The 72,089-nt window shown below is 38.7% G+C and overlaps 2 pseudogenes; one reads left to right on the top strand and one right to left on the bottom strand.

The window, feature by feature from the left end:
* Positions 1-11,734: 11,734 nt before the first annotated feature.
* On the bottom strand, positions 11,735-54,638 carry LOC118145835 (major vault protein pseudogene; annotated as a pseudogene).
* Positions 54,522-62,754, top strand: LOC100388028 (F-box only protein 6 pseudogene; annotated as a pseudogene).
* The last annotated feature ends 9,335 nt before the right edge of the window (positions 62,755-72,089 follow it).

Raw genomic sequence — 72,089 nt, 5'->3', positions numbered from 1 at the left:
ATTGTTCTATTATAAAGACACATGCACACATATGTTCATTGTGGCACTGATTACAATAGCAAAGACCTGGAACCAACCCAAATGTCCATCTATGATAGACTGGATAATGAAAATGTGGCACATATACACCATGGAATACTACACAGCCATAAAAAATGATAAGTTTGTGTCCTTCATAGGGACATGGATGAATCTGGAAACCATCATTCTCAGCAAGCTGACCAGAGAACAGAAAACCAATCACTGCATGTTATCATTCATAGGCAGGTGTTGAACAATTACAACATGTGGACACAGGGAGGGGAGCATCACACACTGTGGTCAGTTGAGGGGGGATAGGGGAGGTACAGCAGGGCATGGGGAGGGTGGGGAGGCATAATGAGGGGAGAAATACCAGATATAGGTGATGGGGGGATGAAGGCAGCAAACCACCTTGCCATGTATGTACCTATGCAACAGTCCTGCATGATCTGCACATGTACCCCAGAACCTAAAGTACAATAAAAGAAAAAAAACACAAAATATATATATGTGAGGACCCTTTATATTGTTCCACAACTTACTAATACTCATGTTATTTTCTTGTTCAATTTTTTTCTGTGTTACACTTTGGAAGTTTCTCTTGCTGTTTTTAATATTCTTTTCTTCTGCAGTGTATAATCTTGCATTAATCCTACTCAGTGTATTTTTTTAATTGAGGATATTGAATTTTTATCTCTAGAAGTTTCATTTGGGCCTTTTATATATCATTCTTTACTCTCATCATCATTATAAACTTTTCATCTGTGTTTGAAATATAAATTACATTTATAATCTTTTTAAGTTGTTATCTGCTAATTCTATCATGTCTGTTAATTCTAAGACATTTTCTGCTGGTTACAGTATGTATAATACATACTAATACCATAATACTATATACTATATCGTACAATATATACTATAATATATAATAGTATTATTTTTCATCTTCTTTGAATGTCATGAAATCTTTGAATGGTTAGCATTGTGAATTTTATATTGATTGGTACTGGATTTTGTTGTATTTATTTAAATATTGTTTGTCTCTGTTCTGGGAATTAGGCAAGCTACCTGAAGTCAGCTTGATCACTTTTAGGGTTTTTTCTAAGCTTCTTTAAAGTGAGTATAAAAAAGCTTTTAGTTCAGGGCAATTTGACACCACTATTAACAAAATACCCTATACTAAGGACTCCACATAATGAACTCTATATTGTAAGGTTTTTCTGCTTTTGAAACACTCAGCCAATAACTCAAAGGAACCCCTCTGCAGATCTCCAAGGCTCTTTTGCTATGCATCTATTTTATGGCCTCCAAATTCTAGCCACATTGTCTTCTGTAAATTCCCAACTCTGAACTTGCCACTCAGCAAAGCTGATGGCTTCTGTTGTGGTTCTGCTTTCTAACAGAACTGAAAACTCTCTTCAGGCAGCCAACTGGGGCAATTGTAGAGGTCACATAATTTGTTTTCTTTCTCTCTGTTATCACCGATTTGTGATGCTTTTTTCTAAACTAAGCAAATTGTTGTGTTATTTGTCATGGGTGTGTTTGTTTAAGATGTGATGGTAAATATGACCCTTTACTTTTTCATGCCAGAAGTAAAAGTCTCAGTGCATCTATTTTTAATACAGTGAAAATTACAACAGCAACTTCTGATACTAGCTAGCCAGAAAACAACACATCTGCACTCAGGTATTTAACAGACACTCAGGAGCATTAACTCAATATTTGGTTCATAGCGTTTTGCATATAATTTGATATGAATTTCTGAAGTAGCAGGTTCCTAAAAATAAAAAGAAAGAAAGAAAAGTAATTTGATACAAATACACAGGATGGATACATCTCAGGCCAAAATCGGCTACTAAAATGAGGAAAGACTGAAATTTTCTTTAATAGCTCTTTTGCTTTCTTTTGGTAATCTTATGATGCCAAAATAAATTACAAGTTGTAGCAATTTTGTTAAAATCAACATGTTATTCAAAGTGTCACCTCTAATTTTATTTACTATTTCCTTTTAATAAATTTATTAAGTATCACCTATGTGCAAGGCAGTATGTTAATTACTAGGAGAGCACAAGAAGATAAATTAAACATAATCTTGCCCAGAAGAAACTTAGGGTATAATATCATTCTAAAATAAAGCAGAATAAAGTAATTCCTATGGCAGAAATAGATGGAAATTATTATAAGCATACAGAGGAAGAAATGATTACTCTAACCTGAAGAAAAACAAAACAGGTAATATTTATTGCATATTTTCTGTGGTTAGAAATTTGAAGTGCCTCATGTGTATTATTATATTTAATCCTCAAATATAATCTATGAGGTGGATGCCTTTAACATCTCCTTTATACCATAAGGACACTAAGACTGGAGAAAGTAAATTTTCCAAGGTCACAGAGTCAATAAATGGTAAATTCAGAATTTAAACTCAGATAATCTGATCCTATAGTCCATAATTTTAAGCACTAATTATAATAGAGATATCCCACAAGTATTATAATTGAGCTGAGCCTTGAAGGATAAGTTTGGCTTGCGCAGGTGAAAAGGAAAATATTTCAGGCTTAGGAGACAGCTTGGGCAAAAAAATTGGTGTACTCAATGTGTTAGATTACACCACTAAAGTTCAAGGAACAGAAATATTTGGGGAGTGTTGCTGGAAAGATATATACCGTGATGATCCTCAAATACCACACAAAACAGAATGAATCATCTTGGCAGTTTGTAATTATGCATTTACTTAGGTATTAGTTTCTGTGATAAACCTAATGACTTTATAACATTTGAAAATTTCAAACCACAGCCTGATATTTAAACAGAAAAATAACATGTTATATGAAAAATGTAATATGTTGCTTGCTCAGGATGTGCTAGAGTGGAAAACTAAAAATCCTGACATTTTCTAGCTTCAGGCAACTTCAATAAATGTACGACAAAAGATATAGAAATAATAAAGCTCTCCTAATCCACTTAGAGATAATGTTTAAAAAGCAGAAAAAATTATGAACAAATAAAACTCCTGCTTAAGCCAGTTAAAAAATAAACCATAAATGATTTATTATACTGGGAATTAGGTGGCACTTTTTACTTTAAGTAAGCGTGTAGATTTTGCTCTGTGATTTGAATTTTTTCCCTTACCTTCCAGTTTTGAAAGCACACTGTCTCATGTTTGCATGCTGTTGTTCAACAAGTAGATACAATTTTGAAATTGAAGTAAGACAAAAAGAATTTTATTTCAGGGTGACTTCTGTTTTTCCCATGAACACCACTCTTAATGATGATAATAAGTATGTGCATTTGAACAGTACTTCATAAGTTAGATATAAAAAGTGCTTACTTCTTACTTAATTCTTAGAAAGAATGTATAAATCCCCATTTATTAGTCAAAAGAGGTTGACATGACTTACTCTGTTGTTCTAATCTGGAAAATAAAGGATGGAGCACAAATAAGGAAATTCTGGCTTCACATTCTGCTCTCTCTCTCTCTCTGTATTATGTTGTAATCTTTCTTCCCAGCATCCCCAACAAAAGCTAATGCAGGACTTTCTCAAATAAAACTTTTGAGATAACAAAATCTGGCCAAGGCAGAGGAAAGAGAGTTCTAATTTCTGCCAGTTGGTGTGCAACAAGGAGACAGTCAAGCATGCTGTCTGGAAGACAGTTCAGAGAACGCCATTTGGATGCATTACATAAACATCACAAAAAGCAACTGACATAATCATTGGGACTGTGAGGTACTAATGGATAAGTTCTTCTTAAACACGCTACATGAAGATGATGTGAAAAGTCGATGTAGTCCCAAGGCTATGATTGAATTCTGCCATCTAAGCAACATTATTATTTATTTATCGGAAAACATTATTTAGTATCTATTTTGGACAAATGCTGGAATGGATACTGGTTAAAATATTCCCTTTCTACAAGAAAATTATAAACCAGTAGAGAAGCTACAATATGTACACAAGGAATTGCCATGCCAGATGATAATGTTACCCACATGATAAGAATGTCACAAGATAATCACAAAGGGAGAACTAATCTCTTCTGACTGACATAATTAGGCAAGGAATAATGGAACTAGCAGCGCTTTGCTTTACCTTGAGATATGGAAACAATTCTATGAAAGAAATGGCAGGATTATGTATGGGGTATATGCTTGAACAAAGATAAAATGTGGTTCCAGGAGAGCATGGTGGTCCCCTTCAGCTGAAAAACCAGAAATCAAAGTTCAAGGCTGTGAAAATATCTGGCTCTCTAGGGATAAATACCAGAGATAAGAGAAATACAGAGGCAGGCTTTACATGTCTGTGAGTGCTTGGCCCAACATGGATGCTGTATATTTGCAAAGACTGACTCTGTAAAGCCTTAAAAAAAGTTCCTATGGGATTGAGCAAATAGTAGGTACACTGCAGGTCATACTGTGCTAGATGATAGCAGAATTCTTGCACAAGAGTATGAAGATACAAAAACCTGTTTTAGGGAGAAGGGCGATGTTCTCAATAAAAACTACTATGGATCCACCTTAATAGAACCTAAACCTCAATATAGTAAGATAGAGCTACCAGTATATTAATTAATTTCCAGAACATTATAGCAATCTTTGAAAGATATGAGAGCCCATAATTCACACTTTTTACAAGCATCATCTACATCTAGTAAACAATCAAAACTTATAAGACATAAAAAAATGTAAAAATATAACCCTCATAAGCAAGGAAAAAAACATTTAATAGATACAAATCTTGAATTGAAACAAAAGCTGGAATTGGCAGACAAAAATTTTAAAACAATTGTTATATTCATATTTAAGAGCATAAAAGAAAACATGAACATAACAAGGAAAGACAGAAAATCTCCACATAAAAATGTAAGTTATTCAAAATTGAAAGTATAGACATGAAAAGAACTGTATTTGAAATATAATTATTGATGTGCTAAACAGCTATTGGAGATAAGAGATTATGCTTAACTAAAAAGGGCATAGAAATTGTTCAATCAGAAAATACAATGAAAGGAAAACTATAAAGACAGCATTAGTAACTTGTGGGGCACTTAAACCCACCTAATATGTGTTTAATTGGAGCTCCAGAGGAAGAAAAGAAACAATAATGGTGAAACTTTTTTTGAAGAAATAATTGTTAAAATTTCCAACATTCGGTGAACAGACATTAACTTATGATCTAAGTTCATCAAACTCTAATTGGGTTAAATACAAAGAAAACCACACCTCATACATTGTGTCAGGGTTCCCCATGATCACCTTTAGGCTTGATGTTTTCTTGGAAAAACTCACAGAACTCAAAAATGCTGTTACAGCTTATGACAGAGAAAGATACATATTAAAATTACGGGCAAAGTCTAAGAGAAACCAAGCACGAACTTCCATGTGTCCTCTCCAAGTGGCATCACACAAACACCTACACTCTTCTTCCAGCAATGATATGTGACAACACATGCAAAGTGTTGCCAACCAGGGAAGCTCACTGAGCCTTGGTGTCTAGCATTTTTGAGGGGTCAGTCATGTGTGAACGTAGCACTCACATGACTGACTTCAGTTATACAGACTGTAGGCCCCAGACCAAAAACTGGCCTTCATCATCAATCATATTGTTAGCATAAATTATCAGATTAAACTGTATCTCATGACCTAAGGCCTCAGGCAGAGAAAACATTCCTATAAGGCAGAATATTCCAAGGGCTCAGAGCTCATCTCTCAGAAGACAGCCAAAGGTCAGTCCTGAAAACAGGCCTTTCTTGGGAATGTAGAGGATTTGATCAACTCACGCCTGATGAGTTAACCCTTTTCTACAGAGTCCAATCCCCTAACCTTTGGTCTATGCTCTCTTAAAGTCAAACAATCCAATTTTTCTGAGCATTTATATTTAGCATTACATTTATTTTTTAAAAGATACAGCAATAGTATTAGCATGAATAAATGTTGGAGGAGCCAGTAAAAGGAGAGATTGACATAAAACCACAAATAATTCATCCTGTAAGGCCATTTCATACATTTGCCAATTTTTGGACTCATTTGATTATCTGCTTCCCCTTAATCTACTGTTATTTGTGCCTTGTAATAAACCTGTGAATAAAAACTCATAGAAAGAAGCTAATAGCTGAATTCAATTCTTCCTCAGACCACTCAGTTTCCATTAGTATTACATCCTAAGGAGGCTTTGATTATATTTCTCAATATATTTGATCATCATTATAATCAGTATTACAATCAGTATATAACCAGTATATAATCATCATCACTTGACCAGTGTTATAATATTACTTATTTATATGAGGTAGTTTAATGTTACCAGCAATACCAATGTTACACCACATTACAGTATGTTTATGATACAATTCAGCTGCATCTCAGAACAAACCAGTAAGAATTATAGAGGTATTTGCTATGCCTTCCCAACAAAATTCACCCTTGCCTATATACAATATATCATATTACGGGCTTCATTACAATTGGCCATGATTCAATAACATCTGTGTTCCAAGTAAGTTGTGGCCAAAGCAGTGTATTCTGTCTTAGATCACAAGCTTGTATTAAACTGTTTATCATGTGGTATAATATAGCAAGGCCCCATTTTCCTCCATACGAAAGACAGGGGTGGCAATCCGAATATTCCCCATCTCTGCTAATTGTACTACAGGGTATGTCTCATTCTGATCTAGTCTTGCAATCAGGGAAGTCATAGTGCATCAGTGTAAATTATGCACACCCTGGAGAACTTTTATAAATTTGGTGGTCCATAAGATTCCATAACTGTGCCTTTTGAGCCTTAGTAGCTAGGATGGAGGGACATTGACCGATGGCCACTTCAGCCTCTATGTGTACTAAAATAGTCAAGAGGCCCTGTTAGGTCAGGTTACAAGCACTTTCCCAGTTATCCCTCATAATTTGTTGAGTGTGCCTGACCCACTTCACTAAAACCTCATCTTTTCAGGCTAACTCCTCTACCTTGTTTTCTTCCTGGAAGATAATTTTCTCTTATCTGTTGATTCTAGTTTATGAGCATTTCTCCTTTAAAAGGCAATTCCTCATTACAAGTGAATTCAGCTTGTTTACAGCGCCTAGACTATCATCTATCTGCCTAAAGTCTTTTTCTTTTTTATGGGCCAATGTTGCTTAATCCACTCTGCATATTGTTGCCACTGTGTTCTATTGGCTTGATTGAAGCTAGGGTACATGTTGTATACCAAAAATGTTTAATTCTTTATTCCATTATAAACTCTATTGTTAGATGGGTGGCAGTCACACTTAGATGTAATTTTGTCTAAATATGCAAGAAGTCTCCCATAACCTTCCTTGTCTCAGGACAGGGCTGCTTCCCAGGGGAATTGGGACTCAAAACATAAAGCCTACTACTTTGTTCTCATCATAAATCCATTGCCTTTTTCCATTCTGTTTAATGGTTTTCCTCCCACAAAAACAAGGATGATATGTCTTTGTACACAGCACATTGTGGCATACTGGGCATGTAGCTGCTATATTTTGTCCATTATAACCATGGCCCTTCCTAAGCATTTGATCATCAACATTTACAGTTGCATAGTGTTCAGTCTGCTGGAAGTCGTAAATCATATCATTTGATGATATGGCCGGGAGTAGCTTCGGATAATTTCTTCCTAAATCATGTCCTTTGTAATTGGAAAAATAAAAGTCAAGACATGGCAAGTTATTAGAATTCCACTCAGCCACCAATAACTGGCCCCTTTGATCATTATTGTATCATTTGACCAAAAGTCTCCCAGAGCAATGTCATTCAGGTTTGATGGCTTCCAGTCCATCTTGTCAAGGTCCAAAAGCAGGGCTAGTCCTGACAACTACAGGAATTCAGTATTTTAAGTGTCTGGTATAATTGTGTTAAGAGACATTCTTTTGCCCTGAGCCTTTCACAAGGTACCTATATAATTTTAAATTTCCCTCAAGTATAATCCATTTATGCATTCCTCTGCCCTCAGTCACTATTTCTCCTTCTCTCAATTTGTCATGACTTTAACCCAAACATTTCCACAGTTGGAAGGAAGATGAGGTTTAGCCACTGTGCTGGTCCAGTTTGCTGGAAGCAATATCAGTTTAGCAAGTGTCTCCTCTCCATCTATTCCCATTCATTTAGAGTAGAATTACATAGGTTCAGAATAGTGGGCTGTTTGACCACTAGGCAATAAAGCTGCATTCACTTCATCCCAATTTTGCCAGATGAAGAGACAATTCTTTCCATCAAATTCTTAGGAATTCTACCAAAAATGAAGATATATGATGTCTTGCTTAGGAGTTATGCCTGTGTGTGACGTTCACAGTTGAGGCCCTGGTCTTAAAACCACTGTACCAGGTAAGAAAAAAGAAAGATGAGGGGATGTGGGGGAGAACTGTCTTGTCATACCAGCACCATCTCCTACCCTCTATTCCTCACATTTCCTACATCTATGTAGTATGGACCCCTTCTTGGTTCTCCTCACGTTGAATGCGAGCACACACTTGCTAAGTTTTGTACGCCAGCCCTTCATGCTTTTATCTCCTCCCATATTATACCAAAAAGAAGTTTTAACAGCCTTCCGAATTCTCTATCAAATCACTACTCTGAGGATGACATCTAATATTATATTTCCATTTAATATCTCTTTTTCTGTAAGTGTACATTATAGGGTATAAAGAGTATCTCTTGAAGTAATACACCACAGCAATTCACATTGCTACAGTATGTTCTGTTCTGGTTACTTTATGGTGTTTGGAGTATTTGCGTCTACCACCCAGTCCAGAGTAAGTATCTGTTCCTTTTAGGGGCCACTTATATCCTCCTAAATTTACTGGTACTAGTCTGCTATGTGCAAGGACTTCCTCTGAAAAAATCTGCCCCATCGCCATCCATAGTCTCTGTCTGCTTGGCAGATAGGAGAGTTCACCATGTTGGCATTTTGTGCTTTAGGCAGGGCAAGAGGAATATGTCAGTGATCCGCCCTCTGCATTTCTGCAGCTCTCTCATGTTCATTCATTCTATAGACCCAGGTAGCCACCTCAAGCAATAATTGTACCAGAATGTCTACTTACAGATTCTAATCACCTTCCAATCATGGAAAGAAGCTCTTCTGATAGACATTGACATGTCCTACTTTAATTCAGCTCTTACATTCCCATGGTGATTTCCATCGAGTCATGCTCCCATGGCATCTATTTTATTGTCCAGTTTTCTCCATTTTTCAGTAAGTCAGGGACATTCTAGTAAAGGTTCCGATGATCCAATATGGAATAAATTGAAATATGGACAATTATAATGAAAAGCTATGAATGGTTTACCAACACTCTTTTTTTTTTTCTTTTTTTTAAAGATGGAGTCTCACACTGTCACCCAGGCTGGAGTGCAGGAGCACAATCTCAGCTCATTGCAACCTCTGCCTCTTGGGTTCAAGCAATTCTCCTGCCTCAGCCGCCCAAGTAGCTGGGATTACAGGCACCTGCCACCATGCCCAACTAATTTTTTGTATTTTTAGTAGAAATGAAGTTTCACTATGTTGGCCAGGCTGGTCTCAAACTCCTGACCTAATGATACACCTGCCTTGGCCTCCCAAAGTTCTGGAATTACAGACATGAGCCACCATGCCAAGCAATCAACACTCTTAAAGTAAAACTTTCAATACTAAATTGAACAGTAACCTGTAGATAAATCTTCAGGTGAACAAGGCAGCTTGATACCTGACTACTGGAAACCAGGCATATCTCTTCACATTGTGTTTAGCTGACTATATGGCAAAGCCAATGTCTGATAAATTGTACAAGCTGTAACTCACCAACATACTGCTTTCATGCAGCTAGAGTTTCAAATTAATGACAATTGAAATTCAAGCAAACAAAAGGCTGTTCTAACCTCAATCATCTGGAACACAACAAATCTATATTAACAATAAGGCATATATTATCATAAAACACATATTCTAAAGACCAAAGATTTTTGAATTTTGAGAGGACGCTTCATACTCTTTTTCTAAGGAGGAGGCTTACTCATTTTATATAAAATTGTAACCTGGCCCATGGCAGAGTAAATACAATAAATTAAAAGGAGGAATGGCACCATTAGTAGCTGAAGCTTACTGGGGAATTATAGAAGTTTAGAAATTGAGTAAAGAAGAAATCAGAGAAATTGTAAGAAATAAAAATTTAAGAATTTAAAAAACAAAAATATAGAACAATTTATTGAGTAGTAAAACACTTTGTACTTAAAGAAAATGACAAAATATGAAAAGGGTAAAATTTGTGGTTTAATATCTCTCTTCAATATCATCAATATCATTAGAAAATAAATAATTTATGGAAGCTAAGTTTTAGCATTTAAATGAATGTTTAAGTAATTTAGAGAGTGTACTTATGTGCATTCTACCACAGCCAGATGCTCTTGCCCTACTTTATATGTATGTCTACTAATTCACACACAATACCTGTATGCATTTACACACAAACATGCTCTGAAAAATTCGTGGACTACCAAGTCATGATAAGAAAATGTATTCTCAAGTTCTATCATATATTTTCTGGATCCTGAAAAATACTTTTTTATCTTTCAGAAACCTATGTCAAACATATCTTTGCATCATCTTACATTCTGGAAAAGACGGCAGATAGTCTCAGAATTAGAGAAAACAAGATATTGAAATTTTAAAGAATTGATAAATTTTAATACTAAGAAATATAGTGAGTATTTAGTCTACATGGCAGAGAAAAAATATAACAGGCAACTCCAAACATTAGAGAATTATTAATAATTAATAGCTTATCAATCTGTTGACAGCTCTTTGCCATAACACATGAGGGTACACACAGTAGTTTATTATTGAAAGATCACCAACTGCTTATAACTAGGCTGTCAAGAATCATCACAACAAGAATTCTTTAATCATCTCCCAGAAAAAAAAGTCAACTCCCTGGAATTATAACTATTGCATAAACAGCTTGTTTGCCTGAATATATCAGTTTCACACAAATTTCTACTGAATGACTGTTGTTTCCCAGTTCCAGAGCTGGCTGTTGAGGCTAGATTCGGAGATATTTCAAGTGCCAAATGCCCTGCTTCTGTTTGATATTTTTTTCTCCTTAGGAACATAAAAATAAATAATGATTATTAACAACTCAAAAAAAATTGGCCAGACTAAAGCTCATCAAGTTATCAGTGACATGACTAATGGAATAATCACATCGCAACTGTAAATAAAGGTTGGCAATGTTTTTAGTCCAGATTATTCTTTACTATGCATTTATTTGTTAAGGTACCCATCCAAGGTCTCTAATGGCATGACATCAGTGAGACAGAATGCTACTGTGGGAGGTCACATTTATTGCATCCAAGCAGTTCATTTTGCAAATGAGGAAATAGAGGCACACAAATTAGCCAAACTAGTGTGAGAAAGATACCCTCTTCTTCAGATCCAGGGTTCTTTCTGCCACATTAGTCTATCACTTTGAGAGCAGAATCAATGTGCGTTAAAAATCTGCTGTCTCAAAATCAAATGCCTTAAAGGAGCCTGATGAGTTGCACAAATAAGTGCAGTGGACCATACAAGCTCAGTGCTAAATAGACTCAGGGATCACTAGGGAGTAACGGTGACAGCATTTAAAAAGAGCACATCATGGCTAAGAGGCAGTCATGACTTAGCTTCATCCAGTTGTTGCCAGAAGGAAATAAGAGCCCACCAGATCTCCCACATTTTTAAGAGCTTGAAAAGATTTTAATTTTAAATGCCCAAAAATGTCCATTTTATTGGTCAGGGGTGCAGTACAGGCACCACGTGGTTGTCTGCAGGAGCTTTGGGGGTCTGAGCAGACTGAAGGGATATGCCCTCCCCGGGGCTGGGCCCACTGACCACCCTTTGCCCAGGGGCTGACCCTCAGGCCCCATCCCCAGCAGCCCAAAGCCGTGTTGAAGAGATTGATGGGAGTGGAACCATCAGTGATCAGGGTTGATTTCAGGCCCAGGGACTGGAGCAGTTTGACCTGCATCTCAGGCCCAGCCATAGCAAGGTCCCTGATGGTGCTGGGGCCCAGAGCCTCTGTCATCTGCTTGAACTTCTTCACCTCCACCTCAGACAGCTGCTGAGCCTTGCTCACCTCCAGCTCCAGCTGGGCCCAGGCATAAACCAGTTCCAGCTCTCGGACCTTCTGTACCCGCGGGAGCTCAGCCTCCGTCTCGATGGCCAAGGCCTCTGCTTTCAGATTGGCCTGCAGCACGGATCCTTCTCCCTCAATCTGGGCTGCCTCTGCACGGGACTCAGCCTCTGCCTTGGCGTTCCCGGTGCTCTCCACGGCCATGCTCAGAGCCTCCAGCTCCCAGAGTTCCTTGCGCGATTTCTCAGCTTCTGACTGGTCCAGGATCTTCTGCCGCTCAAGTCGGCTGCGGGCTTCCTGCTCCAGTCTCTGAGCCTCGTGCTTGGTTGCCGCTTCCTGGGAGTTGGTGGTGATCTCAATGGCCAGCTAGACACTACGTTGCAGGGCGTCCCGGGTTCTCTGGTCCACGGGCTCTACTGACTACACATCCATGCTCCTGACCACCAGCCCATTTTGGGAGAAGACAGCCCGATCCCGGGGCCTGGGCAGGGTTATGCCATCGGGGCCCTTGGCTTCCGAGGTCTCAAAGCCAAAGACGGCAGTGCGAATGATGCGGGCCGAGTTCTTATGGAAATCATCGAAAGTGAGAGGCCACAGCCTCCCCGTACCCAGGATGCGATGGCCTTGCAGGCGTCACCTACAAAGTCTGGCACAGAAAAGAGCTTGGCTGTCTCTTGGGGGTCCTTCCGGTCATTCACCTCGAAGTGCCAATTGTAGGCCAGCTGCAGTTGCAGCCTGGCATGATCCGCTGTTTCAATGGTGGTGACGTCTGTGAAGAAGTCAGGCCCAAGAAGCAGGCAGAGCGCACGGTGGGCATGGGGACACTTGGGCCACCCGGCCGAAAGGGACAGCACCATGAAATGCTCCTCAGGACCCAGCGACACCAGCTCAGGCCCAAAGACCACACGGGCTCACTTCGCTCGGTAGTCATACACCTGCACGGCAGCGTTGTGGGGCACGCGGTAGCTGACCACATGGGTCTTGTTCCGGGGCGTGGAGGGCTGGAGGCTCTTAGCTGTGCCCTTGTCACCCCTGTCTGCCAGAGGGGTCCTGCCCCTTGTTGAGCAGCTCCTCCACCCCGGGAGGCAGCTCCTTCTCCCACAGGACTTCATCCTCCATCAGCATGTAGGTGCTTCCGATCACGGCCCACACCTTTCCCGTCTCAACACCCTGCACATAGATGCCCTCGTTCTCATCTAGAGGGATGGCCTGGCGCTCCTCCACCACCTCCACCTTGGCAGATGGCACGTACTCCAGGAGTCCGCGGATGAGCCAGTGGTCCCCAGCCTGGCGTGAGACCTTCTCCACATCCTCCCCGTCCTCCAGGGGCTGCAGGGCCCTCAGCAGCAGCCCCTCCTGCTCTGACAGCATGTACACATCCTGGATGCCTTAGTAGTATCTCCAGATTTTCAAACATTGCCAATTTTGTTTAATGGAGAAAAATTCTAGGAAGGTAGTGGAATAGGAAACACCAGGAATCTGTTTGCTGTAAATATTTACTAACTCTGTATTTATTGAAAACTTGCAGCTTCCAGAGGAGGCCTGGATTGTCAATTGTGGGTTAAATTTGTTCAAATTCAGCTTTGAGCTCAACAGGAAATAGCTCCTAACCCTCAGCTTCTACACCACTGCAGGAAGCCTTGCATATATTCCCGAAGCAGCTCCGTGAGAACAAGGGTGAACAATAAGGGCAGGGCAGGATGACTCATACCTGTAATCCCAGCACTTTGGGAGGTCATGGTGGATGGATCATAAGGTAAGGGGATCAAGACCATCCTGGCTAACATGGTGAAACCCCATCACTACTAAAAAACACCAAACAAACAAAAAAAATCATCCCTCACCTCTTCCTACCCTCCCTCCTTTTCGAGTCTCTAAAATCTGTTATTTCACTCTCCATGTTTATGTGTACACGTTACTTAGTTCCCACATGTAAGTGAGAGCATGAGGTATTTGACTCTATTTCCAAATTAACTTAAGATAATGACCTCCAGCTGCATCCATATTGCTGCAAAAGACATAATTTCATTCATTTTTGTGACTGAGTAGTATTCTATTACATAGAGTTTTTACCAGATCTGTTGATGCACACTTAGGTTGATTCCATATATTTGCTATGATGAATACCACTATGATAAAAATATAAGTGCAGGTACTTTTTTATATAATGGTTCATTTTTCTTTGAGTAGACACCCAGTAGTGGGATGGCTGGATTGAATGGTAATCCTATTCATTATTTGAGAAGTCTCCATACTGTTTGCCATAGAGATTGTGCTAATTTACTTTCCCATTAACTGTCAAATACTCTATTTTTGATGCATGTTTGGTTGAAAAAAGCCTATGTATAAGTGGACCCATGTGGTTCAACCCTGCGTTCCTCAAGGATCAAATGTATTTAGGAATTAACTTAGCCATTGAGATAAAGGACTTATACATTTAAAACTACAAAACATTGCTGACAGAAATTAAAGGAGACATAAATAAATGGAAAAACATCCCATGATCATGGATTAGAAGACTTGATATTATTAAACTGACAATACTATTTTAAAAAGTGTACAATAAAATTTCTATCAAATGCTCAATTTTTTTTTTTTTTTAAGAAACTGAGTATCCTATAATTCACATGGATCTCAAGGGACCCCCAAGGAGCCAAAACAATTCTAAAAAGAACAACATAAGTGGAGGACTCACACTTCCTGATGTAAAACTTACTATGAAGTTACAATAATCAAAACCATGTGGTTTTGGCATAAAAATAGACATTTATGCCAAAGGAATGAAATACAGAGCCCAGAAATAAACCCTTTGTCTGTATGATCAAACGATTTTTAACAAGGATGCCAAGCCAATTGATGAGAAAAGGACAGGAAAGTCTTTTCCACAAATAGTGCTGAGAGAACTAGGTATAGATATGCCAAAAAAATAAAAAAAGAAGTTGGGTCTTTACCTAAAATCAAATATAAAAATTAGTTCAAAATGGATCAAACAGCTAAGTGTCTGACAAAAATTTAGATAGGAAAATAGGACCAATCTTCTCAACATTGAATTTAACAATGATTTCTTAGATAAAACACCAAAGACACAAGTAACAAAAACAAAAAATGGATAAATTGAACTTGATGAAAATTAAAACTTTTGTGTATCTATCAACAGAGTGACTACTATCAACAGAGTGAAAAGACATTCCACAGAATGAGAAAAAAAATTTTTAAATCATATATGCTATAAGGGATTAATACCTAGAATATATAAAGAAATTCTAAAACTCAACAACCAAAACCCAACTGAAAAATGGGTGAAGGACTTAAATGAACATTTTTTCAAAGAAGAAATATGAATGACCAAGAAGCACATGAAAAGATGTTTAACATTAGTAAGCATTAGAAAAATGCAAATTATAACCTCAATGAGATTTGCCTCATACTCATTAGGATGGCTACTCTCAAAAAAAAAAAAAAAAAAAAACAGAAAATAATAAATATTGGCAAGGATGCAAAGAAATTGGAACTCTTGGGCACTGTTGGTGAACATGTAAAATGGCATAGCTACTATAGAAAACAATATGGCAGTTTCTTAAATGTTAAAAACAGATTTGACATGTGATACAGCAACTCCACTTTGGATATCCACAAGTAGATATCCAAAATTATTGAAAGGAGAGCCTCAAGGAGATATTTCTATGCCCATGTTTGTAGCAGTATTATTTACAGCAGTTAAAACATCAAAGCAGCCTATAAGTGTCTGTCCACAAATGAGTGAATAAGTAAAATATGGTACACACATTCAGTAGAATATTATTCGAGCCTTTCAAAGGGAGAAAACTCTGTCATGTTATAACATGGATGAACTTTGAGGACATTAAGTTACTATGTGAAACAAACCAGCCACAATAGGAAAAAATACCATATGATTTCACTTATAGGAGGTAACTAGACTAGTCAAAAATCATAGAGACTGAAAGCAGAATAGTAGTTGCTGGAGGAGAGGAAGTAATGAAAAGACATTGTTTAAGAGTTATAAAGTTTCAGTTTTACAGGATAAAGGAGTCCTGGAGATGGCTGTATTTTTATTCTCATAAAAAATACTTATGCCATATACTTTCCCCCAAATGTGTCTTCGTTAATTCAGCCATGTGACCATGATATTTTTAGATCAATGAAGAGTAAACATAAAAACATGTTTCTGAATAGCATGCTAGCAGCAGTGAAGATAGGCATGAGTGTGGAAGGTTGTACAACAATGTAAATGTACTTGATACCATCGAACTATATACTTAAAAATGGTTCAGGTGGTAAATTTTATGTTATATGTACTTTATCAGAAAAATAATTTTTTGAAAAAGAAATGCAAACCTTGCTGTCTGAAGACATTCGTAACCCAAAGTCAGCCAGAGAGCTAGGAATTTATCTCTGATTTAAATAATTCTCTGCTTGCAACTGGACTCCTGCTGTTCTCTTCCTCCCTCTTAGTTCTACAAAACCTTTAATCCCTTGCATCTCCATCCATTGCACAAAGTTCTCCTGTTCACATGAGAGAATGTGGTTTATTCACATAATAAAAAGTGTTATAAATTCAACCTTCCTTTGCCTAACAATAAACAGATTCAATGCCAGCTTCTCAGAAGGGTGAGAGTTTACATGTAGGCTCCCAAAGCACCCCCTTGAAGGCTGGCAATACAGAAAAAAAGCTGTCTCCGTCCATCTGTGAGCCACAAAATAATGCACAAAATAGACTGTGCATAGTAAATTGACATACTTATTACCATATGTGCAAAGTGTATAAAAAAAGCCAAAGAAAATCAAGCCACATCTCAGCCATGTTCTTTGGTGCTTCTTGGCCTCCATATCTAGTTCTTGATAAGCAAAAATGTTAATGCAGAGACATATTTCCTGCACAGTATAAGTAAAATTTGAGCCAAGTAATAGTTTCAGGTTCAATTCCTCCTCTTTTTTAAGAAAAAACATGCTATTAGTTTTGTAAAGATCTGTGGTGATAAAGACCTGCTAATCACAAATGGCAGAGAAATCCATTGATGAGCTTGCAATGGTCATTGCTGATGAAACTCTGATACCAAACATGTCTACAATGCTGTTAAAACATCACTGTTTTGTCATTACTGCATCAGAAATACACTGGCTACAGCTGACGAGACAGCCCCTAGAGGAATTAAGGATGCCAAAGACAGAGTAACTGTGTATGGATGTGCTAAGGCAGCAGGCACACATAAGTGTGGACTTATTTATGACAGGCAAAAGCTTACATCCTCACTGTTTTCAAGGAGTGAATCTCTTACCAGTCCATTATTATGCTAACAAAAAGGTATTGGTCACCAGTAAGTATTTTCCTACCCATTTCACAAACATTTTGTATCAGGGGCTCATATTCACTGCAGGGAAGCTGGACTGCATGATGACTACAAGATTTTGTAACTACTTGACAACTGTTTTATTAATCCTCCAGCTGAAATTCTCATAAAAAATACTTTTGCCATATACTTTCCCCCAAATGTGTCTTCATTAATTCAGCCATGTGACCATGATATTTTTAGATCAATGAAGAGTAAACATAAAAACATGTTTCTGAACAGCATGCTAGCAGCAGTGAAGATAGGCATGAGTGTGAAAGGTTTTCAAAAAGAATTTATCATAAAGAATGAGACATTTGCCATTGCCAATGCTAGGACCAAAGACACACTTGTGTGTGCCTGGAACAATGCCTGGATCATTCCATAATGATGAGCATCAACAAGGTGGTGACTTTGATGGATTCCATGTCAGCTGCAAAAAAAAATATGTCTGACCTCCTTAAATATGCAAAACAATCTACCTTCAGAATCCATCAGGAGCCTGGAATTAGATATCAAAGCTTTTAACATCACCAATGAGGGCTCTAGTTGCTTATTTATTGATCAATGGTAAAATTGCTGAAATATTTCTGAATGATTATGATAATAGTAACAATGAAGATGATAATGTTAACACTGTAGGAAAAGCAGCCATAGACAACAGGGTGAAAACGTGTCAGGGCTTATTGAAGGACTTGAGCAGAATGCCTTCTTAACACAACAAGGAATCATATCAGTTTACAAAGTCAAAGGGAGACTTCTAAAACAAAAACTGTTGTTAATGAGGCAGAAGACTCTGAAGGAAAGATTTTTTTTAAACCGTCTAGCAGAATGCCTCCTCAAACCTAGAGGACCTACTTCCTGAACCCTTAACTATTTCTGATGCCTCTTCTCAACTGAAAAATTAAAATACAGTACATAGTAACCTTTTAATCAAAACACAGCATCATAGGTATAGACTGAAAGCCTGCAACTGTTTGCTGTTGCTGCTGTTTAAGAGTTGATAGGTATTCTGCGATGCTATTGTCATTCTTAGTGAACCTGAACACATTATATTTTCACTATACTAATGGCATGTCATTTTTTTTTAATCATTAAGTACGTGTGTGTGGATAGTGTAAGGAAATGATCGCTTATCAGTAGCATATAAAGTTAGAGTTAGGAATGATGGTGATACCACACAACCACAAATTGTCCATATGGTTGTCATAGTTCACTGTATACAAATTTTATTTCATGCACAAAATTATTAAAAATATTGTATAAAATTACCTTGAAGGTATGTGTATAAGGTGTATATGAAACACAAATGAATTTTGTGTTTAGGCTTGGGTCCGATTCCTAAGATAGCCCATTAGGTATAGCAAACATTCAAAAACCCCCTCAAAATTCAAAAACTGAAAAGCTGCTTCTGGTTCCAAGCATTTTGGATAAGGGATCCTGAGCTTGTATTCTCATGCACTAGTGAAGAGAGCAATTTACATGCCTGTGAGTCAAGTTATTTGGTAGTAGACACAACAAAGGCTTAGAAATGCTCTAATCTTTGATGTAGAAGATCTACTTCTAAAAATTTAACCTAAAGGGATTAATCTGAGATGTGGCCAAAGATTGGTTTAAATTGAAGAAAATAAGATGCAACATACAGGGGATTTAAAGAACACAATTGAGAGAGAGTAAACGCCTATACAATGAGAGCTATGAAAAAACTCAAATGCATCAAAATCTTTCAGTTGTACATAGAAAAAAAATAGAATATGCCTTGTGTCTCTACTGGATTTCAGAGAGCTTAGTATGATCTAATATACTATTTTCTTCAATGATAGTTCTGAAATAAAGGAAGGTTAATGGATTTATAGAATCAACTGTTAGAGTAGCTGCTACTTGCTCATCCAAACACTTCAGAGGTTTAGACATCAGAAATTTATTTTGATCTTGGTTGTAGAATGGCAGCATTTGGGGGGAGAAAAATTTACATAAATTAAAATTAAATGAAAATATACCATTACTAATTCTTATATTTGTAGTTATTTGGACATTAGATACACACACACATACATATATAACATACATACATAGATACACACATGCGCGCGCATCTCTATCAGTTGGTTAGGTTGTCACAAAATGATACTCTGGGGAAACAAATTTGCTTCAGCACGGTCATGGGCTAAATTGTATCCTTTCAAAATTCAAATGTTAAAGTACTTAAGAATGTGACTCTATTAGGAGATAGGGCCTTTAAAGAGGTAATTAAGTCGGCCGGGCGCGGTGGCTCAAGTCTGTAATCCCAGCACTTTGGGAGGCCGAGGCAGCTGGATCACGAGGTCAAGAGATCAAGATACATCCTGGTCAACATGGTGAAACCCCGTCTCTACTAAAAAATACAATAACAATTAGCTGGGCATGCTGGTGCGCGCCTGTAATCCCAGCTACTCAGGAGGCTGAGGCAGGAGAATTGCCTGAACCCAGGAGGCGGAGGTTGCGGTGAGCCGAGATCACGCCATTGCACTCCAGCCTGGGTAACAAGAGCGAAACTCCATCTCAAAAAAAAAAAAAAGAGGTCATTAAGTTAAAATGAAGCCATTAGGGTGGGTCCCAATCCAACCTGACTGATGTCCTCATAAGAAGAAGAGATTGGGACACACAGACACCACGGGCGAGAGCACAGAGCCTTCCGACGACACAACAAGAAAGTGGCCATAGGTAAGCCAGGAAGCCTCCTCACAGGAAGCCAGCTCTGCCAGAAACTTGATGTCAAATTTCCATTCTCCAGAACTACGAGAAAATAAGTTTGCTGTTTACGCCGCCTAGTCTGTAGCATTTTGTTATGGCCACCCTAGCAAATTAATGCAAGCATGAAGCAGACAGACTCATCCATATCCTAGGAAAGTTTGAATCATTTCTTCAAATGTAAGTATAACTTTTAAGGTTGCAAAGTAGCAATGATTCTCAAAAAAGTGGTAAAGGACCACTTTTTAAAATTTCCAAACTATTATGGACCAATGCTCTGAAAAATACAAAATCACATGTTTGGATGTTGCAGCAATGTCAAATTGCTATGAACATTTCTGAACACTCTCCAAGTCTGTACTTACCTTGTCATAGGTAACAAGTAGTAAGTCACGGATCTACTGCTCCATGAAGCACTCTGAGTAAAACTGACATAAATTTCATCTGGTCCAACCCCTTCAATTTACAGCTAAGAAAACTAAGATCTTGAGAGTTCAATACTTACTCAATATCACAAAACTTGCTAATATTTTCTATAGCAATCACATTTCCATTCAACCTTAAATAAGCCACCAGTATCCTCAATCTATTTCCTTTCCAGTTATGCTAATATCAGCCTGATTTCTCTCAATTTTTCTTCCTAGATGTATACATATACACTTCTGTCACCATTAATATTTAGGAAAACTAAGTCATTTACTAGATAAGTTTCGGAAATTCTACCTCTTCTCTCTATAAATTACCTTTGTCACCTGTGAGAGACTCTTGCCTTCTGGACATTTTGCTTTCATGTACTTGAAACACATCGTATTATCGATCCTCTTGTGCAATCTTCCCTTCATTTTCCACTTTTGATTTGCCTGAGCTTTTGTACACTCTCTAAATTTATTCTGTCATCTTTTTCAGCCACTTCTGTCCCAAATGTTTCATATCTTGCATATGCCTCTTGCTCACCCTTGATTACTCTCTGCTTTGCTCCTTCATTTACATGGTCTCTGTGAAGCCTGTATTGTGCTTATCATTCAATGGTTCACATAGCCCCTCGGCACAGGTATTAATTTTCGTTCAAATGCTTGCCATTTCCCTCTGCATCCTTCACTTCCATCAACACGTCTTATTTGTTTCCAATCATCACAGCCCATATTCTCCAAAAGACTGATTTTCTAGGCAGTGTTTTCTTAAGTACTATTCCTTAAAGAATTTTAAAAATATATTTAATGAGATTTATAACCCTAAAATTATTTCCATTTCTTGATTGTAAGTAATGATGTTACCTATCATGTTGTTCTCATTAGCTTTCCAGCTGACCAGATGTATGATGTTGGCTACTAATTTAAATTCCGTAGGTCCCTTTCCTTATCTTTAATATAAAATGATTGGACTAAATATTTTATAGCCCCATCTGGCACTAATGTTTTAAATTCTAAATATTTACTATGTCATTCACGTCTGTTTCTGAAAAAGATAGTATAATTGATCGTAACTTCTGAAGGGTTCTTTTGCTTTTCCTGTCATCTAATCTCACTTATCTTTCAAGCTTGATATCAGATCACATGCTTCCATTAAGACATTCCTCATTATTTCAGCCAATATTCATTTCTCTATACTTTAATTCCTCAGAGTCATATCTTATGTTGATTACTTAGCCCTTAAGTATCAATTGTAGAATTTATCCAAGTTCGTTGTCTCCTCAATAAATATGTCCTCTCTGAAGAGAGTAGATACGAAATTTTAAATATAAAATATACATTCGGTTTAAATATACAAAATGCCTTTTCAGAAACAACTAAATATTAACTTTATGTCTCAATCTAATATATAAAATACATTTAATTAAAACTCTATTGAGCACTTACAATTGACATCATGGTAGATAACTTTATAAATAGTGTTTCATTTAAGAGTGAAAACAGCCTAATGAGTTAAATATTGTTGTCTCTATTGTACAAACAAGGGAACTGAGCCCAAAATTCTTAATGTGCAAAGGTCATACAGTTGACAATATGTCAGGAGTAAGATTGAGTTCTCTGGAATTTCAAAGTTCTTTCTGCTTCCTCACATTTTTTAGAACATAGCACAGTGCAGGTAAATATTGGTTTCTAATTTAGATCAGAGAATCCCAATTATGAAAAACAAAACCTTTGAAAGTTATGTTTTTCTGTAACATTGTATTTAGCCATTTACAAAATATGTTGGCAGCTCTGCAAGTATTAATGCTAACATAGAAGATATCAATTATCTTCTCTTGAGTAAAAAAAGTTGTTGAAAAACAAAATTACAATAGTATTCCACTTACGGGTTTAGAAAAAATATACAAATGTACCTTTATACTAATATGAAAAATACATATTTATATATTAATGTATATAAAGATAGTATTTCGAAGCATGTATGAAGCATAGAGCAAATGATCTAAGTTTTCACTTAGAGTGAAAATAGGAAGTAAAAACTAGTGAGCTTCTTAATGTCACTTTTTATGCTTCTAAATTGTTTGTATCTTTTCCAACAATTCTTTTGTCTAAAAGAAAAAAAGGAGAGAGTCCCTTCCCTCCATTGTCCATTTTAATAATAAACTACCTTCCCAATTAGAAACATCTCCTTAGCGATTCCATTACTGGATATATACCCAAAGGATTATAAATCATTCTATTACAAAAACACATGTATACGTATGTTTATTGCAGCACTGTTTACAATAGCAAAGACCTGGAACCAACCCAAATGCCCATTGATGATAGACTGGACAATGAAAATGTGGTACATATAAACCATGGAATACTATGCAGCCATAAAAAAAATGATGAGTTTGTGTCCTTGGTAGGGACATGAAAGAATCTAGAAACCATCATTCTCAGCAAACTGACACAAGAACAGAAAATCAAATGCCACATGTTCTCACTCATAGGCCAGTGTTGAACAATGGGAACACATGGACACGGAGGGGAGCATCGCACACTGGGGTCTGTTGAGGGGGGAATGGGGAGGGACAGTGGGGGGTAGAAAGGTTGGGGAGGGATAACATGGGGAGAAATGCCAGATATAGGTGATGGGGGGATAGAGGCAGCAAACCATCTTGCCATGTATGTACCTATGCAACAATCCTGCATGATCTGCACATGTACCTCAGAACCTAAAGTACAGTTTTAAAAAAATAAAGTTGGTAACAGCTTAAAAATAAAAAAGAAACATCTCCTTATGGTTCATTTAAGTGCCTTGTGTTATAAAATAGACATGTTCCGTCACTGAGCACAACATAGAAAACTCTACCTGTCCATGTGAAATCTGATACTTAGCACGTTGTATTTCTTCACATTCCCTATTTCTCACTCCCATTGTGATCATTGTAGTTTCCCACTGAACAAACAACAGAAACTTTGCAGTGACTTATAAAGGGCAAGCTGCAAGAGACAGGTGGAATCCCACTGAGCCCTTCCCTAGCAGCAAGATTACCTTTACTACAGAGCTGGCATTAATCCACCCTAGAGTTTTAAAGGATAACTCCTCCTAACTCGATTTTCTTGTCTTTTAGTAACTCTTTTCATTTCTTAACATTTTTATACTTCTATTTAAGGAATCAACCATTTTGTGGCTTAACAAAGCATACTGATAGGTTGCTTTATAAAGGTGAGTAGGATCCATAACGATGCCCCTGAGAATTGTCTCCCACACTCTCTAAAGATGTTCAGTCCAGTTCCATACTAAATGAAATTTTACCAACTAGGAATAAATAGCTGCTGCTAACGGACTTCTTATAGAATGAAAACAACTTTGGAGACCTGTGAATTCTCAGGCATTTACATAAGTCACTTTACTTAGATATTCTCCAAAGACCCAGCTGGCCACATAATTGTTTAGGTTAAATGCCTTAGCAACAGGTGACAGATTCAAGCGGGTATGATTGATTGAGGGTGTGCTCCTCAGGAAAACCCAATAAAGGAGTGAAAGAAGACGATTAAGCAAGAAAGGATGGGTTTCAAGTAAACCAGGGCCAATCCAGCATTTTCCTACCTTAAGATGTAAGAGTTTGTGTCCTTTATCAGGCAGCATTAGCATCGAATGGGGAGGGCATAAATTCTAGGATTCTCTGGGCCAGGGAATAGATGAGTCCCCAGAAAAGTTTGGTGAGTGTTAGCAATTCACCTCAGTTCTCCAAGCAGCTGAGGGGATGTATATGCTGGCTGAAAAAGTGCGTTTAGGCCATGGTCCAGAACATCGCCTGCCAGAACTTTGATGAAGAACAGAGAAGAACAAAAAAGAGGTAATTATGAATTCAGGCATTAAAGTATGTGGAAAAGCCAGAGATTGGATTAGACTTTCTTCCCCTCATTAAGAAGTCACTGAGGGATAAGGTGAAAAGGGGGCCAGGAAGTGAAAAGTATTTATAAAGGGTTGGAGGAATTCTAAAAGGAAATTATTGCCCATTTAAAACTAATTTTAAAATGTAAACATAAAACTTCATTCTGTCATTAACTAGATTGATTCTTTTCCTATAAGAAATTTAAACCTGAGAACACTAAAGAATGAAGTATTATTCATCTTCCATCATCTATTTGCAAGCATCACCTTGAAAAACAGTGTAAGGAAACATGTCTATAGTTAGGATTAAGTAGACACCCCTACATTTCTTATCCCCAGAATGCTACCAGAGAGAAAAGAACAGACCTACGATTTAGTGTCATCACATGTGTGGATGCTCAGTGAACTCTCCTTGATTAATGTGACATCGTAAAGCACCACCTGGAAAGATACCTCAGCCCTCTAAAATCTCCTGAAAAATATCTTTCCCAGAAATATATTCACCACTTTCAGACTCTGTGGCTTTCAGAGCAGTGTCAACTTAGAACAGCTTCTTGACATTAATTACTGTGCCATCCCATAAGTTTTAGCTCTCTGAAAAGCAGCCTGAAGCTGTCAGGGAGGGTCACATATTTTAATATCCACTTACCTTGACACCAAAGTAATTTGGAAGATGCTCACTTTCAGCTCCGCAATCCCTTTCCAACATTCGGAGGAAAGTGACCCACCATCCAATCCGCAAATCTTGATTAATTCCTTCCACTTAGCATGTCCCAATTTCTGCCAAGGTATGTGGTCTGCTGATTGACAGTCTCATTAAGAGCTTATTCAAGTGCTTGATTATACAGCTTTGGAAGTTTTTTGTGCCCTGAGATTCTGAGTAGTAGAATCTTCCCCCTCCCCTAACCATTGCAGCGCAATACCACATCTGATATCCAGAGGCAAAGTGGCCTCACATCTAAGACAGTCAGTGCTCAGCCCGCCTGCACACAAGTTCTAGAAGCAGCAGTTTCTGCCCTTAGGTTTTCTCTTCAGTGGCACCCAGGTGTCTGCCCAGTGTTGCTCCTCTGATAGGGTTTCTGAGGATTCAGGTAAAAGAAGAGAACTCCAAAGATAGGCATGTGAAGGGACTGTGCACTCAAAATAATACCTGGAACCACTCTCCAAGGATGTACCTATTAGTGAGAGCCAAAGATCAAAGACAGAATAAAAGTAACTCAACTGGTTATGAATTTCTGAATAGGGTAAATGAGGGCAGATACCTGTAAGAGAAGCATTATATTCTTATTTAAAAGAAATACCCTGCATTCCACTGACAAATTTCCTCTTCAATAGAAGACAGAAAATGACAGCAGTAATTTGACTCTGCTTAAAGAAAGGTTCAATCTCCATCCTAAGTAATTTGCCACCCCCCCACCCCCCCCACCCCCGCCATTTATTTAAGGCCAGTTCCTTGGAACTTAAAAAGTCCTTTTCTAGTGAAACCATGTCAGTATGGTAGTTAAGGTCTTCACAACTTGTCATCATCAATTTAACCATATCATTGTAAATGTCATCATGTTTTTGAGATATGAGTTTCAATCTCAGTAACAAATTATTACCCACATCTTCAGATAAAAGAAAATACAACTGAGGTATAAAGTCATACCAAATTGGCCCAAAGTCACACAGACAAAAAAATAAAAGTAAAATAAAAAATAAACACAGGCTACGCCAGTATTGAAATGAAGCTTTGTCTGACCCCGTAACAAAACTCATTCATAACCACTGTGTTCTACTTTCTCTTAGAATTACTACAGATAAAACTCTTCTACCAAAAGGAATAGGGTGTCCACCACATGTAGTAATGTTTAACAAGAAATGAATTAGGTTTCCAAATCAAAAAAATGCCAAGCCACATTTGTTCCCCCCAAGGCCATCCCTAAAGTGAGAATAAAACATCTCTTCAAATTCCTCATAGCTCAACCCATCCTAGTCTCAATTCAATAACAACCTCTTTCCAGAAGTTTTCTCTATCACCTTGCCCATCAGACCAGGTTAGAGGATACACTTTCATGCTCCACAGCTCTCTGGATTTACCTCTGTTGCTACAATCACCTCACTACAGTATAAGACCTCTGCCCTTTCTGTCTCCTCACTGGAGTGTGTGCTTTCTGCCGGCAGGGGCTGTGTGTTCTTTCTTTGATCCCCAGAGATTGGTGCTGAGTAATGTACCAGCTGTAACTGATTGGTCTGAACAAGGATGAAGGCTGCAGGGAGATAAAGGGGTCATAGAGATACTAGGATCCCTTGGAAAGATTGTCCCCCAGGGATCCTGGTTGGTTCTAGGTAGGCAGGACCCTCCTTTTCTGCTCAACTTCAAAGATCAGTCTACAGCATTCCACCAGTATCCCCATTTCTTATGGAGAATGGTCATCACAGCAGAGAAAGAGAGGATGGGATAGCACACTGTCTCTTAAATGTCTTTGTTTCATATGCTAGCATTCATCAAATAATCCAGTCTAGGCACAAAGGGAACTGAGGAGTCCAGTTTTCCCATGTGCCCACAGAGGACAGAAGAACTGGAAATGGGTAAACACTAATAAACCCCATGATTCAGAACTTAAAACCTTTTTTGCTTTGTACCTTTGATTATGCAACCAAACCTCTAGATTATTTTTCAGAAATGTGGGAAGCCACTGGCTGAAGAAAGAGTCATTGTTTATTTAAAGGAAAACTTGGAAGCAGTATGCACTTTTCTTTCTTCTTGAATAAACTACTATTAAGAGCATTTCTTCAAAGGAATAAGGACCTTGAGTTGAAGAGACAAAGGTTGAAACTGATCTGATTGGGGCATTGGGTGACTATGAGAAAACATCAAGTGTTATGGAGAAATGAAATGCCTGAAGTCATCTGGCTAGGACAGCCACTTTAATAAAAGGCACAAATATTATACCTGGGCTAGTCTCACATAGCATATTAGTGTCCACAAAGCTTCTTTCTTTAAAGGGGAGAGTAGATATTCTTTTTTTATTGTAGTAAAATATAACATAAAAGTTACCATTTTGGCCATTTTAACATATATAGTCTATAACATTAAATACATTCACAATGTTGTACAATCATCACTGCCGTCTAGTTCCAGAAAATTTTTAATCCCACCAAATAGAAACCCTAGACCCATTAAGCAATCTCTGCCTATTTCCCCTCCCTCAGTCCCTAGAAACCACTAATCTTCTATCTCTATGAATTAGCCTAGTCTGGATATTTCATTTAAATTGGACCATACAATATGTGGCCTTTTGTTTCTGACTTCTTTAGCATATTTTCAAGGTCCATTCATGTTGTATGATGTATCAGTACTTCATTCTTTTCATGAGTAAATAATATTTCATTGTATGAATATACTATGTTTTATTTATCAATTGGTGAACATTGGAGTCTTTATTTTTGTAGCTACTTTGTAGAGTGTTGCTGTACACTTTCATGTGTAAGTTTTCTTTTGAACATCGATTTCCAATTATTTGTATATATACCTAGAAGCAGAATTGCTGGGTCATATGTTAATTCTATGTTAACTTGAGGAACCCTACAAAGCTTTTTAACATACTTATTATATTTAATCTTCTCAATATTCTTGAGCTGTGCATTATCCCCATTTTAAAGATAGGACTCAGACATTCAGAACATTGCCAGGCTAAACCTTGATTCACCATTCTACAGTAAAGATTTTACAAGACCACAGTAAGAACCCAAATGAGACATTTATTTCTGGATATATATCTCTACCCCCAACCCCACCATCTTAAAAATAAAATAAATCTTGAAATAGAACATTCCATAATAGTGATAAAGGAGAATACTGCAGACTTTAGAAATAAAGGAAACCTGTGGACCCTTCCTAGCTGCTCCATTCTTGCGTTTGCTTCATTAGCTCAATATTTAGGTCATTGGTTTCATTATCTTGAGGGAACTGGCACCGTACAAATGAAAAATAAAACAAAATGTAGACCTGTTACATATTTTCTTAACATGGAAATAAGTCATTGTCCCAAGACATAAGAAGTGGTGGTGTGCAAGAAAGTGGTGGGTGCAAAGAAATGGGTGACGAGGGCAGAAATACAGATGCGGAAGACCTAGGCAAAGGAACTTCACCTCCCGCCTTGCGGCAATGCACGTTCTGTGGCTAAAGGTCCTGAGGAACTTTGAAAAGCTGGCATTTTAACTTTTGGATAGTTTTTGTGATCCAGCTCGAATCTATCCATTTCTGGAAACTGGCTCCTTCTTCCACAGGATAAGAGCGGTGGGCAGGGAGATCTAGAAGCCAGATTTGCACTTTGAGAGACTGACCATTGGTCTCAGTTGACTGAAACTGAAACAGGCTACACCAATCAAATTCTTTTGCCCAGAAACTTGGAATTCAAATTCCAATTCAGAAAGTAGTTTATCTCTGCATGTAGTTAATATGATAATGTGAAAACAGAGCTGTGGAGCAGCCACATAGTGCTTTACAGATAGAAGTGCAACTTAAAAGATGAGGTGAAGGGATGGAACTGGAGATCATTATGTTAAGTGAAATAAGTCAGGCACAGAAAGATAAACTTCATGTTTTCTCACTTATTTTTGGGGTGAAAAATCAAAAACAACTGAACTAATAGAGATAAAGAGTGGAAGGAAGTTTATCAGAGGCTGGGAAGGGTGGGGGGGCAATGCATGCGGGAAGTGGGACTAGTGAATGGGTACAAAAAAATAGAAGGTATGAATAAGATCTAGTGTTTGATTGTACAACATGGTGACGATAGTCAAGTATAATTTAATTGTACATTTCAAAATAAAAGAGTATAATTGGGTTGCTTGTAACATAAAAAATAAATGCTTGAAGGGTTAGAAAACCTATTTTCTGTGAAGTGATTATTACACATTTCATGCCTGTATCAAAGTATCTTAGGTACCTTGTAAATATACATATCTATTATGTACCTATAAAAATTAAAAAGATTTTTTCAAAATAATGAGATGGATGGATTACGAGGTCAGGAGTTTAAGACCAGCCTGCCCAAGATGGTAAAACCCTGTCTCTATTAAAAACACAAAAAGTAGCTGGGCATGGTGGCACCTGTAATCTCAGCTACTTGGGAGGGTGAGGCAGAGAATTGCTTGAACTCAAGAAGTGGAGGCTGCAGTGAGCCAAGATTGCACCATTACACTCCAGCTTGGGTGACAAAGCAAGACTCTGTCTCAAAAAAATAAAAATAGGGCCAGGCACGATGGCTCAAGCCTGTAATCCCAGCACTTTGCAAGGCCGAGGCGGGCGGATCATGAGGTCAAGAGATCAAGACCATCCTGGCTAACATGGTGAAACCCCGTCTCTACTAAAAATACAAAAATTAGCTGGGCGTGGTGGTGTGAGCCTGTAGTCCCAGCTACTCAGGAGGCTGAGGCAGGAGAATTGCTTGAACCTGGGAGGTGGAGGTTGCAGTGAGCTGAGATTGTGCCACTGCACTCCAGCCTGGCACCTGGTGACAGAGTGAGACTCTGTCTCAAAAAATAAAAATAAATAAAAATGAGGGGGTTAACACAGAGAGAGGGGGAAATGAAGCAGTGGCACTGAAACAAAAAGTGGAAAAGGGGAAGAGAGGGAGAGAGAAAGTCAGTGCTTGCCTATGCCAGGTCCAGTCTCTTCCTGAAAACCTAGGATTCTATGTTAACCCCTCTACCCTTGTCATAAATCCCATTTGGCTTAAGCTATCTGGCAGACTGACCATCTGTTCACTAAGCCATTTCCTTGGGCACACAGCCAAGCTACACTCCCAGCCTCCTAATACGATTAGTTGTGGCCATGTGTCCAGGCCCTGACCCACGGGATGAGAGGAAGGGCTATTCTCTACATTCGCTCTTGGCAATAAGAACTCTCCCTGTGATTCTCCACTAGCAGTCTTTCCTCCTGTGCCAGTGAGGGGTCAGCACCCAGTGCAATGGCAAAAGCCACACGTTCAAGATGTCTGAGCCTAAAAGAATGCTTGGAGCAGACATCCCACCCTCACCAAGCAGGTTTTATAACCTCAAGACATCCATTTCTTGTGTTGAGATTTTACAGAAATTTCAAGTTTTACATGACACAACACCAAGCTGTATCTAAACTGATACAAGGCAGTTTGAGTGGGCTTTTCTTTTGAAACCTGCCATTGAAGAGTCTTAAAACCTCACACCTCCAGCAGGCTTCTTTCCTCATTCAGTTGCTGCCTGTTGAAAAGGTGGAAGACCTTGGACCAAACACTTCACATGCCCATGCTCTGGGGCCTGCAGAAAAAGGCAGAGGTGAAGGATTCAATCTCTAGGATGTCAAAAAAGACAACCTCACACACCCAAACACACTGGCTTTGTTCTGGTAGATGTTCTTTGAATGCTTTACCAGGTCTCAGAGTATATCAGCCTGCCTCTCAGAGTCTCCATATGGCTGTGCAAGCTAAAAGCAAAAGCCTTTCATGTGGAAAGTTTGTGTTTCTGTTGAAGTCAGTACTGAAACGTGTTTCCATTCCAAATGATTCCAGCAGATTTCCAAGATGGCCCAATAGCACCCTGCTCAATTATTAGAGTTCTAGCAGAGAAGGGGCTTACCAAATGATCTTATCAAAGAGCTATATTGACAACCGCTCTGCCTTTGAGTATCCTGGAAAACACCAGGCATGAAAAGGATGGTTCTATATGTGTAATATGCAAATTTCCTATTCTCCCCATTTAAGCGGTAACTCCTGCATAAGACCAAATGGAAGAAAGTTGTGAGTGCTGTTAACAGAGAGAGCCTATAAGGCAGGTCTTGGCATTATTTTACAAACCTAATTGGGCTGTATGGTCAATAAAATATCTCCGGGAAAGATCTTAAGTGCAATGGCACTCATTACAAGCCCAGATGCTTGCTTTAAATAGCAAGTGTCAAACTGGTGGTCTTCGTTGTCTGTAACACATGCAAAATTGAAGGTGTGAAAGTGCCTAAATTCAAGGCAAACAACAGAGATATCTTACCTTGAAATTATTTCATCAATCTTTCAAGGGGAAAAAGCATCCAAAATGTGGGGAAATACTGGAACCATTGTTCTGAATGTGTTTTTTCAGCAGTTATGCTCAGGACTTGGGGGATTCTGAGCACATAAAACCAACCACTACTCATCCCAACTGCACTCTTTCTCAAACCCTTCTGATGCCTCCCTTTACCATAATGCTCTTGCCTCTAAAACAAAACCCACACAATTTGATAAGCTAAGTATGTAAAAGATCACAAAACCAAAATAGAATGTGGCCTTTTGCATTCCTGAGAGACCCCATCCATGTCCTTGGAGACATGTGGAGGTGGGACAGGGTGGAATTTCCTCAGTACTTTTTCTCATATTTCAATATTGTGATCCACAAAAGGGCAGTGATGAAGTGGAAGAATTTTCAGCAGGACCATACTCAGTCTCTCCAGTTTCCTACTTGAATATTGCACATTAAAAAACACAAATAATCTTATCTAATTTTTGTAAAGAGAGTATGAAATGAAAACTACAATTCCTGGTTTATAGATTTGAAGAGTAGACCAGAAGAGGATATAAAGGAGGTCAGCTAGCCAAGAGAGAGCCTCCTGATTTTAAGAACAGGGTTCATTTTGTGCTCCACATACTCCTCCTGATGTGAAAATCTATTGATCTAATATCACTTTTTCCCAAAGGACTATTAAACTAAGTCTAGGAGACTGTCATTGACATTTATTATAGCCTTACAGACAAAGGAGAAATATGTGGATAGATACTAAGGATACACATAGTATAATTTATAGCTGATTCTACAGACCAATCCAAAGATTAATGATTGAGTACTCAGCTGAGATTGACCAAAAGAATGACTGCTAGTAAAAAACAAGCAGGCTCACTCTCTAACAAGGTCCTGACTCACACTTATCAATTGCTTGTGATTAACACATAAGATGTACACTCATCAGATTGACTGTAAACAAAACAGTATTGATGGTTAATAGGATAGAAGGCAAAACCAGAACAAAGACAGCATTTATATTCCCTGCCCATGTACAATGATCTTACCAACCGAAACAGGCTCTACGGTTCTCTGTACCGGCTGCTGGTTGGAGCAAGAGGGGAGAATTGATTCACATTGTGTCAATCAACTTCCCATACTTAGGACTGATAATTTGGTTAGAGATCATAGTTAGCTAGCCAAGTGCCCTGGTCTAAATGTAACATAAACCCAGGGACTGCAAGCACAGAGTAGGGGTAGCCCTGATTAGGCATGAGGAAGTAAAATCAAAGATATATTCTCTAGAGAAAGGAAAATGTGAAGCAAACTATGAGAAGGGTGGATAAGAGGTCACATGACCCCAGACTGAGGGAAATGAGAAGGTCATGGTGCCTGAAGATTGACATTTCTCAGGTCCAGTCTCTCACCAGCCTCAGCTGTGATTTCTACCCTTGGATTCTGTAAAACATTCCTCATCCCTGATCATGAGTTGCTTTGTTCATTTGTTTTTTCACCTAAACTGGATGAAGGGTTTCTGTTCTTATAAGCACAACAACCAAAGGATTAACCAAATTCACGAATGTTTTAAAATCCTGCCTCCCCTGAAGGAATGAATGAGATGGAAGAGGCTAGTTGCCTACACTCTTCAGAACAACACCCTAGGCCCAAAATTCTCAATCTGTGTGTCCTTGTGCCTCTCAGAGCAATGAGTCTCTATGCCACCTGGAAAAGTAGATGATTCACCTCTGCAGATCTGTAGCCTTTAGTCGCTAGCATTCTGTCCTATCACCTCTAGCTGCTTTTAAATCCCAGGTCCCAAAGCTTTGCCTCCTCCTATCAAGGCATCTATGGACCCCACCTCAGTACCCCTCCCTGTACTGCAACCAGGAAACTCACGAAGCAGCAAGCCAGGGCAATCTCAGGACCCACTTCTTGTTCTTATCTCTTAATGATCCCTGCTTTTCATATTGATGTCTCATGCCTTGAAAACTATGTTTTGTGCAATATTTCATTTTTCTATTGCTTTGGATGGAGGGTAAAATTCATCCCTGTTATTCCATCCTTACAGAAAGTAGGCGACTTCAACCGGTTTTTAACCATCTTATTTAGTAATACAGGCCAAGTGAATTCTTACCACATTTTGGAAGGCGAGGTAAGAGCCATCTATTTTCTTGGGTGCCCAACCAAATAAAGACAGATCTCATTTTAAAAGTTATAACATTTAAAATGGATAGCTCCCCCAGTGTTTTGTTTGGCTGAATTTCTATAAACAGTTTTATACAACCACAGCAAGCCATGATGGCTAGATAGTGATTATGAGTCAGGTACATATGGTTTATTCTGGCCTATAACTTCCCAAGATGTGTTTTTTACACTGTTACATACACAGCAACTCCAATGGAATAACATTCTTAAAACCTCTTCAAAATAATGCATTTGCAAAATTTGCAATTTCTTCAAACTTAATTATAATGACTGTAACTGTATTAGTCAGGGCTCTCTAGAGGGACAGAACTAACAGAAGATATAGACATAGACATAGACATAGACATAGACATAGACATAGACATAGACATAGACATAGACATAGACATAGACATAGACATAGACATAGACATAGACAGGGAGTTTATTAAGTAGTATTAACTCACACAATCACAAGATCCCAAAATAGGCTGTCTAGAAGCTGAGGAGAAAGGAAGCCAGTCCAAGACCCAAAGGTCCAAGACCTTGGAGTCTGATGTTTGAGGGCAGGAAGATCCACCACAGGAGAAATACATAGGCTTGGAGGCTCAGGCAATCTAGACTTTTCATGTTTTTCTGCCTGCTGTATATTTGCTGGCAGCTGATTAGATGGTGCCCACCCAGACAAAGGGTGTGTCTGCCTTTCCCAGCCCATTGACTCAAATGTTAATCTCCTGGCAAAATCCTCACAGACACATCCAGGATTAGAACTTTGCATTCTTCAATCCAATCCAGTTGACACTTAGTGTTAACCATCACAAGTCTACCCCTTGGCAGCTTGAACCCGTACACATTTCCTGAGATCACACATACTCTTCAAATAAAGACAATAACAGGGTCATAATTACATCTAACATAGTACAACTATCCTTTGTACTACCAGAAACGCACCAATCCCCAACCCAAATGCTATTATATAAAGTTAACAATACTAAAATGCTGATATGAAGTCAATAAATCTTATATCACATGATAAACAGAAAAGGAAATAAAATGAAGGTATTTCTTAGTACAAGTGCATACATGCACAAACAAGTTTTTAACAAAAGGAGGAGGAGGTACTCATGACAATTACAGCTTTGTTTCTGCAACTGGTCACATAATTGTAGCTAGTATTGATGACTACCTTCTTCTACTACCCATCTTGTATTCCCTTTGCCTTCAGCAAGCACCTCAGCAAGTCGTGGTATTTCTTGATGGAGTGACCTGAGCCTTCATTCCTGAAAGGTTTGGGTCATTTGTAGTCATGACTAGACTGGGCTGCTGTAGTTTCCCACTGACCTTAATCACAGGGCATGGTTTTAAGAGACATCCTAGTAGATCTCCTGTATTCCATGCATAATCTTCCTTACCACTGTTGTAAGTCTTGATAGTCTGTGTCAGTCACCCCAACCAACACTGCAACTCCCTTCTTAGCCTGTTGACTTAAAAGTAGGAGGAGCCCAAAGTGTCCAGGTGGCAATCTTCCAGTTTAGTTAAATTGTTGTTTTGTCTCCTGGGGGCAGCGTTCCTACCTCTGGAACTAAGATCTCCAGGCCAGAAGAATGTAATGTCACGGGAACAGGAAGCAAACATTTTGCTAGTGGATCACTAGGGGTGATGATGAGTGTGCCACTTCCACTTCCATTCCTTGATTTCTGGACATATGAATCCTGGCTATGGGAGAAACAGTACCATATATTGGATAATGAGTCAGAGCATACATGACTTTCTGGAGAACTTCACCCAGCCCCGCAAATTACTGTCACCTAGTTGGTGTTGTAACCATCACTTCAAAAGGCCATTCTATCATTCCCTCAATCCACTGCTTCAGGATGATAGGGAACAAGGTAAGACCAGTGAATTCCATGAGTATGAGCCCAGTGCCGCACTTCTTTAGCTATACATGGAGTCTCTTGGTCAGGGGCAGTGCTGTGTGGAATACTATAACAGTGGAAAAGGCATTCTGTGAATTCATGAATGGGAGTATTGGCAGAAGTATTGTGAACAGGATAGGTAAACCCACATCTAGCATATGTGTCTATTTCAGTGAGGACAAACCACTGCCCTTTCCATGATGGATGAGATCAAATCTTATCAACTTGCCACCAGGTAGCTTGCTGATCACCCCAAGGAATGGTGTCATATGGAGGGCTCAGTGTTGGTTTCTGCTGCTGGCAAATGGGCACTCAGTAGTGGCCATAGTCAGGTCAGCCTTGGTGAAGGGAAGTCTATGTTACTAAGCCCATATGTAACCTCCATCCATTGTAGTCAATGGAAAACTACAATAGCCCACTTCAGTCAGGACTACAAATAGGCCCACCTTGTTCATGGGCTGATTGGGTGATGACTGGGGTGGCTGGGGAAACAGGCTGAGTGGTGTCCACAGAATGGGTCATCTATCCACTTGGTTATTAAAATCCTCCTCTGCTGAGGTCACCCTTTGGCGAGCACTCACATGGGATACAAATAGCTTCACAGTTTTTGACGACTCAGAGAGGTCCATCCACATACCTCTTTCTCATGTTTCTTTGTTACCAATTTTCCAATCATGCTTCTTCCAAGTTCCTGACCATCCAGCCAAAGCGCTGGCTACAGCCCATGAATCAGCATACAATCACTCATCTGGCCATTTCTTCTTCCATGCAAAGTGCACAACCAGGTGCAGTGCTTGAAGTTCTGCCCACTGGGAAGATTTCCCTTCACCACCATCCTTCAGGGATGTCCTAGAAAGGGGCTGTGGTGCTGCAGGTGTCCACTTTTGGGTGGTGCCTCCATATTGTGCAGAACCATCTGGAACCAGGCCCTCATATTCTCTTCCTTTGTCAACTTGTCATAGGAAACTCCCCAGGAGGACATCTGTACAGGCTTAGGGAGAGAAGGCAGGGTGGCAGGAGTGGAGACTATGGGCATTTGAGCCACTTCCTCATGTAACTTACTTGTGCCTTCAGGACCTGCTAGAGCTCGATCACGTATATACCACTTCTATTTGATGATAAAATGCTGCTGTGCACCACCCACTCTGTGGCTAGATGGGTCAGAAAGAACCCAGTTCCTGATGAGCAGTTCATGTCACATGGTGACTTGATGACCCACAGTCAAAGGTTCAGTTTGAACCAAAGCCCAGTGACAGGCCAAGAGGTATCTCTCAAAAGGAGAGTAGCTATCTGCAGAAGATGGCAGGGCCTTGCTCCAAAATCTGAGACCTCCACTGCAATTTACCTATGGGGGCCTGCCAAAAGCTTCAAACAGTATCCCTATCTGCCACTGACACCTCAAGCACCATTGGATCTGCTGGGTCATGTGGCCTAAGTGGCAGAGCAGCTAGGCCAGCATCCTGGACCTGTTGCAGAGCCTTCTCCTGTTCTGGACCCCACTCTTGGTACCAAAATCTGTATGAGTCAGGATTTTCTAGAGGGACAGAACTAATAGGATGGATGGATGGATGGATGGATGGATAGAAAGATAGATAGATGATAGATAGATAGATAGATAGATAGATAGATAGATAATAGATAGATAGATAGATAGATAGATAGATAGATAGATAGATATCTGGGAGTTTATTAAGTAGTATTAACTCAAACAACCACAAGATCCCACAATTTGCCATCTGCAGGTTGAGGACCAAGGAAGTCAGTCCAAGTCCCAAAGCTGAAGAACTTGAAGTCTGATGTTTGAGGACAGTAAGCATCCAGCATGGGAGAAATATAGGCTGGGAGGCTAAGCCAGTCTAGGCTTTTCACATTTTTCTGCCTGCTTTATATTCTGACCATGCTGGCAGCTGATTAGATGGTGCCCACCCAGATTGAGGGTGGGTCTGCCTTTCCCAGCCCACTCACTCTAATGTTAATCTCCTTTGGCAACACCCTCACAGACACATTGGATGTGTCTGTGATGCATTGTTTCCCATATAATAACATGCAATAATATAAGGTAATAAAGATACAAAATAATTAAAATAAGTTTTAATATATCATAAGAATAAGCATTACTATACTTTATGATGGCTTATCGCAGACACTACAGAAGTCTGAAATCTGCACAAACATGGACATTCTAGACTTTCTAGCATAATAAGCAAGTTTGCATAAGAAACAGTCCCTGTGCACCGCAGTGTAGGTTCAAACTTAGAGGTGATCCAAAGGTACTCACCAATTTCAACCCTTCTCTATTTTAATGATAAACAAATGAAATATTATTAGATACAATTATCAGAGGAAAGTTACTTATCACTACCTCTAAACTCCCTGTATTTGAGTAGAGATTCCTAAAGTCTTTTTCTCTAACTAGATTGTGTTTTCTTTGCAGACTTTCTCATCTGTAGAATGGGGAGAATTAGAGGTGCAACATGCCACCATTACAAGGACTGAACAGGGTAATTACTGTAAAGCACTGAGCACAGCACTCTACAAATTCAAACTATAGTTATTTTATACACACAGAGGCATTCATGTTTTGTACCACAGCAAATTTGGAGTTGAAAAGTTCTCTCAGCAGAATTATCAGAATTATAGACCAATTTAATTGCTGTCTCCTTTCAATGCCCTGCCCGGCAGCCACCTCCATCACCCCTGCCCACCCAAGTGCATGCAGTGACTAGATGTTTCAGTGCCACTTCACTGTCCATCAGTTAAAATGACCCTCAGCCTCAGGGCTGCAGCCAAATACTTTTTGAATACATTCTACCATTACCATTCTAAAATAACATGAGATTTCCCATTTCTAAGTGTACCATTGAGTGGCAGTAAATACAATTGCAGTGTTGTGCAATCATCATTAAATATATAAATTAATTGTATATTTTCAGTCAGCAGAGGATTTTGAATATTTCCAACACAAAAAAGTGATAAATGTTTGAAGTTATAGCTATGTTTATTACCCTGATTTGATCCGTACACATTCTACAAATGTATTAAAATATCATTCTGTATGTCATAAATATGTGCAATTATATGTATATTAGTCTGGTCTTACATTGCTATAAAGAACTACCTGAGACTGGATAATTTATAAAGAAAAGAGGTTTAATTTACTCATAGTTCCAAGGGCTGTACAGGAAGCATCACTAGGGAGACCTCAGGAAACTTACAATCATGGTGGAAAGTGAAGGGTAAGCAGCCACGTCTTATATGGTAAGAGAAGAAGGAAGACAGGGAAAGGGGAGGTGTTACACACTTTTCAATGAGAACTCACTATCATGAGAACAGCAAGGGGGAAATGCACCCCCATGATCCAATCACCTCTCACCAGGCCCCTCCTCCAATGCTGGGGATTACAATTGACAGGAGATTTAGGTGGGGATATAAATTCAAACTGTAACAATGTGTTAATTTAAAATAATTTTTTTAAGTTTTTTCAGTCTGTAGTTATTTTTGATACCTCAAAGTAGCTCTCTAAGGAGGAAAAAATAACAGAATTTAAATTTGAAACCCTGGATTCAAACTCTGGTCTCATTACTTACACAGGCTGTGGGCATTTGTTACTTAACATTTCTGTAATTCAATTTCCCCATAAGTAAAACAAGAATCATGTCTTAAAATTCCATGTTTTCTCACAGAGCCTGGAAAAGGTTTTGTCTATTTTTCTTTGGTTTGATTGATTCATTGATTGATAGAATTCTGATAGTAAAAATTTTGCACACCTCTCAAAATTCTCCAGATATAAAGCTGATAGCTCACAGTATTTTTCTTTCTTTCTTTCTTTTTTTCAAGACGGTCTCTCACTCTGTTGCCCAGGCTGAAGTGCAGCGGCAGGATCTCGGCTCACTACAACCTTTGCCTCCTGGGCTCAAGTGATTCTTCTGCCTCACCTTCCCAAGTAGCTGGGATTACAGGTACATGCCACCATGCCTGGCTAATTTTTGTATTTTTAGTAGAGATGGAGTTTCACCATGTTGGCTAGGATGGTCTTGAACTCCTAACCTCAAATGATCCACCCCCACCTCAGCCTCCCAAAGTGCTAGGATTACAGGTGTGAGCCACTGTACGTGGCCCCATAATATTTTCTTTATGTGACTGGTGTTCTTGTATTATCACCCAGATACAGAATTTCTTTCCCTGATGCTTGTGGACATCAAGAGTGATACACATGCCCTGAGATGGTACAAAATATATTTGTGTAAATCCTTTTTGTCTTTAAAGGGGAAAAGAGAAGGCCAAAATTGTTGAGAATCACTGTTCTTCTGGCATCATGACAACAGAAGTGAGCATGTAGAAGAGCAGGAAAACAAGCAATTCAAGGAGCTGAGAGTTGAGCAGTGGAGGCAAGAAGACTGCTTGTCAAAGCAACAGTGGGTTGGGTGCTAGTCTAGCTCTGGTCTGCACTAACTGGTTCCAGAACTCTGTCTAATTGACCTAACTAGTCAATAATACCTTATTATTCACAACATCCCCAGTACCTACAACAGTACCTAGAATATAATAGCTATGCAATAATTATCTGTTAAAAATGTCCTTTGGTTTTCTTACCTTAAAATGAAGGGAATGGAACAAAACTATCTTATAGGTTTTGTCAATTGTAAAACTCTATTATATTTGAAGCTAATTCTTTTATGAAAGAAAACCCTGGGAACTGCCTTCCCCAACAAAGTGGGTCAAATTCAGCATCCCATTCTAGCCTAACATTTAACAAATTTGCTTCTCACTGACCTTCCTTCCAACAAGTCATTCCTCAGAGGATGACTTTTGTTATTTGGGTCATTATTCTCTAATGTAACCTACCAACAGTTCCTTAAGATGTCTGCTTTCTCTGGGGCTTCTGATGAAAAACAATAGGTAACAGACACAGGGCATTAATAAATCAGTGTTATCTGAAGAGTTACTCCTATCACAGCCAGGATTTTAACAGGCCTAAATTCAAACAGTGTTTCATCTGAGCACATTGTTTCCCAGTATTTGAAGTTTCAAAGACAATCACTGTCAAAGATCTAAATGTTCAAATGCAGGAGTCCTTTAGAAAGGCAATTATGGTTTTCTTCTATAGATAATTAACAACTGAAAAAGTTACCTCTACTGAGATTTTCTCGGTAAGCATCGCTGAGACTTATGTGCTCTGAAAGAGTTAGGCATTCCAGCTACCAACAGAGAAGCATGGGATTTGTGTTGCTGTTCCTACAGTGGTACGGCTTGGCAGTGAGTGAGCTTTCTATGTGATCTCTTCATCCCCCAAGCCCATGCTCCTACCCTCGTTAACTACAGAAACTTTCTGCATGACATAGTAACTCAGCAGCAGACCAAGGTCATGAAATGTTTCTTTCTGGTGCACCCAAAAAGCCATCATAAGAATCAAACCTACAAACTTTCACTTGGCATTCCTTTAAAGAAATACAAGACAGATTACTGCTGTGGAAGATTCGAGATGGCACTGTAGGACCAACTCAGGATTGCAGCTCCCAGTGAAACCACAGTTGGTGAGTGCTTGCCACATTTCCAGATGGATCTTTATTACCCACGGACCAGGAGATTCCCAGGTGTAGGAGCTGCACAGGCTGCCAGCATGGCTGTTTGAGCCGCCGTGGCTGTTTGGGCTGGGGCCACGGCGCAGCGGCACTCTGTAGAAAATTCACTGGTTTGGTGGCCCTGTTAAGCCAGCAATTGGAGATTTCAGAAGGCAGATACCACATTCATCTGATTAAATGGGACTTAAACAGAAAGCCAGGCCAGGAGATTCCCGGGCAGCAATATAGTTCCAGTCAGAGAAAAAAGCGCAAAAAGGAAAGAACAAAGTCTCCAAGAAATGTGGGACTATGTGAAGAGACCTAATCTACGGTTGATAGGTGTACCTGAATGTGACGAAGAGAATGAATCCAAGCTGGAAAATACTCTTCAGGATATTATCCAGGAAAATTTCCCCAACCTAGCAAGGCAGGGCAATATTCAAGTCCAGGAAATACAGAGAACACCACAGAGATATTCTGCAAGAAGAGCAACCCCAAGGGACATAATCGTCAGATTCACCAGGGTTGAAATGAAGGAGAAAATGCTAAGGGCAGCCAGAGAGAAAGGTCGGGTCACCCACAAAGGGAAGCCCATCAGACTCACAGCAGATCTCTCGGCAGAAACACTACAAGCCAGAAGAGAGTGGTAGCCAATATTCAACATCCTTAAAGTAAAGAACTTTCAACCCAGAATTTCATATCCAGCCAAACTGAGCTTCAGAAGTGAAAGAAAAATAAAATCCTTTGCGAACAAGCAAGTACTCAGAGATTTTGTCACCACCAGGCCTGCTTTACAAGAGCTCCTGAAAGAGGCACTACACATAGAAAGGAACAACCAGTATAAGCCATTTCAAAAACATACCAAATGATAAAGAGCACCAACAAAATGAAGAATCTGCATCAACTAACAGGCAAAACAGCCAGCTAGCATCAAAATGGCAGTAACAAATTCACACATAACAATATTAACTATAAATGTAAATGGGCTAAATGCACCAATCAAAAGACACAGACTGGCAAATTGGATAAAAAACCAAAACCCATTGGTGTGCTGTATCCAGGAAACCCATCTCACATGCAAGGATACACAAAGGCTCAAAATAAAGGGATGGAGGAAGATTTACCAAGCAAATGGAGAGCAAAAGAAAGCAGGAGTTGCAATTCTTGTCTCTGATAAAATAGACTTTAAAGCAACAAAGATCAAAAGAGACAAAGAAGGACATCACATAATGGTAAAAGAATCGATACAACAAGAAGAGCTAACGATCCTAAATATATACGGACCCAATACAGGAACACCCAGATATATAAGGCAAGTTCTTAATGACTTACAAAGAGACTTAGACTCCCACACAATAATAGTGGGAGACTTTAACACTCCACTGCCAATATTAGACAGATCAACCAGACAGAAAATTAACGAGGGTATCCAGGACTTGAACTCAGACCTAGAACAAGCAAACCTGACAGACATTTACAGAACTCTCCACCCCAAATCCACAGAATATACATTCTTCTCAGCACCACATCACACCTACTCTAAAATTGACCACATAATTGGAAGTAAAACACTCCTCAGCAAATGCAAAACAATGGAAATCATAACAAACAGTCTCTCAGACCATAGTGCAATCAAGTTAGAACTCAGAATTCAGAAACTAACTCCGAACCACACAGCGTCATGGAAACTAAACAACTGGCTCTTGAATGTTGACTGGATAAACAATGAAATGAAAGCAGAAATAAAGAAGTTCTTTGAAACCAATGAGAACGAAGACACAATGTACCAGAATCTCTGGGACACTTTTAAAGCAGTCTCTAGAGGAAAATATATAGCTATAAGTGACCACATGAGAAGAGTGGAGAGATCCAAAATTGACACCCTAATGTCAAAATTGAAAGAGCAGGAGGAGCAAGATCAAAAAAAACTCAAAACCTAGCAGAAGACAAGAAATAACTAAGATCAGAGAAGAACTGAAGGAGATAGAGACACAAAAAACCCTCCAAAAAATCAATAAATCCAAGAGCTGGTTTTTTGAAAAGATCAACAAAATATACAGACCACTAGCAAGACTGATAAAAAAGAAAAGAGAGAACAACCAAATAGATGCAATAAAAAACGATAAAGGGGAAATCACCACAGATTCCACAGAAATTCAAACCATCATCAGTGAATATTACAAACAACTCTATGCACATAAACTAGTAAACCTGGAAGAAATGGATAAATTCCTGGACTCCTGTGTCCTCCCAAGCCTAAACCAGGAGGAAGCTGAAATTATGAATAGACCAATAACAAGGTCTGAAGTCGAGGCAGCAATTAAGAGCCTACCACACAAAAAAAGCCCAGGTCCAGATGGGTTCACAGCTGAATTCTACCAGACACACAAAGAGGAACTGTTACCATTCCTTCTGAAACTATTCTAAATAATCCAAAAAGAGGGAATCCTTCCCAAATCATTTTATGAGACCAACCTCAACCTGATACCAAAACCCGGCAGAGACTCAACAAGAAAAGAAAACTTCAGGCCAATATCCAGGATAAACATAGATGCAAAAATCTTCAATAAAATACTGGCAAGCCGATTGCAACAGCACATCAAAAGGCTTATCCACCATGACCAAGCAGGATTCACCCCAGGGATGCAAGGCTGGTTCAACATACGCAAGTCTATAAATGTAATTCACCACATAAACAGAACCAAAAACCACATGATGATCTCAATTGATGCAGAGAAGGCCTTTGACAAAATTCAACAGCCCTTTATGCTAAAAACCCTAAATAAACTCGGTATTGATGGAACGGATCTCAAAAATAATAAAAGCTATTTATGACAAACCAACAGCCAGTATCATACTGAATGGGCAAAAACTGGAAGCATTCCCTTTGAAATCTGGCACTAGACAAGGATGCCCTCTCTCACCACTCCTATTCAATATAGTAATGGAAATTTTAGCCAGAGCAATCAGGCAAGAAAAAGAAATAAAGGGTATTCAAATAGGAAGGAGGAAGCCAAATTGTCTCCATTTGCAGATGACATGATAGTATATCTAGAAGACCCCATCGTCTCAGCCCCAAAACTCCTGGAACTGATAAGCAACTTCAGCAAAGTCTCAGGATATAAAATCAATGTGCAAAAATCACAAGCATTCGTCTACACCAATAACAGACTTAAAGAAAGCCAAATCAAGAATGAACTGCCATTCACAATTGCTACAAACAGAATAAAATACCTAGGAATACAACTAACAAGGAAAGTAAGGGACCTCTTCAAGGAGAACTACAAACCACTGCTCAACGAAATCAGAGAGGACACAAACAGATGGAGAAACATTCCATGTTCATGGTTAGGAAGAATCAATATCGTGAAAATGGCCATACTGCCCAAAGTAATTTACAGACTCAACGCTATCCCCATCAAGCCAACATTGACTTTCTTCACAGAACTGGAAAAAACCACCTTGAACTTCATATTGGAACCAAAAGGGAGCCCACATAGCCAAGTCAGTTCTAAACAAAAAGGACACAGTGGGAGGCATCACACTACCAGACTTCAAGCTATACTACAAGGCTACAGTAATCAAAACAGCATGGTACTGGTACCAAAACAGAGATATAGACCAATGGAACAGAACAGAGGCATTGGAGGCAACACAACATATCTACAACCATACAGTCTTTGATAAACCTGACAAAAACAAGCGATGGGGAAAGGATTCCTTGTTTAATAAATGGTGTTGGGAAAACTGGCTAGCCATGTGCAGAAAGCAGAAACTGGACCCCTTCCTGACACCTTACACTAAAGTTAACTCCAGATGGATTAAAGACTTAAACATAAGACCTGGCATCATAAAAACCCTAGAAGAAAATATAGGCAAAACCATTCAGGACATAGGAGTAGGCAAGGACTTCATGACCAAAACACCAAAAGCATTGGCAACAAAAGCCAAAATAGACAAATGGGACCTAATGAAACTTCACAGCTTCTGCACGGCAAAAGAAACAGTCACTAGAGTGAATCGGCAACCAACAGAATGGGAAAAAATTTTTGCAGTTTACCCATCTGACAAAGGGCTGATATCAGAATTTACAAAGAACTCAAACAGATTTACAGGAAAAAAACAAACAAGCCCATTCAAAAATGGGCAAAGGATATGAACAGACACTTTACAAAAGAAGATATACATGAGGCCAACAAACATATGAAAAAATGCTCATCATCACTGGTCATCAGAGACATGCAAATCAAAACTACATTGAGATACCATCTCACGCCAGTTAGAATAGCAATCATTAAAAAATCTGGAGACAACAGATGCTGGAGAGGATGTGGAGAAATAGGAACACTTTTACACTGTTGGTGGGAGTGTAAATTAATTCAACCATTGTGGAAGACAGTGTGATGATTCCTCAAAGACCTAGAAAGAGAAATTCCATTTGACCCAGCAATCCCATTACTGGGTATATATCCAAAGGACTATAAATCGTTCTACTATAAGGACACATGCACACTAATGTTCATTGCAGCACTGTTTACAATAGCAAAGACCTGGAACCAACTCAAATGCCCATCGATGATAGACTGGACTGGAAAAATGTGGCACATATACACCATGGAATATTATGCAGCCATCAAAAATGATGAGTTCGTGTCCTTTGTAGGGACATGGATTAATCTGGAGAACATCACTCTCAGCAAACTGACACAAGAGCAGAAAATGAAATATCGCATATTCTCACTCATAGGTGGGTGACGAACAATGAGAACTCATGGACACAGGGAGGTGAGCACTACACACTGGGGTCTATTGTGGGGAATAGGGGAGGGACAGCGTGGGGGGGAGCTGGGGAGGGATAGTCTGGGGAGAAATGCCAGATGTGGGTGAAGGGGAGGAAGACAGCAAATCACACTGCCACGTGTGTACCTATGCAACTATCTTGCATGTTCTGTACATGTACCCCAAAACCTAAAATGCAATTAAAAAATAAGAAATAAAAGACAGCAATAACTGACTTAAACTAGCATTGAAATGATCAACATTACAGCACAAAGGTGTTGAGTTTGACTAAATATAGAGACATTTCTAACAGTTACAGCTGCTCAAAAATTAAATAGTATGCCTTACAGTGTGGTCTATTCCTTGTAACTGAATTTGTTTCAGCAGGGCCATTGGACCTGTTATCAACAGGATTCCCATAGAAAGTGGAGGACTCATTGTTTACGTCTTCCATAACATTGACTTTCTTTCTTTGTGTTTGACTGAAATGACAAAGGCATTTTTAGACACAAAGGGACAGAAACTGCTCAATGAATTTTGCATAGTATTTTTCCTCTTAAATTCAGGGCCAAAAATGTCTACATTTAGCCTGTTACACTTCAGTGCTCTGTGGAACTCCTCTGTGGTCAGAGCACCCCTGAGCCCTATAGCATGTGTTATTTTTCCCATCATTGGGCAAATGACAGAAGAATCATAACTTATTAGTTCCATCAATTCCCCACCTCCCCAACACACATACACAATTATTGCATTGCTCTACTAGGGCATAATAAGAGCCATTTGGAAATTTTCTCAAACATTCCCCATAAGAGTTTTGTCTCCCTCTTAAGGAAGGACAATGAGTAATACTTGTTGAGTACTAAGCAATATGGCCAAGAGCTTCAGACACTTTCATTTCATTCATAACAACACTCTGAAGTCGTGTCAACATGGCCATTTAATAAATAAAAAATCTGAGACCCAGAGAGGTTAAGTCAAATTCACAAAGTTGCACCACAAATAACTACTGAAGCTAGATGTCAGACCTAGATTTAGAAGGGCCAAAACTTTGGCCCATTTCCCTATTCCACAATTTCTCTCTTCTGGAGTGCTTTGCTTAACTTTAGACCAAATGCTTTTAAAAGCTTCACACGGCTTCACACAAACTGCTATTCTGTTATTAAATCACTCTAAGCAATGGTGTTTTGACCCTTCCTGGAAAAATCTCTAAAAAAGTCTTAGTGCCAGCTTTTCATGTTTTCACTGCACTTCCACAACAAATTCAGTACATGGCTGGAACATACATGAAATGAATACTAAATCTTCTCGAAGACTTACTCTTATTTTACCCTTTGAGGTGCCAAATGACCAGACTTTGGAATCTCTTACATTCTAAATGTTCCTCCAGACCTATTGAGAACTCTAGCAAATAAATGTGTTATCATAAACCAGGAAATGAAGACTTGCCTTTTAAAATATTCTGCATCTCTAATCATAAAATTGTTTCTTCAATAATTTTTTGCACGAAAAAATCATTAGACTGCATATGACCTAAAGGAAAAACTCCTGTTCCCTGAAAACTAAAGTGAAAAGGAATGCGGTCGTGCAGGCAGAGAACTGGTAGTGAACACCTCGACTGCAGAAAATTCATCCACATCCATCAGCTGTCGGAGCCAGTGCCCTAAGAGAGAACTGACATAAAATTACACAAGAAGTTATGAGGCTCAAGACACTAAAGATCTTCTTGGGAAGAAAATCGTTTTTCATCTTCAGCTGACCCCAAGAAAAGAGGAGGTGGAGTAAAACCCAGGAGATGACAGTCCGAGCAACTGAGGCAGGGTTCCAGTGTAGTGGGAGTGAGAACAAGGTATATTTTTTTGAAAATTGAACATCTGCATAGATTCTGCTGAAATTAAAATGAATGGCTCTTGTTCAGCTAGTATTTCAGGAGCTCCTACATGCTCCTCATGGGGAAAAGAGTGCCCAGATCATTGATCTAGCATCAGAGCCGCTAGTGGTAGATTAGACTACAGAGCAAGTCTCACTGTCAGGCCAAACTCACAGGTGGTTTTGAACATAAGACCTCTGTTCGTATGCTGTCAGAAGACTCATGAATTTAACAGAACCAGTGCCAGGAATTGAGACCAAGAGAAGAAAGAAATGGAGAATAAGCAGCATTCGGTGGTAATATCTTAGTGTTCAGAGGAGAGTATTTTATATTCTCAACTAAGGCATTCAAAAAAGAAATGAACCTTGGCTTCTATCTTATGCCATATATAAAGTTAATTTGAGAAATTATGATGCTTTTAGAAGAAAACATAGGAAACATTTTTTGCAAAATGAAAAACTTTCTTGGATAAGACACAAAAACATAAGTTATAAAAATCACAAGCCACAGGCACAAAACGATGTGTATTCTCTCCAAGACAATGTCCAATACAAGCTGTCTTCTCTATGAAGACTTATTTTTGTTTTCATTTGAACAAACACCATACACACACACACACACACACATGCACGGTGATATTTTCTTCCTCTTGATTCCTGTTTCAATTATTACGTGAGTTAATTTAAAATAAGCACATATTTATGATAGCACACAGTGCTATCATATTTATTGTATAGAATTCCTTATCGTCTGCCAGAAGTGTTGTATGAGTAAATGTTTGCCAACCAGCTCTCTAGAGGAAAAAGCCCTGATACATAACATTTACCAATTTCTTTGCTGTAAATGCTCCATCACAGCCTATTTCAAGCTAGCAGCATGAAGTCATTGAATGCATAGTTAGAAATCCCATGATTGGCATGTGTGTGAGCCAGCACAAGCTGCTTTCAGCATATCCCTGGTTGTTTGTCTCTTAAATCTGTAAGAAATCCCTGGTAGTATAATTGAATATAACATGTCTCCATTTTCCCATTTTGTACAAGTAGGTGAACATACTCAAAAGTGTAACTTTCGTAGAGAAGAATTGAGTGTTAAGCTCTATTTAATGTTTAGGAACCCAGAGTGGATGTTTGCAGAATGTATCTTCAACATCCATATCCTCTTCTAGAAATAGCCTCTGTTTTCTCTTTTGGGACTCATCCCTACCTCACTTTCCATACACAGTTCTAAGATTAAGCTTCTCACCCATCTCAGGAGCAGAATATGGGACCAAGACCAATCTCCATATCATATTCTCTATCCACAGTGATTGGTTCAGGGATGGCATGTGATTCAACAACAACATTAAGATGCAGTGAGACCTCTGATGAAAATACTGAGAAATGATGGAGAATTTGTTCTCAGGGACTTGAACTTGTGAGAATATACAATCTGGAGATGCCAGCGTCTTCCATCTTGCCATCACATGATGCCTGTAAATGATTCAAATCTGATAGAGAAAGAGAAGAATTATGATGGCAATGTTTGAGTTCTGAATTTGAAAGTGTCAAAAGCAAAACCAGCCTTAGATCTTGTATTTCCATGAGCCAGTAACTGTCTTTTTTCTTAAGCCAATTTATGTTGGTTTTCCTCTGATATATAGCAAAAAAAAAAAATCCAATAATTCAGAAACAGTGGGAATGAATAAATTGGTCTGTATGTAGAGCATGGTACTAGTTTCACAGTTCTGTGCATTGGTCAAGATTTATTAATCTGTCCAACAAAAAGAGTGAATTTTATTGCATGCAAGCTAAAAATAAATAAATTTGTTGGAAAGTTAAATACAAATAAATGTCTGAATCAAGTTTGAGGTGCTGGAACGAAAACATCTTTCTGTAGGAGTCATTTTTCCTATTTTAGTCTCAATCACTCATATGTAGTCAAGCTTTTGCATCCAACTTCCTTTTTTCCCTTGAACTACTATCTCTCAAATAATTCAACAATGATATAAAAAATACACTAACCTAAAAATTTCACAAGATCAAGGGGTAAGTCCCAGAAGAACCTGTCTCTTCTGGGAAGAGAAGCTCAGCCAACAACACTGCACTATTCCTTTAAAAACCACAATGCTTAACCAAACTTTGACCTTAAGTTGTTGCCTGGGTTTTTGTCCCTATTATTCCCTAATTAATTTTTTAAAAGATAGGCATTTCAATGGTTACATTGAGCTTAATCACCCCAAAAATATCTTTTTTCATTTTTAAGATTTTGCAACTTTGAGCCTACATGCATCACCGGAGAAAAACACTGGCTCTATCTTTAAAAAGAGAAAGAGAAAGAAAAGAAGAGAAGGTTGACAAAAAAATGGATACAGTAAGGTATAGGGGCAGAAAGTGGTATATTTCTTGGAAAATCGATGGATACATGGAGTGTTAGTGGTTGACCTCAGCATGGAGAGGGCAGACCCTTCCTTCTTCATGACCCATCTTCAACTCATATTATTCTCCGAGAGTACAACGCCCCATTTCCTTCACAGAGCAGGGTCACAACACAATAAAAACAGAGGAAGAAAAGAAAAACAAGGGGATACAGGGCCATTTTTCCAGGATCTCAGAAATAGAGCTGAGCATTTCTATAACACTTTAGTAGAGACAGAAGGATGCCTAATGTTTTTTCATGAGTTTCAGTTTCTATTTCCCTAAAATATTTCCATATTACTCATGCCACAAGCCAAAGAAACAAAGGCACTGTCTGTCTGTTTTCCAATACCACATGATAAAGAATCTAAAGTTCATCAGATCCTTAGAGAATTCCAAGGTGTTATAAAGGTGATCCAAACTAGAGCCATCTTAAGAGAAATGGGAATGACGTTTACACTCTTATCATTTCACTGATTCTTGACTCAAAAATCCAAAGATGGCTCCCTACTGTAAATGGTTACTGTGAAATCTCCAAACAGAACTCACTGCCACTATTTCTATAAATAAGATGTTATTTCTACTTCCTCCCTAACCTAAAGTCCCTGTTCTTTCCCTCTCAGAAGAAAACTAAGTAACAAAATACTCATATCCTCTCAAGACTCCTGTGCTAATTATTACCTACCAGAAATACTTTATTCAACACCTATTCAATTTTATAAACAGTGTAGGTCATAAAATTGAAATTTTTAAATTCTTTCTTTTAACAATTAGTAAAATCTCTTCTATGTGTGTACCATGAGAACAAAGAAACCCAAAATAATACACAAGCTATAGCAATATTATTCTTCTAAGCAGAGATAAATTGGGTATTACTTTACCTTTTTCATTGTATATTGACAAATTATGCATTTATGATGTACAAAGTATTTTCTTTTCTTTTTTTACTGTACTTTAGGTTCTGGGGTACATGTGCAGATTATGCAGGATTGTTGCATAGGTATACACATGGCAATATGGTTTGCTGCCTCCATCCCCCCATCACCTACATCTGGCATTTCTCCCCATGTTATCCCTCCACAACCTTCCCACCCCCATGCTGCCCCTCCCTTGCCCCCCCAACAGACTCCAGTGTGTGATGCTCCCCTCCCTTTGTCCCTGTGTTCTCATTGTTCAACACCTGCCTATGAGTGAGAACATGCAGTGTTTCTCTGTTCTTGTGTCAGTTTGCTGAGAATAATGGTTTCCAGATTCATCCATGTCCCTACAAAGGGACATGCATAGTATCCCATGTAGTATATGTGCCACATTTTCCTTGTCCAGTCTAACATCGATGGGCATTTGAGTTGGTTCCAGGTCTTTGCTATTGTAAACAGTGCTGCAATAAACACACGTGTGCATGTGACTTTATAACAGAATGATTTATAATCCTTTGGGCATATACCCAGTAATGTGATTGCTGGGTCAAATGGAATTTCTATTTCTAGGTCTTTGAGGAAGCACCACACTGTCTTCCACAATAGTTGAACTAGTTTACACTCCCACCAACAGTGTAAAAGTGTTCCTATTTCTCCACATTCTCTCCAGCATCTGTTGTCTCCAGATTTTTTAATGATCGCCATTCTAACTGGCGTGAGATGGCATCTCAATGTAGTTTTGATTTGCATTTCTCTAATAATCCGTGATGAGCATTTTTTCATATGTTTGTTGACCTCATAGATGTCTTCTTTTGTAAAGTGTCTGTTCATATCCTTTACCCACTTTTGGATGAGCTTGTTTGTTTTTCTCTTATAAATCTGTTTTAGTTCTTTGTAAATTCTGGATATTAGCCCTTTGTCAGATGGGTAGATTGCAAAAAATGTTTTTCCCATTCTGTGAGTTGCCAATTCACTCTAATGATTGTTTCTTTTGTCGTGCAGAAGCTGTGGAGTTCGATTAGGTCCCATTTGTCTATTTTGGCTTTTGTTGCCAATGCTTTTTGTGTTTTAGTCATGAAGTCCTTGCCTATGCCTATGTCCTGAATGATTTTGCCTAGGTTTTCTTCTAGGGTTTTTATGATGTTAGGTCTTATGTTAGTATTATTTTTGAATACACTTTGTAATCATTAAATTAAGCTAATAAACATATATATCACCTCAAATGTTTAAAAATTTTGTGATTAAAACATACATTCTCTTAGTGGTATTAAAATTTACAGTACTCAATTATTAGCTATATTCAACATGCTGTGCTATATTTTAACTTTCTGATAAAAAAATGACAGAGACAAAAAATTTTCCTCTACCCTCTTAGGTTTAGTACCTGGGGGCCTGCAAATTAGACTACCAAAAGAAATATTTACAGGAAAAAGAGTCACACAATTTTTATTGATCTCTTCTGTGAACACAAATTCAGAGAAAAGTAAGTGAAACGCAAATAAGTAGCTAGTCTCAGGGACTTATACCATTTTAACAAAGGGGGTTTGGGCTTCAATAGATGATAAATTGTGGGGAAGTGACTAGGGCAAAAGGAAAATGGGGAGAAACTAATATAAGAATTATTTGAATAAAGTTTGTTTATGCAGACTCATCTCATTGCCAACTCTTCATCTCTGATGATAAGAGTTACTCTCTGGTCCAGGAAAAGAAGAAACGCCTTCACAAAGGAAAATTTATGTCCTGCTTTTAGGAAGAACGGCAGAGGGCAGAGAATTCTTCCTTCATGTATTGACTTTCAATTTCCTTCAGCTCAACATAACCCTTATGCCAGAGTGGCATGTCTCAGGGTGACATATGCTGATTACCTCAAAAATCTTTCTAAAAAATATGATACTCATGTGAAACAAAATTTAATTTTTTCCTAAAAACAAATGCAACCCTAAGAATGCCCATTAATACATTGTACAATAATATAGATTAACTGTGATTGCTCACTTCTTTATTTTCCTAGAAACCATGTTGGAAAACAGAAAGAATATAGGCTTTGGAGTCTTACAGACTTGAGTAGAATTCTAATTCTAGAACTGCAAGTAGTTATGTGACCTTAACCATATTTCTTAATTCCTCTGAAGTTAGTGCCTTGATCTGGAAATTAGAGCAATATGCTTTCCTTTTAGGAAATGCTAAGGAAGACTACATAGGTAATGTGGATGTCATAAAAAATAATGACCAGAGAATATAATACATTGATTAAGTTGGTGGGCCTTTTAAAAAAATTAAATAGGGTATCAGTAAAATCAGAATGTATTACTGTAAGGTTTCAGATGTAAGGTTTAGAGGTGGTTACAGGTGTTTATCTTTATGCCAAATGGCCTCAGATTTTCTTCTCAGTGAGCTTTGGTGATTTTTTCAATGATTTTCTATTTCTGCTTTATAAGCCGTTTTTGTTTTGCTTGTTGCTTTGTAGGTGCGTGTGCTACATTATATTAATCTCAGGTCTTTATTGGAGGATATACATAAATGTCCTTACCATGGCTTCATGGCAGAGAAAACATTTTCCCACCTCCTGATTTTTCAGTGTGACCACATGCTTTGCTTTGGTCAAAGGATTTAAGAGATGTTTTATAAGCAGAGGTCTGAAGTTGAGCAGTTCCACTTGCTTACTTGCACACCAGCCTTTTCATGAAAAGGAAAAGACTCAGCAACTAGTTCAAAGGAAATAACACAAGGAGCAAATCTTTACCCAACCTGCAGCTTGTAGACAAGCCCAGCATAAATCAGCTAAACCCCAACCAACATGCAGATATATTAGCAAAAAATAAATGCTTATTTTGAGAAGCCATTGAATTTGGAGTTCCCACACAACTTTATTGAGCAGGAAATAATAAATGTAGTGTCCTCAAATCTTAAGGTTTTATCTCATTGGATGACTATAAACTTTCCTAGACAATACATTTTCATTAGCAACAACATGGCAGGCTCTACCAGGCTTCCCACACTACGTGTATACCAAATCACCTTCTTTTTGCCCTTTGGCTTTTTATCTTTATTTTTGTATTTCTCCATAAGTTATTGGGGTATTGGGGTACGAGTGGTATTTTGTTACATGAATAAGTCCTTTAGTGGTGATGTGTGAGATTTTGGTGCACTCATCACCTGCGCAGTATACACTGAACCATATTCGTAGTCTTTTATCCCTCGGCCCCCTCCCACTCTTCCCCCCAAGTACCCAAAGTCCTGTTATATCATTCTTATTACTTTGCATCCCCATAGCTTCATTTCAAATTCATTTATTTCTGCTCTGATCCTTATTCTTTCTTTCCTTACCCTAATTTTGGGTTTGGTTTGCCATTGCTTTCCTAGTTCTTAAAGGTGCATCGAGACTGAGCTTCAGGACACGCAGGCCCGCCGCCGCCAGGGCCCAAGCCCCAGGGACCCCAGCAATCTCCAAGTGGACTCTGGCCTGACACCCAAAGCATCCCAGTCAGGTGTTGTGGGGGCTTCCCCTTGGGTTCTTTCATCACATCTGACTTCCAGGCGAAAGCCATGGATGCTCCCCACCCCACCGCAGCCCTGGCCAGCATTAACGAGCTGCCAGAGAACATCCCGCTGGAGCTGTTATTGCACGTGCCCGCCCGCCAGCTGCTGCTGAACTGCCGCCCCGTCTGCAGCCTCTGGCGGGACCTCATTGACCTCATGATCCTCTGGAAGAGCAAGTGTCTGCGAGACGGCTTCATCCCCAAGGACTGGGACCAGCCTGTGGAGGACTGGAAGATCTGCTACTTCCTAAGGAGCCTGCAGAGCAACCTCCTGCACGACCCATGTGCCGAAGAAGGTATGTTAGCATGGCAAATCATTACCAAAGGTGGCGACAACTGGAAGGTGGAGAGCCTCCCTGGAGCCCATGGGACAGATTTTCCTGACCACAAAGTCAAGAAGTATTTTGTCACGTCTTACGAGATGTGCCTCAAGTCCCAGCTGGTGGACCTTGTAGCCAAGGGCTACTGGAAGGAGCTACTGGACACGTTCAGGCCAGACATCACAGTTAAGGACTAGTTTGCCGCCAGAGCCGACTGTGGCTGCACCTACCAACTCAACGTGTACCTGGCCTCGGCTGACTACTTCGTGTTGGATTCCTTCGAGCCCCCACCTGTGACCATTGAACAGTGGAACGATGCCGCATGGACAGAGTTCTCCCACACCTTCTCGGACTACCCTCCAGGTGTCTGCTACATCCCCTTCGGGCACGGGGGCCAGGACACCCAGTACTGGGCAGGCTGGTACGGGCCCCGAGTCACTAACAGCAGCATCGCTGTCAGCCACAAGATGACCAGGAACCCGGCCTCCTCCGAGGCTCAGCCTGGGCAGACCCAATCGCCCTACAAAGTTGTTCTCCCAATCTGACAGCCGTCCATCCTGTGTCCAGGTCAGCCAGAGGTTGGGGTGGGCAGTGAAGTCCGTGTATCAGGGGCTTCTGCCCCCGGTTCAACCCTACCAGCTTGTGAAAACTTAATGTACTGTCACATCGCTCTGAAAAAAAAAAAAATGGGGCCACGGTGGCTCCAGCCAGTTGTCCTGGCGCTTGAAGAGGCGAGGCTATAAGTTCAAGGCCAACCTGAGCAACATAACAAGCGCTCATTGATTAACAAAACAAAGAAAAAGAAAAAAAAGGAGGTGGGGCTGGGCGCGGTGGCTCACGCCTGTAATCCCAGCATTTTGGGAGGCCAAGGCGGGTGGATCACAAGGTCAAGAGATCGAGACCATCCTGGTCAACATGGTGAAACCCCATCTCTACTAAAAACACAAAAAATTAGCTGGGCATGGTGGCGCGTACCTGTAATCTCGGCTACTCAGGAGGCTGAGGCAGGAGAATTGCCTGAACCCAGGAGGCGGAGGTTGCGGTGAGCCGAGATCGCGCCATTGCACTCCAGCCTGGGTAACAAGAGCGAAACCCCGTCTTAAAAAAAAAAAAAAAAAAAAAAAAAAAGGTGCATCATTCAGTTTTTTTATTTGAAGTTTTTTTCTTTTATTTATGTATTTTTCTCTAAGTTGTTGAGGTACAGGTGGTATTCGATTGCATGAGTAAGTTCTTTAGTGGTGATCTGTGGAATTTTGGTGTACCCATCACCTGAGCAGTGCACCATATCTGTAGTCTTTTATCCCCTGTCTTCTTCCCACCTTTCCCCCAAGTCCCCAACGTCCATTGTATCATTCTTATGCCTTTGCATTCTCATAGCTTGACTCCCACATAGTGAGAACATACAATGTTGTATCTTTCCAGGAATGTATCCACCTCTTCTAGGTTTTCTAGTTTATGTGTGTAAAGGTGTTCATAGTAGCCCTGAATGATCTTTTATATTTTAGTGGTGTCAGTTGTAATATCTCCTGTTTCGTTTCTCAGTGAGGTTATTTAGATTTCCTCTCTTCTTTTCTCGATTTTGCTAACACTCAGTCAAGCTTATTTATCTTTTCAAAGAACCAGCTTTTTGTTTCGCTTATCTTTTGTGTTTTTGTTGTTGTTGTTTCAACTTCATTTAGTTCTGTGCTGATTTGGTCACTTCCTTTCTTCTGCTAGGTTTGAATTTGGTTTGTTTTTATTGGTTAGTTCTTTTACATGTGATCTTAGATTGTCTCTCCGTACTCTTTCAGACTTTTTGATGTAGGCATTTAGGGCTATAGACTTGCCTGTTAGTGCTGCCTTTGCTGTATCCCAGGGGTTTTGATATGTTGTGTCATTACTGTCATTCTGTTTGATACATTGTGTCATTACTGTCATTCTGTTCAAAGAATTTCTTAATATCCATCTTGACTTTGTTTTTGACCCAATGCTCATTTAGGAGCAAGTTAATTTCCATGTATTTGCATGATTTTGAAGGCTCCTTTTGGAGTTGATTTTCAGTTTTACTCTACTGCGGTCTGAGAGAGTGCTTGATATAATTTCAATTTACTAAAATTTATTGAGGCTTGTTTTATGGCTATCATATGATCTATCTTGGAGAAAGTTGCACACCCTGTTGAATAGAATGTGTACTCCATGGTTGTTCAATGAAATCTTCTATATATATCTGTTAAGTCCATTTGTTCCAAGGTATAGTTTAAATCCATTGTTTCTTTTTTGACTTTGTGTCTTATGACCTGCCTAGTGCTGTCAGTGGAGTATTGAAGTCCCCTGCTATTATTGTGTTGGTATCTCGTTTCTTAGGTCTATTAGTAATTGTTTAATAAATTTGGAAGCTTGAGTGTTAGGTGCATATATGTTTAGGATTGTGACATTTTCCTGTTGGACAAAGCCTTTTACCATTATATACTGTCCCTCTTTGCCTCTTTTAATGGCTATTCTTTAATTTTTTTTTCTAATATAATAATAGCTACTCCTGCTCGCTTTTGGTGTCCATTTGCATGAAACGCCTTTTTCCACCCTTTTCCTATAAGTTTATGTGAGTCCTTATGTGTTAGGTGAGTCTCTTGAAGGCACCATATAGTTGGTTGGTGAGTTCTTATCCATTCTATGGTTCTGTATCTTTTAAGTGGAGCATTTAAGCTATTTACATTCAATGTTCTACTGAAATATGAGATACTGTTGCTTTCATTGTGCTCTTTTTTCCCCTGTGTACTTTTTGTTTTTGCTTTTTAACTTATATTTTTTGTGTTATAGGTCCTCTGCAATTTATGCTTAAAGAGGTTCTGGTGTATTGTTTCCAGGATTTGCCTTAAGATTTAGAGTTCATTTTAGCAATTCTTTCAGTAGTGGTTTGGTAATGGTGAATTATCTCAGCATTTGTTTGTCTGAAAATGACTGTATCTTTCCTTCATATATGATACTTAGTTTCTCAGGAAACAAAGTTCTTAGCTGATAATTGTTTAGTTTGAGGAGACTTCAGATAGGTCCCCAATTTCTTCTAGCTTGTAGGGTTTCTGCTAAGAAATCTGCTGTTAATCTGATAGGTTTTCCTTTATAAGTTACCTGGTGCATCTGTCTCACAGCTCTTAAGATTATTTCCTTCATCTTGACTTTGGATAACCTGATGACAATGTGCCTGGGTGAAGATCTTTTTGCAATGAATTTCCCAGGTGTTTTCTGTGCTTCTTGTGTTTGGATATCTATATCTCCTACAAGGCCAGGAAGTTTTCCTCGATTATTCCCCCAAATACGTTTTCCAGGCTTTTAGAATTCTCTTCTTCCTCAGGTATACTGATTATCCTTAGGTTTGGTCATTTAACATAATCCCTGACTTCTTGGAGGTTTTGTCCATAGTTTCTTATGCTTTTTTCTTTGTCTTTTTTGGATTGGGTTAATTCGAAGTCCTTGTTTTCGAGCTCTGAATTTCTTTCTTCTACTTGTTAATTTCTGTTGCTGAGACTTTCCAGAGCAGTTTGCATTTCTAAAAGTATGCACAAAGTTTCCTACATTTTTTATTACTTTTTCTTTAAGCTATCTATTTCCATGAATATTTCTCCCTTCACTTCTTGTATCATTTTTTGGATTTCCTTGCACTGGGCTTCACCTTTTTCTGGTCCCTCCCTGACTAGCTTAATAACTAACCTCCAGAATTCTTTTTCAGGCAAATCGGGAATTTCTTCTTTGTTTGGATCCATTGTTGGTGAACTACTGTGATTTTTCAGGGATGTTGAAGAGACTTGTTTTGTCATATTATCAGTGTTGGTTTTCTGGCTCCTTCTCATTGGAGTAGTCTCTGTCAAAGGGAAGGTCTAGGGCTGCAGTCCATTGTTCAGATTATTTTGTCCCATGGGGTGTTCCCTTGATGTAGTACTCTCCCCATTTTCCTATGGATGTGAGCTGAAACACAGTGATTGCTGTCTTTCTTCTTGGTCTAGCTACCCAGTAAGTCTGCCCAGTTCCAGGCTGGTACTGGAGGTTCCTGCATAGAATCCAGTGATGTAAACTGTTTATGGATCTCTCACTGTAGGTACCAGCACCTGTTCTGGTGGAGGTGGTGGAGGATGCAGTGGACTCCATGGGGTTCCTTACCTTTGGTGGTTTAATGCTGTATTTTTGTGCTAGTTGGCTGCCTGCCAAGAGGTGGCACTTTCTCGAAAGCATCAGCTTTAGCAGTGTGGAGAGGGATCAGCAGTGGGCAGGGCCCTAGAACTCCCAAGATTATATGTCCTTTATCTTCTACTACCAGTGTGGATAGGAAAGGACCACCAGGTGGGAGTGGGACTAGGCATGTTGGAGCTCACACTTTGCTTGGGCAGGTCTTGCTGAGTTTGCTGTGGGTGGTGCGGGTGGATTCAGAGGTCATTGGAGTTGTGTACCTAGGAGGATTATGGCTGCCTCTGCTGAGTCACACAGGTTGTCAGGGATGTAGGGAAAAGCCAGCAGTCACAGGCCTCACCCAGCTCCCACGCAATCTGAAGGGAAGGGCCGGTCTCACTCCCACCCTGCCTACCCCCAGTAGTCCCAGTCTGTTTTGGGCAGAGGGTAATGGACTTGAAAACTTGCCTGAGGCTATCTGCTTCCCTGCTGAGAGATAAAAGGGCTTTAGTGCTTCCCCTGCCTGTGAAGTCTGCATCCCCAATTCCAATCCAGCCCTGAGTTCTGACCAGGAGGCTTCTCACCCCATTCAAATTGTTACAAGGTTCAACTAGAGAATTCTTTCTCCCTGTGAAGTTTAACCCCTGCTCCTCTGGCTACCCTCCAATGGATCCCTGTGGTGCCAGCCGGAATGGGCTGCTTGGGGACAGTGAGCTCCCAGGGCCTTTCTGCTGCTTTCTCCATGCCTGTATTTCAGTCAGCTCTCTGACTTGACTCAGCTCCAGGTAAAGTCAGAAACTTCTTCTGCAAACAGACCTTCAGCTTCTCCAGCAGGGGTGTGTGTTCAGGAGAGGAGGGTCTCCCTTTCTCACTTCTGCAGCTGGGGCACTCATAGTATTTGGGGTGTCTCTTGGGTCCTGCAGGGGCAGTCTGCTTCCTTTGGAGGGTCTGTGGGTCCTCTCAGGATTGCTGGTTTGTTCTTGCATTCAATCTGGAGCTAAAATTCACAATGCAAGCCTCCACAGGCTGCTCTGTCCAGAATTGCAATCTGGTCCCGCCTCCCATCCGCCATTATCCCCGCCCTGCCCCCACCTTCTTTTTTGATGTTACTAATTGCTGGGAGATTTTTAAACAGACAAACATGTTCGAATTGTGTGAAAAATAAGGATTAAACAGGTCAGATTTTTTAAAAAGAGTCTAAAATAGTGCTGTCAAGTGGAAACATATGTGAGCCAAATATGGAATTTTTAAATTTCTATTAGCCAATTTTTAAAAGTATTTTAAAAAGCTGAAATTAATTTTAATGCTGTATTTTAACCTAATATATCTAAAATATAATTATATTCAATATGTAATTAATAAAGCTTTTAATGAGATATTTTACACTCATTTTTCATTAATGCATTCAAACCAGTGTGCATTTTACATTTTAGCACATCTCTATCCAAACCAGGCACATTTCAAGTGCTCAGTGGCCACATATGGCTAGTGTGGCTATCATATTGTACACCACATGTCTAAAACATTTTCGTAAGAAGCAAAATGAAGAGACTTTTGTGCAGAGATTTTTTATCTACTAAAACCACTCAAAGACCTATTTTTTTGGCTTACTTCTGCATAATTGGATGGACTCCCTATGAACAGAGGTTGTCCTGTATTTGGCAGCATTTTGTGTTCTAACCTCAAACTAGAATTCATTTATCATTTTACCCACAGTTTAATTTTCATTAATTTCTTAGTTTTTTCAAAAAACACAATTACCATATTATAGATGTCCCTATGAGCCTTTTTCAAAACTATTGGAAACAAATTGGATACAAATGATTAACAGTTATTTCCTTTGCTTTGTTAAAATCTATAAATAATTCTTAACAACTAGCTTCTCTGTAGAACATACTTTTATAGCAGAAAATATCTGTGCATGATAAGGTTGTGGGAAGAATATTTACAGTATAAAAGAGCCACTCCAAATGTTCATAAAAGAAAAACAATTTGAGTTGGACCAAAAACAAAAATCAAAACAAAAATATCAGGATGACTCTATCAGATATGATCCAGAAAGTCTACAAAAAATCAGAGAGTAGATAAGAAAATAAATGAGGACACCAGGAACTTTTTTAAACCTTTCCTTTTTTGGCCTAATTTGCAGTTATTTTCACTGAAATAAGTTTTATTCCATTTCTTGCAGGATGATTTTTATATCTTATTTAGGGTTGTTAGTACTAAGGAGGAAAAAACATAGAGTCAACAGAAAACTATGTGATACTAAAAGACCTTCACATTTTTGACCTATTTTCAAGATTCTATGATGCATGTATCAATACATGCCTTCATTAATTTCAGGTTTTTCACATTCTGTCTTTTTCTTTATCTATTTATATAAAAATAATTAGCACTGATAAATAGAGAGAGAATAATTAAATAGATGGAGAAAGTGGGAAAGACCATTCCATAAAAAGTAAAAAGCTGAAGGAAATGAAAAATAAACAACTCTTCTTAGATTCATTAAAGAAATCAGTACACAGGGCAAACCGCTGTCCCCAAATTGGAGAGAGAAACAGGTGGAAATAGAGAATCACAACTTACCAGAGCAGAAACCTCTTCAAGACCCAGTGCAGGAGTAGGAAAAGCTGAACTGAATTGATTCATTGACAGAGATTAAGTGTGGATAAATCTCATAGTTAAAAATTCCAGGGGAACCCAGTCCTGGAAGTCCCCCATGCTTTTGAGAGTTTTGCCTTGGGAGCTCATACAAATTCTCATAGTAAATAAGGGAGAAAAACTGTCCCCATGTTTCTGTCAATGGAAGGGAGAAAGGAGCTATTTCAAAACTCCAGAGCACTCTGCTCTTCTTAAGGAAGCCTATCCTCTGGATAAACTACCTAAACACAGCCTAATGAGCTAGAGTTTTTTTTAGAGACTAACTGATGTGGAGGGAGAGAAATATTCAACTCCAGTCCACTCTAGCCATTCTATCTCACCAAAGGTGGGCAAAAGGAACTGAGAAACAATTGTAAAGAGCACAGTCCAGGGGCACAGGCCCATGAAAACACTGAGGCCTAATCATAGGACTTCCTCACTCCCAGCACCTTACCACCACATTATGGAAGGCCTATTTAAAGCAGTCTTTTTGAATAGTCATTCCTTTGTATTCATGGGGTATTGGTTTCAGGATCTCCCGTAGATACCAAAATCTTCACATGCATAAGTCCCTGATATAAAATTGTGTAGTGTTTGCATATAACCTCTACATATACTCCCATATGCTTTAAATCATCTCTAATTCAACATAAATGCTATCTAAAGAGTTGTTATATTACATTGTCTGGGGAATTATGACAAGGAAAAAAGGTCTGTGCAAATTTGGTATAGACACAATTTTATTTTTTAATATTTTCCATCTATGGTTGATTTAATCCACATATATGTAGAGCTGACTCTACAGCATACTTGGCTATCAAGAAAAAATTACAAGGCATACCAAAATGCAATAAAACATAGTTTAAAGAAACAAAGAAGGCATCAGAACCAGACAATGTAGGGATGTTAGCATTACGAGACCAGGAATTTAAAACAACTATGATCAGTATGCTAGAGCATCAATAGATAAAGTAGACATGAAAGAACTGGTAGGCAAAATAAGCAGAGAAATGAAAAATCCTAGGGAAAAAGAGAGAGAATAATTAAATAGATGGAGCAAGTGGGAAAGACCCACTTGCTCCATCTATTTATACTCTGTTTTGCTAGAGATCAAAAACAGAGTGACAGAAATAAAGAATGCCTTTGTTGGGCTCATTAGTAGACTGGACACAGCTGAGGTAAGTCTCTGAAGTTAAGAAAATCTAAATAAAAACCTCCAAAACTAAAGAGCAAGAAGAATAAAGACTAAAAAAAAAAACAACAGAATAGCATATCCAAGAATTGTGGGAAAACTAAAAACATATATGTAATGAAAATACAAGAAGAAAAAATAAAGAGAGTAAGGAACAGAAGAAATATTTGAACCAATAATGACTGAGAATTTTTTCCAAATTCATATCAGAGACCAAACCAGGATCCAGATCCACGAAGTTCAGAGAAAACCAAGCAGAATAAATGCAAAAGAAAAGGACAAAAAGGAAGGAGAGAGGGAGGGGAGGGGAGGGGACAGGAGGGGAGGGGAGGTGAGAAGGGAAGGGATTGGAAGGGAGAAGAGGGGAGGGGAGGAGAAGGAAAGGGAGGGAAGGAGAAGGAAAGGGAGCGGAGGAGAAGGAAAGGGAGGGGAGGGGAGGAGAAGGAAAGGGAGGGAAGGAGAAGGAAAGGGAGGGAAGGAGAAGGAAAGGGAGCGGAGGAGAAGGAAAGGGAGGGGAGGGGAGGGGAGGGGAAAGGGCAGGAAGGGAGCAGAAGGGGAAGGAGGAGAAGGGAGAGGGAGGGAAGGAGAAAGGGGGGAGAAGGGAAGGGGAGGGAAGGGGAAAGAGGGGAGCAGGGAAAGGAGGGAAGGGAGAGAAGGGAAAGGAAGGAAAGTAGGAAGGAAGGAAGGAAATAATATGCCTACATCTAGACATACTAATTTCAAACTATAGAAAATAAACTATATAAAGAGAAATATCCTGAAAGAACCCAGGGGAGGGGAATATTTTACCTACAAAGAAATAAAGATGAGAATTACATTTTCTTTCTACTCAGAAACCATGCAAATAAAAAGATAGCAGAGTAAAATATTTCAAATATTGAGAGAAAACAAATGAAATCCTACCCAACCTAGAATTCTGTAGCCTGTGAAATTATTCTTCAAGTGAAGGATAAATTAAGATTTTCTCAGACAAACACATGCTAAGAAAATCTGTTGCTACTAAACCTTTATTTGAAGTATATTAGAAGTTTTTTAGACAGAAGGAAAATAATACAGGATAAAAAGTCAGATGTATATAAAGAGTGAGCATTGCAGAAGGAACAAGTAAAGGTACAGTAAAAATTTTTATTTTTCTTCTTCTTAATTGATCTTACAGATACTAGTTTCTTCAATGCAATAGTAACAATGTATTTGATTAGGTATGTATATAATACACACACACACTCTTAGGTATGCATATATATGTGAAATAAAAAGACACACACACACATATACATATACACACACATTTATATACACACACACACACACACATATATTTGATGCAACAAAGCATCAAAATACAGGAGCTAAAAACTGATAGAACTGCAAGAAGAAATAGACAATTATACTCATATGGCTGGAAATGTCAACACCTCATAAATAGACAAATTCAGCCAGCAGAAAAATCAGTAAAGACATACTTGAACTCAACAACACCATCTATCAGTAAGATATTTTTGGTATCTATAGACTCCTTCTTCCAACAACAGCAGAATACACATTCTTCTCAAGCTCACATGGCACATTCCACAGTATAGACTACATTCTGGGCCATGAAACACACATTAACAAATTTAAAACAATAGAAATCATTATATTTTTTTGCAAACTAAATTATAATTAAACTAGAAATTAATAACAAAAATAGTTGGAATATTCCAGAATACTTGGAGAATAAACAGCACACTTATAAATAACACATAAGTCAAACAAGAAATCTCAAGGGAAATTTTAAAATATTTTGAACTAAAAAAACAAAAAACACAGCTTGTCAACATTTGTGAAATTCAGCCAAAGCAGTGTGTAGAGGGAAATTTATAGAGTTGAATATATATATTGGAAAAGAAATAAGACCTAAATTAATAATCTATGCTTACACCTTAGAAAAACAGAAAAATAAAAGTCCAAAGTAAACACAAAAGTTCAAAGTAAGTGCAAGAAAAGAAATGATATGAAAAAGATCATTATAATTGATAAACTTCTAGTTAGACTAAGAAAAAAAAGAGAAAAGACACAAATATCAGAAATTAGAGGGGGGATATCACTACAGATTCCATTGACAGTAAAAGGATAATAAAAAAAACATTATGAATAACTCTGTAACTACAAATTTTATGACCTAGATGAAATGAACAATTCCCGTAAAGACACAATCTGTCAAAACTTCTAAAAGAAGAAGTAGACAATATAAACAGGTCAGATGGGTTCACTGGTGAATTCTATTAAGTACTTAAGGAAGAAATTCTACCAATTTTTAACAATCATTTTCAGAAGATAGAAGCAGAGGTAATACTTCTTAACTTATTCTATGAGGCCAGCAGCACCTCAATACAAAAACCAGACAAAGGCATTACAAGAAAAGAAAACTGCACACTAGCATGTCTCATAAGTATTGGTGCAAAAATTGTCAACTAAATGTTAGCAATTCAAATACAACAATATATCAAAAGAATTATACACCACAAGCAAATGGGATTTATTGCAGGTATGCAATGCTGATTCAACATTAGAAAATCAATTAATTTAATCCATAACACCAACAGGCTAAAAAAAAAATGGTGATCATGCAATAGAAGCAAAAGAGGCATTTGACAAACTTCAACACCCATTCATGATCAAAATCCTCAGGAAACTAGAAAGATAATTTTTTTTTTATCTTCATAAACAGTATCTACAAAAAACATCAACTTAATGGAGAGATACTTATTCTCCCACTAAAATCAGAAATAAGGCAAGATGCCCCCTGTCACCACTCCTTTTCAATATAGTACTGGAAGTTCTGGCTAATGCAATAAGACAAGAAAATACAATGAAAGGTACAATGATTGGGAAGGAAGAAATAGAGATGTCTTTGTTCATATATTACATGATTGTGCATGTATAAAATCCAAGAGAATCAGCAAAAATGCTCTTAAAACTAATAGCAACTATAGAAAGGCTTCAGGATGCAAGGTTAATATACAAAAGTCATCACTTGCTCTATATATTAGAAATAAACAAATGGAATTCAAACCTAAAAACATAATATCATTTACATGAGAACCTCAAAAAATAAAATGCTTAGGTATAAATCTAACGAAAAATATATTAAATCTGTATCAGAAAAACTACAAAAGTGATTAAGAAAATCAAATAACTAACTAAATGGAGAAATGTTTTATGTTCATGGAAGGAAATCTCAATATCATTAAGATGTCAGTTTTTCCAAACTTGATATATAGATTCAATACAATAAAATCAAATTTTCAGAAAATTATATTGTAGATATTGACAAACTGATTCTAAAGTTTAGATGGTGAGGCAAAAGACTCAGAATAGCCAATACAAAATTGAAGAACAAAGTTCGAGGACTGACACTACCCATTACCTAGTTTTTTACTATAAAGTTTTGATAATTAAGACAGTGTGGTATTGGCAAAAGAATAAACAGATCAATGGAATGAAATAGAAAGCCCAGATATAGGCCCACATAAATACAGGCAAACATCATTTTATTGTGCTTCACTTTATTGTACTTCACAGATATTGCTTTTTCTTTTTTTTTTTTGAGACAGAGTGTCACTCTGTGCAGTGGTGTGATCTCAGCTCACTGCAACCTCTGTCTCCTGGATTCAAGCAATTCTCCTGCCTCAGCCTCCCAAGTGGCTGGGATTACAGGTGTGCACCACCATGCCCAGCTAGTTTTTTGTACTTTTAGTAGAGACAGGGTTTCACCATGTCCAGGCTGGTCTTGAGCTTCTGACCTCAAATGATCTGCCCGCCGTAGCCTCCCAAAGTTCTGGGATTACAGGCGTGAGCCATTATGGCTGGGAATTTTTTTTTAAATAACAAAATTGAAGTTTGGTGGCAATGCTGCATCAAACAAGTCTACTGGCACCATTTTTGCAACAGTATGTATTCACTTCATGTTCCCGTATACATTTTGGTAATTCTTACAATATTTCAAACATTTTCATTATTATTAGATATGCTCTGGTGATCTGTGTTCGGTGATTTTTGATGTTACTATTATAATTGTTTCAGAGCACCGTGAACCCTGCCCAGATAAGACAGAGAATTAATTGATAAACATGTGTGTTCTGACTGCTCCACCAATTGATCATTGCCCTGTCTCTCTTCCTTTCTTTGGACCTCCCTATTTCCTGAGATACAATAATATTGAAATTAGGCCAATTGCGAACCATACAATGGTCTCTAAGTTTTCAAGTAAAAGGAAGAGTCACATGTCTTACTTTAAACCCCAAACTATAAATGATTAAGCTTAGTGAGAAAATCATATCAACAGCTGAGACAAGCTGAAAGCTAGACCTCTTTCACCAAACAGTTAACTAGGTTGTAAAGTAAAGAAGAAATTCTTGAAGAAGATTAAAAGTGCTACTCCAGCAAACACACAGATGATAAGGAAGTGAAGTAGCCTTATTATTGATACAGAGAAAGTTTTATTGGTCTGAATAGAAGATCAAACCAGCCTACTGTTCCCTTCAGTCAAAGCCTAATCCACAGCAAGGCCCTAACTCTCATTAATTCTGTAAAGCCTGAGAGAGGTGAGAAAGCTACAAAAGAAAAGTTGGAAACTAGCAGAAGTTGGTTCACAAGGTTTAAGGAAACAAACTGTCTCCATGACATCATTGCAGCAAGTGCTGATGTAGAAACTGCAGCAAGTTATCCAGAAAATCTAGCTAAGATAATTGATGAAAGTGGCTACACTGAATACCTGATTTCAGAGTAGACAAAACAGCCTTCTATTGGGAAAAAAAATGCCATCTAGGACTTTCATAGCTATAGATCAGTCAATGACTAGCTTCAAAGCTTTGAAGGACAGGCCAACTCTCTTGTTAGGGTCTAATGCAGCTGGTGAGTTGAAGTTGAAGCCAATGCTTGCCTACTTACTATTCCAAATATTTTAGGGCCCTTAACAATTATGCTAAATCTCCTCTGCCTCTGCTCTATAAATGGAATAACAAAGCCTGGATGACAGCACATCTATTTACAGCATGGCTTACTATTTTAAGCCCACTGTTGAGACCTACTGCTCAGAAAAAAAGACTCATTTAAAAATATTACTATTTTTTGACAAGGCACCTAGTCACCCAAGAGCTTTGATGGACACAAAGACACTAATGCCTCCTAACTGCAGCATCTATTCTGTAACCCCTGGATCAAGGAGTAAATTTCAACTTTCCATGTAAGAAATATATTTTGTTAGGCTACAGCTGACATAGATAGTGACTCCTCTGATGGATCTGGACAAAGTAAATTGAAAACTTTCTGGAAAGGATTCACCATTCTAGATGTCATTAAGAATGTCTGTGATTTGCCAAAGTGGGCAGATCACTTGAGCTCTGGAGTTCAAGACCAGCCTGGGCAAGATAGCAAAACTCCATCTCAATTTTTTAAAAATGAATATCTGTGATTTATAGGAGGCAATCAAAGTAGCAACATTAACAGGAGTTTAGGGTTGGGTGCAGTGGCTCGCACCTGTAATCCCAGAACTTGGGGAGACCAAGGTGGAAGGACTGCTTGAGCCCAGGAGTTTGAGATAAGCCTGAGCAACAAAGCAAGGTGCTGTCCCTACAAAAAAGAAGTAAAAGTTCTACATAGCTCTACAATGATGTACTCCTGTAGTGCTACATACTTGGGAGGTTGAAAGAGGAGTATCACTTGAGCCCAAGAGTCTGAGACTGCAGTGAGCTAAGATTGCACCACTACACTCCAGCCTGGGTAACAGAACAAGACTCTATCTCTAAAATAATAATAGTAATACACACAAGAAAGAAATTCATTCCAACCCTCATAGATGGCTTTGAAGGATTCAAGACTTCAGCAGAGTAAAAAATTCAAAATCCTTCTAGATAAAACCAGGAAGACATAAACTCTCTGAACAGACCAATGACAAGCAGCGAGATTGAAATTACAATTTAAATATTGCCAACGAAAAACAAAGCTCAGGACCAGATGAATTCACCACTGAATTTTATCAGACATTCAAAGAGTAATAGGTACCAATCCTATTCACACAATTGCAAAAGATAGAGAGAGAATGAAACCTCCCTAAAATATTCTATGAAGCCAATATCACCCTAATATCAAAACAAGGGAAAGCTATAACAAAAAAATTGGAAATTGACAGACCAATATCCCTGATGAACATAGATGCAAAAATCCTCAACAAAATATGAGCAAACTGAATTCAACAGCATATCAAAAAGATAATACATCATGATCAAGTGGGTTTTATACCAGGGATGCAGGGATGGTTTAACATACACAAGTCAATACATGTGATACACCACACAATCAGAATTAAAAACAAAAATCACATGATCATCTCAATAGATGCAGAAAAAGCATTTGATAAAATCTGGCATCCCTTTATGATGAAAACTCTCAGCAAAATCGGCATACAAGGAACATACTTCAGTGTAATCAATGTAATAAAAGCCATCTATCACAAACTCACAGCCAGAATAATACTGAGTGGGGAAAAGTTGAAAGCGTTCCCTCTGAGAACTGGAACAAGACAAGGATGCCCACTCTCACCCCTCCTCTTCAATAGGACTGGAAGTCCTAGCCAAAGCAATTAGACATGAGAAAGAAATAAAGGGCATCCAAATCAATAAAGAGGAAGTCAAACTGTCACTGTTTGCTGACTATATGGTTGTTTACCTTGAAAATCCCAAAGACTCCTCCAGAAAGTTCCCAGTACTGATGAAAGAATTCAGCAAAGTTTCCAGATACGAGATTAATGTACACAAAGCAGTATACACCAACAGCAACCAAGCAGAAAATCAAATCAGGAACTCATCCCCTTTTACAATAGCTGCAGAAAAATAAAATACTTAGGAATATACCTAACCAAGGAGTGAAAGTATCACCAAAACTTTTATATGTACTTGGAAACCAAAAAATGTGTGTGACTCACTTTATTGCAATATCTACTTTATTGCAGTGCTCTAGAACCAAACCAACAGTATCTCTGAGGTATGCCTGTATAGTCAACTGGTACTTCACAAAAGACCAAAGGTAATACAATGAAGAAAAACTTGTCTTTTTAACAAATGGTGCTGGAACAACTGGGCATCTACGTGCAACACAAAAAAGACAAATGAATTCTGATTTTAAACTCTTCAGAAGAATTAACTCACAATGGCACACAGGCTTCAATGTAAAATACAAAGTTGTGAAACTCCTAGAAGGTAACATAGGAGAAAATCTAGATTATCTTGGATTTGGTGATGACTTTTAAAATATAATACCAAAGGCATGCTCCATGAAAGAAAGAATAATATATGCTAGATATCATTAATATTAAAAATTTCTGCTCTATGAAAGACTGTCAAGGGAACGGAAGGACAAGCCATAGACTTGGAGAAAATATTTGCAGAGGACATATCTGATAAAGGACTGTTATCAGATGGAATATAAATGAGATTTTCTTACAGTGTAATTTTCAGAGACAAAAACTATTTTTTCCTGGAGGCAGAAAGGAAAGAAAGAAGGTATTCTTGGAATGAAGGATGAGGGTGGACTCCAAGAAGAAGGTGGCATTTACTCTGGTGACAAATATTTAGATAGCCAAAAACAGAAATGGAAAGAAGAGAAGTGAAAGTACCTCTACTAACAAAAAGGTCTGCAACAGAGAAGAAAGAGTTAGTTATTAGAAGAAAGTTGTAACTTCATTTATTTATTATTTGTATAGCATCTTACTCCCCAAAATACTTGAGGAGTATTTAAAAGAATATGTACGAAATTAATGAAACAAGGATTATAAGATTTATTCATTCAAAAAAAAAGTTAGTTCACAAGCTAGATCATAGGTTATTTAAAAAAAAAAGGTAAGCACCTCACATATGCCACGCTAGAAGAAAAAAATCTCTGCTTCTGTGAATTTACAATCTAGTGTGACTTACAATAGACACCAAAATAAATACATAAACAAATCTGTAATGCTATGAAGAAAGGTAAAGCAGAGAAAAAGAGAAAGAGAGTGAACTAGGGTGGAGAGGGGCATGCTGTTTCAGATAAATTGACCAAAGAATGCCTTACTGACTAGGCAGCTTTTGAGCAGAGACCTGAATAAAGTAAGGGAATGAACTTTGAATATGTCATGGAGTCAAGGCAACTGGGCTTCTTATTTCATGGTTTGGGGCTCACAGAAATGTTTCTGGAAGTGCAGGTAAAAGCTGCAAGACTTCTTAAGAACTAGTTTTGGAAAACAAAAATGTTCACTTCCACTTCATTATAGTGGACAAGCAAGACATTAAGGCCAGCCTAGATTAAAGAGGGAAAGAATTACTGTCCACTTTGCAATGGCATAAGTAGGAAAAATTTGTATTAATCCTTCATACTCCAGAGTTGTGCAGAAGCTTCTAGTTAGTTTGACACATGTTTTTCTAAAGAAATTATCTAGGGCCTGGCACAGTGGCTCACATCTGAAATCCAAGCACTGTGGGAGGCCAAGGCAGGTGGATCACTTGAGCCCAGGAGTTTGAAACCAGCCTGGGTAACACGGTGAAACCCTGTCTCTACAAAAATTAGCATAATGGCATGCACCTGTAGTCTCATATACTCGGGAGGCTGAGAAGGGAGAACCACTGGAGCCTGGGGATGTTGCAGATGCAGTAAGCCACCATTGCACCACTGTACCCCAGCCTGAGTGACAGAGTGAAAGCCTGTCTCAAAAAACAAAAAAAAGGAAAAAGAAATAGTCCAACAGCAAAAGTCAGTAAACAGTGCCCAAGCAAAATAGAACCAGCGGGCCCAATCCACCCTGATACCTGTTTTTGTAAATAAAGTTGTATTGGAACACAGAAATACCCATTTATTTACATATAGTCTGTAGCTACTCTTCTACTTCAAGGGTAAAGTCGAATCGTTGCAACAGAGTACATAGCCCGCAAAAGTGAAATGCTTACTATCTGACCCTTTACAGAAGTTTGTGGGCCCCCGGTCTGCAAGAAAGCAATCAGGCCATTTCTCAATCATTCCACATAGTTCCCTAGCAATTTTACTTTTGATCTTAGCTACAAGTTCCTATAAATAATTAACTCACCTTTGAGTAAATCAAATTTAAAGAAGATTTCCAAAATGAAAACTAATATCTAAGCAGAAAGCACGTGCCTCAATAAG

The sequence above is a fragment of the Callithrix jacchus genome, chromosome 1 (assembly GCF_049354715.1).
Source record: "Callithrix jacchus isolate 240 chromosome 1, calJac240_pri, whole genome shotgun sequence".
Classification (NCBI taxonomy): Eukaryota; Metazoa; Chordata; class Mammalia; order Primates; family Cebidae; genus Callithrix; species Callithrix jacchus.
Note: the sequence above shows the minus strand (reverse complement) of the source record. Positions and strands in the feature narration are given on the sequence as shown.